This window comes from Sorex araneus, chromosome 1 (assembly GCF_027595985.1).
Source record: "Sorex araneus isolate mSorAra2 chromosome 1, mSorAra2.pri, whole genome shotgun sequence".
Classification (NCBI taxonomy): domain Eukaryota; kingdom Metazoa; phylum Chordata; class Mammalia; order Eulipotyphla; family Soricidae; genus Sorex; species Sorex araneus.
In genome coordinates, this window is record NC_073302.1 from 84824317 (window position 1) to 84896405 (window position 72089).

General features: G+C 37.3%; 1 pseudogene; it reads right to left on the reverse strand.

The window, feature by feature from the left end:
* Positions 1-40351: 40351 nt before the first annotated feature.
* Positions 40352-41013, reverse strand: LOC129400316 (zinc finger CCHC-type and RNA-binding motif-containing protein 1-like; annotated as a pseudogene).
* Between the last annotated feature and the right edge of the window lie 31076 nt (positions 41014-72089).

Consider the following 72089-nt stretch of genomic DNA (forward strand, 5'->3'; position numbering starts at 1 on the left):
AGTTCCTCCAAAACCCATTTTGATGAGGGTTTTCATCATGAACCGATGTTGGATCTTGTCAAATGCTTTCTCTGCATCTATTGATATGATAATATAGTTTTGATCTTTACTGTTGTTGATATGATGTATTATGTTGATCAATTTCCAAATGTTAAACCATCCTTGCATCCCCGGGATGAATCCCACTTGGTCATGATGTATGATCTTTTTGATGAGTTTTTGGATGCTATTTGTTAATATTTTGTTGAGGATCTTTGCATCGGTGTTCATCAGGAATTTTGGTCTATAATTTTCTTTGTTAGTGGCGTCTTTTTTGCTTTTGGTATTAGGGAGATGTGCACTTCATAGAAAATGTTTGGAGAGTTCCTATTTCTTCAATTTCCTGGAAAAGCTTGAGGAGAACTGGCAACAGGTCTTCTTTAAATGTTTGGAAGAATTCACCAGTGAATCCGTCTGGACCTGGGCTTTTGTCTTTGGGGAGAATTTTGATTACAGTTTCAATTTCCTTGATATTAATGGGTCTATTCAGGTATTCCAGGTCTTCTTTGATCAGTCTTGGGAGATTGTAGGAATCAAGGAATTCATACATTTCTTTTAGGTTCTCTTGTTTCGTGGCATACAGACTTTCAAAGTAGTCTCTGATGATCTTTTGAATTTCATTGGTTTCTGTTATGATGTCCCCCTTTTCATTCCTGATTCAGTTTACTAGGGTACTCTCTCTCTCTTTCTTTGTGAGTCTTGCTAATGGTTGATCAATCTTGTTTATTTTCTCAAAGAACAAGCTCTTGGTTTCATTGACCTTTCAGATTGTTTTCTGGGTTTCCATGTCATTAATTTCTGCTCTAATGTGTATTATTTCTTTCCTTAGGTCTGGTATGGGTTCCTTTTCTGGACCTTTTCTAAGGCTTTGAGCTGTGAAGTCAAGCTATCTATGTAGACCCTTTCTTCCTTCCTAAGGAATGCTTGCAGAGCTATAAAGTTTCCCCTTAAGACAGCTTTAGCTGCGTCCCATAGGTTTTGATAGCTCGTGTCTTCATTCTCATTTGTTTTGAGGTATCTCTTGATTTCTTCCTTGATTTCCTTCCTGACCCACTCTTGAACAATGTTGAATTTCCAGGTGTTTGTTTTGATTCTTTGTGTCTGTGTGTGAGAAGATAGTTGATACAATTTCTTTTTTTTTTTATTGAGGTATGTTTTTTGGCCCAATACATAATCTATTTTGGAAAATGTTCCATGTGCACTGGAAAAGAATGTGTATTCTTTTTTTAGGAGGTGTAATGCCCTGTATAGGTCTATTTGACCTCTCTCTTTTATTTTTTCCCTCAGAGTCAGTGTTTCCTTGCTGAGTTTTGTCCTTGTCGATCTATCCAGAGGTGATAAGGCAGTGTTGAAGTCTCCGACTACTATTGTGCTGTTATTGATGTCCTCCTTAAACTCTGTTAGGAGTTGTTTTAAGTATTTAGCTGGTCTCTCATTAGGTGCATATACGTTTAAGAGTGTGATTTCTTCCTGTTGCACATATCCTTTGATAAATAGGAAGTGACCTTCGCTGTCTTTTCTAATCATTTTCAACTTGAAATCTATGTTGTCGGATATCAGCTTTTTTGAGGGAGTTGTTTGCTTGCAGGATTGTTTTTTACCCTTTGACTTTGAGTCTGTGTTTGTTCTGACTGTTCAGGTGTTTTTTTTTTTTTTCAGTCAGCAGAAGGTTGGGTTTAGTTTCCAAGTCCATTTTGCCACTCTGTGTCTCTTCATTGGTGCACTTAGGCCATTGACACATTGAGAGAGATTATTGTCATGGGGTTTTGTGTCATATTTCTGTGGGGTTTTTTGTTCTTGTGGGGTTCTTCCTTGACTTACAATAGTCCCTTTAGTCCTTCTTTTAAGTTTGGTTTTGAGTTTATGAAGTTCCTGAGCTGTTGTTTATCTGTGAAATAGTGTATGTTTCCTTCGAGTTTGAGTGAGAGTTTAGCCGGATAGAGTATTCTTGGTGAGGCGTTCATTTCGTTGAGTTTTTTCACTATGTCCCACCATTGTCTTCAGGCTTGGAGGGTTTCCTCTGATAGGTCTGCTGTAAATCTAGGGGGTGCTTTTTTGTATGTGATTTCCTTCTTTGACCTTGCTGCTTGCAGTATTGCATCTCTCTATCCACGGCATCCGTCATTCTGACTATGATATACCTTGGAGTCTTTTTATTTGTGTCTCTTTGGGCTTCTTGGATGTGGAAGCCTGCCTTCTCCAGCTCTGGGAATTTCTTAGCAATGATGTCTTTCACTGTGTTTTTTTCATTGGGGTTACTTCCCTGAGCTTCTGGTACTCCAATGATTTTTATGTTGTTCCTCTTGAGGTCATCCTCTAGGACTCTGATTCGCTCTAGAGCCATTTTGATATCTTTTACCATTATTTGTTGTTGCCTGCAAGCTTTTTGCAGCTCATCTTCAAGCTCACTTGATTCTGTCTTCGGCTGTAGTCACTCTACTGTTGAGGGCACCTACTGAGGTTTTTAATTAATGTACTAATTCCTTTATTTGTGTGACTTCTGTTCGTAGTTTTGTGACATCTGTTTGTAGCTTTGAAATTTCTGCTCTCATTTCTTCCTGCATTTCTTGGTTGACCATTCCAAAGCTTCATTCATATCTTCTCTTAATTTATTGGATGTCTGTCCCATGGTTGCTTTGAGTACATTGACCCTCTTCAAGATTTCCTCTCTGACTTCTTTTTCTGAGAGTTCCTATATGTGGGTAGACCCTGTGGAGATTTCTGGAATCTTTTCTTAATCCTCTCTTTGTGGAGGGGATTTTTGCTTTTTCTTCATATTGTTATGGAAGTATAGAGTTGGAACCTTGTAGTTGTCTATCTCTATTCCCTCTTTCTGCAGGGGGGATTCTTTTGTGCTAAGTTGATGATGGTATCCTTGTTCCAATTCTAGAATACTCCCTTACTCTCAGGTGCTCCACCTGGTTTATGTGGGGCCTCTAGTGATGACTTAAGGTTATGTTCTCTTTACGCGGAGTTTGTGCAGCTTCTATTGTTCACTGACAGCTTTTGTGAAGTTCAAGTCAGCTGAAGGACTATATTGCATAGAGTGATTGAGATGGCCAGGGTGTTTTTCAAAGAAATTGGTTATACAGATTATAATGTAAGAAAAATTACAACTGTGGCCAAGTTAGCAGCCGCCGCTCTGGCAGGTAGCCACACCCCTTTTGAGGCCAAGCCCCCCGAGATACATGTCAGGCCCCCAGTAATCTCTTGGGGCACAGGGCGGGGAAGGCGGGGTCACGATCATCTGAGTGACTACCTGATTGGGCGTTAAGGAGGAGCGAAGATGTGTGTCCACGCAACGCAGGAGGCTGTGGGTTTCCAGAGAAGCCCCGTCACCTGGGAGTTGTTGGGAGAATGTCCTGGGGGTCGGTCCCATCCACTAATTTCTTGGTAAGAAAGCTGAGTTCTGGACACACACGGAAATCTTGGGCCTGAGCAACTTGCGGCAGAGAAGGACCAGGACTTTGCAATAGGCCTTCTTTGCTGGGCCTCTCCAGACGGGCAGGTGCAGTCCACCACCTGCCCTCTAAGAGCTCCAGCAGTCACCATTTTATAGAAGCGAGCAAGAAGCACCAGGTACGAGCCGCAGTGACGGTAAATCCCCAGTCTTGAGGGACAGGGGAGGAGTGCACCAGCCTTCCCCTTGCCCCGATGGGACCCAGAGATGATGCCACATCCGCCCACCACCTACTTAAGCTCCCATGTGGCCACGATCCAGAGACACACACAGAAATCTCGGACCCAAGCAACTTGCGGTAAAGATGAACCAGGACTTTGCAATAGGCTTTCTCCACTGGGCCACTCCAGATGGGGGCAGTTGCCATCCCACCGCCTACCTCCTAAGAGCTCCAGCGGTCATCATTTTATAGAAGCCAGCAAGAAGCGCCGGCTCCCACGTGGCCACGATCCAGAGACACACACAGGAATCTCAGACACAAGCAACCTGTGGCAGCAATTTCTTCAGACCCTAATTATTAAAATCTTAGAATTCCTAAAATTTGCGACTGCAAAAGTGGCCACATGACATTACATTATATCCATAACAAGCAATACAAAACACATTGTCTAGCAATTATATTTTTGGTAGATATAAGGGAAAGTAAGACTGGTCTTGAAATATCGGAGGCAATTAAAGTAGAGAAAGAATACCTTGTAAATTGTCTGCCACACAAGCAGTGGGAGGTATGGAAAATGAGGAGTGGGAGAATACTGGGGATTTTGGTGGTGGAAAATGTGCACTGGTGAAGGGATGGGTGTTGGATGACCGTATGATCAAAGTTCTAACCTGAAATTTTTGTTACTGTATCTCACAGTAAATTAATAAAAAAATAAAAATAAAAAAATATACAAAGAAAACTGAGTTCTGTAGATCAACTCTTAGGTTTTGTTGCCATTTGTGATTTGTTGTTCTTTACTATATTCTATATGGCCACACTTGAGAAAGGGCATTATATATCTGTTCACCTTCTTCTGACAGTTTCAATCACATAATACTTTCTATTTCCACACACATACTGGAAAATGGATTTCTTCTTTTCTAATAGTTCAGCATTATTTCATTTTTTATATAGCATAATTTCTACATCCAATCATCTTTTATTCAGTATTTTGGTTGTTTCCAGATCTTGGATATTATGCATAGCACTACATTGAACATGAATGTTCTCTAGGTCAAGATGTGGAATTCTAGGTAGAATGGAAACTCAATTTAAAGCTCTTAGAAAAGTTTTCATATTGTTTTTTAAAGAAGTTAAAGTTACATCCCCATCAACAGTGTTTGAGGGTTTCTTTTTGTCCACATTCACCTCATCACTGATTATTTTTGTTCCTTTTCACTGTAGCACTGTAGCACTGTCATCCCGTTGCTCATCAATTTGCTCGAGCAGGCACCAGTAACATCTACATTGTGAGACTTGTTGTTACTGTTTTTGGCATACCGAATATGCCACGGGTAGCTTGCCAGGCTTTGCCGTGTGGGTGGGACACTCCTGGTAGCTTGCCGGGCTCTCCAAGAGGGATGCAGGAACTGAACCTGGGTACAGCGCGTGCAAGGCAAACACCCTACCCAAAGTATTATTGCTCCAGCCCATTGTTCTTTTTCTTTATTTTACTTTATTTTTTTAATTAATTAATTAATTTATTTTTAATTCGTGAATCACCATGAGGGCACATTTACAGATTTATACGCTTTTGTGCTTATGCTTCCCTCATACAAAGTTCGGGAACCCATCCCTTCACCAGTGCCCATTCTCCACCACCAGTAAACCCAGCATCCCTCCCACCCTCCCCGAACCCATCTCCTCCCACCCCGCCCTGCCACTGTGGCAGGGCATTCCCTTCTGTTCTCTCTCTCTAATTAGCTGTTGTGGTTTGCAATAAAGGTGTTGAGTGGCCACTGTGCTCAGTCTCTAGCCCTCATTCAGCCCGCAACTCCCTTCCCCCACATGGCCTTCGACTACATTATAGTTGGTGATCCCTTCTCTGAGTTGCCCTTTCCCCAGAATGTGAGGCCAGCCTCCAAGCCATGGAGTCAACCTCCTAGTACTTATTTCTACAATTCTTGGGTGTTAGTCTCCCACTCTGTTATTCTATATACCCTAGATGAGTGCAATCTTTGTATGTCTGTCTCTCTCTTTCTGACTCATTTCACTCAGCATGAAACTTTTCATGCCCATCCACTTAAATACAAAATTCATGACCTCCTTTTTTCTGACAGTGCATAGTATTCCATTGTATAGATGTACCAAAGTTTCCTCAACCAGTCATCCGTTCTAGGGCATTCGGGTTTTTTCCAGATTCTGGCTATTGTAAATAGTGCTGCGATGAACATACATGTGCAGATGTTGTTTCGATTATACTTTTTTGCTTCTCTGGGATATATTCCCAGCAGTGGTATTGCTGGGTCAAATGGGAGCTCAACCTCTAATTTTTTGAGAGTCGTCCATATTGTTTTCCAGAAGGGCTGAACCAGTCGGCATTCCCACCAGCAGTGTAGAAGGGTCCCTTTCTCCCCACATCCTCTCCAACAGTGGTTGCTTTTGTTCTTTTGGATGTGTGCTAGTCTCTGTGGTGTGAGGTGGTATCTCGTGGTTGTTTTGCTCTGCATCTCTCTGATGATTAGTGATGTAGAGCACTTTTTCATGTGCCTTTTGGCCATTCGTATTTCTTCCTTGGTAAAGTTTCTGTTCATTTCTTTGCCCCATTTTTTGATGGGGTTGGATGTTTTCTTCTTGTAGAGTTCAACCAATGCTTTATATACCATTGATATCAACCCCTTATCTGATGGGTATTGTGTAAATATCCTTTCCCATTCTGTGGATAGTCTTTGGATGCTGGTCACTGTATCTTTTGTGGTGCAGAAGCTTTTTAGTTTAATGTAGTCCCATCTGTTGATCTCTGTTTTTACTAGATTGCTTAGTTCTGTGTCACCTTTGAAGATACCTTTATCTTCAATATTGTGGAGGGTTTTGCTGACCTTGTCTTCAATGTACCTTATGGTTTGTGGTCGAATGTTGAGGTCTTTAATCCATTTTGATCTGACTTTTGTGCATGGTGTCAGGTCAAGGTCTAAGCCCATTTTTTTGCATGTGGTTGTCCAGTTGTTCCAGCACCATTTGTTGAAGAGACTTTCCTTGTTCCACTTCACATCTCTTGCTCCCTTATCAAAGATTAGATGATCATACATTTGGGGTTGTGTGTAGGGATATTCCACCCTGTTCCATTGGTCTACGGCTCTGCCTTTGTTCCAGTACCATGCTGTTTTAATTGTTACTGCTTTGTAGTAGAGTTTGAGGTTGGGGAGGGTGATGCCTCCCATCATCTTTTTCCCAAGAATTGTTTTAGCTATCAGTGGGCGTTTGTTGTTCCATATGAATTTTAGGATTGCTTAATCCATTTCTTTGAAGAATGTCATGGGTATACTTATAGGGATCGCGTTGAATCTGTATAATGCTTTGGGGAGTATTGTCATTTTGACAATATTGATTCTCCCTATCCATGAGCAAGGTATATGTTTCCATTTTCTCATGTCTTCTTTTATTTCATGGAGTAGCGTTTTATAGTTTTCTTTTTAGAGGTCTTTTACATCCTTGGTTAAGCTGATTCCGAGGTACTTGATTTTCTGGGGCACGATTGTGAATGGGATTGCTTTTTTCGTGTCCCTTTCCTCTGCCTCATTGTTTGTATATAGGAAAGCCATGGATTTTTGTGTATTGATTTTGTAGCCTGCAACTTTACTGTATAAGTCTATTGTTTCTAAGAGTTTCTTAGTAGAGGCTTTGGGCTCCTCTAGATATAGTATCATATCATCTGCAAATAGTGAGAGTTTGATTTCTTCCTTTCCTATCTGGATGCCCTTGATCTCTTTTTCTTGTCTAATAGCTATCGCAAGTACTTCCAGTACTATATTGAAGAGAAGTGGTGAGAGTGGGCATCCTTGTCTTGTGCCTTATCTTAGAGGAAAGGCCCTTAGTTTTTCTCCATTGTGAATAATGCTTGCCGTAGGCTTGTGGTAGATGGCTTCGACTATCTTGAGGAAAGTTCCTCCAAAACGCATTTTGGTGAGAGTTTTCATCATGAACAGATGTTGAATCTTGTCGAATGCTTTCTCTGCATCTATTGATATGATCATATGGTTTTTATCTTTACTTTTGTTGATATGATGGATTATGTTGATTGATTTCCGGATGTTAAACCATCCCTGCATCCCCGGGATGAATCCCACTTGGTCATGGTGTATGATCTTCTTGATGAGTTGTTGGATCCTATTTGCTAGTATTTTGTTGAGGATCTTCGCATCGGTGTTCATCAGGGATATTGGTCTATAATTTTCTTTCTTAGTGGTGTCTTTGTTTGGTTTTGGTATTAGGGCGATGTGTGCTTCATAGAAACTGTTTGGGAGAGTTCCTGTTTTTTCAATTTCCTGGAAAAGCTTGAGGAAAATTGGCAACAGGTTCTTGGAATGTTTGAAAGAATTCACCAAGGAATCCATCTGGGCCTGGGCTTTTGCTTTTGGGGAGATTTTTTTATTACAGTTTCAATTTCCTTAACATTAATGTGTCTATTCAAGTATTCCAAGTCTTCTTTGTTCAGACTTGGGAGATTGTAGGAGTCAAGGAATTCATCCATTTCTTTTAGGTTCTCTTGTTTTGTGGCGTATAGACCTTCGAAGTAGTCTCTAATGACCTTTTGAATCTCACTGGTTTCTGTTATGATGTCCCCCTTTTCATTTCTGATTCGACTTTTTAGGGTTCTCTCTCTCTCTTTCTTTGTGAGTCTTGCTAGTGGTTTATCAATCTTATTTATTTTCTCGAAGAACCAGCTCTTTGTTTCATTGATCTTTCGGATTTTCTTTTTGGTTTCGATGTCATTAATTTCGGCTCTAATTTTTATTATTTCTTTCCTTCGGTCTGGTTTGGGTTCCTTTTTCTGGTCCTTTTCTAAGGTCTTGAGCTGTGAAGTCAAATTCTCTATGTGGGCGCTTTCTTCCCTCCTGAGGAATGCTTAGATTGCTATAAATTTTCCCCTTAACACGGCTTTAGCTGCGTCCCATAGGTTTTGATAACTCTTGTCCTCATTTTCATTTGTTTCTAAGTATTTCTTATTTTCTTCTTTGATTTCCTTTCTGACCCACTCATTGTTCAGCATTGAGTTGTTTAGTTTCCAGGTGTTTGATTTGGTTCTCCGTGTCGGTGTGTGGTTGGCTTCTATCTTCAGCGCTTCGTGGTCTGAAAAGATGGTTGATACAATTTCTATTTTTCTGATTCTATTGAGGTATGTTCTGGGGCCCAGTACATGGTCTATTTTGGAAAATGTTCCGTGTGCACTGGAAAAGAATGTGTATTCTTTCTTTTGGGGGTGTAAAGCCCTGTATAGGTCTATTAGGCCTCTCTCTTCCATTTCTTCTTTCAGAGTCAGTGTTTCCTTGCTGAGTTTTGTTCTTGTTGATCCATCCAGAGGTGATAGGGGGATATTGAAGTCTCCAACTACTATTGTGCTGTTAGTGATGTCCTCTTTGAGGTCTGTAAGGAGTTGTTTTAAGTATTTAGCCGGTCGTTCATTGGGTGCGTATATGTTTAAGAGTGTGATTTCCTCCTGTTGTACATATCCCTTGATGCATAGAAAGTGGCCTTCGCTGTCCCTTCTAATCTTTTTCAACCTGAAATCTATATTGTCGGATACTAGGATGGCCACTCCAGCATTTTTAAGGGAGTTGTTTGCTTGCAGGATTGTTTTCCATCCTTTGACTTTGAGTCTGTGTTTACTCTGTTTGTTCAGGTGTGTTTCTTGTAAACAGCAGAATGTTAGTTTAATTTCCGGATCCATTTTGCCACTCTGTGTCTCTTGATAGGTGCATTTATGCCATTGACATTGAGAGAGATTATTGTGATGGGGTTTTGTGTCATCTTTCTGTGGGTTTAGTTGTTCTTATGGGGTTCCTCCTTAGCTTACAGTAGCCCCTTTAGACCTTCTTTTAAGTTTGGTTTTGAGTCTATGAAGTTCCTGAGCTGTTGTTTATCTGAGAAATAGTGTATGGTTCCTTCGAGTTTGAGTGAGACTTTAGCCGGATAAAGTATTCTTGGTGAGGCATTCATTTCATTGAGTTTTTTCACTATGTCCCACCATTGTCTTCCGGCTCGGAGAGTTTCCTCTGACAGGTCTGCTGTAAATCTGAGGGGTGCTCCTTTGTATGTGATCTCCCTCTTTGACCTTTCTGCTTATAGAATTGTGTCTCTATCTACAGCATCCGCCATTCTGACTATGATATGCCTTGGAGTCTTTATATTTGGGTCTCTTTTTGCTGGCACTCTTCGGACTTCTTGTATCTGGACGCCTGCCTTCTCCAACTCTGGGAATTTCTTAGTAATGATGTCTTTGACTATGTTTTTTTCATTGGGGTTACTTCCCTGTGGTTCTGGTACTCCAATGATTCTTATGTTGTTCCTCTTGAAGTCATCCCCCAGGGCTCTGATTCGCTCTATAGCCATTTTGAGGTCTTTGGCCATTATTTGTTGTTGTCTGTAAGCTTTCTGCAGCTCATCCTCAAGCTCGCTGATTCTGTCTTTGGCTGTAGTCATTCTACTGTTGAGGGCATCTACTGTGATTTTTAATTCATCTACCGTTTCCTTAATTTGTGTGACTTCCGTTCGTAGGTTTGAAATTTCTGCTCTCATTTCTTCCTGCATTTTTTTGGTAGATCGTTCCAGTGATTCATTCATCTCCTCCCTTAATTTATTGGACGTCTGTTCCATGGTTGCTTGGAGTAGGTCGAGTCTCCTCCAGATTTCCTCTCTGAATTGTTTATCTGAGAGGTCGTAGATGTTGGGAGCCTCTTTTGAGGTTTCTAGTATCTTTTCTTCTCCCTCTCTTCCTGGAGGGGATTTTCGCTGCTTCTTCATATTGTTATGGAAGTATAGGATTGGAACTTTGTAGGTGTTTATTCCTACTACCTCTTGCTGAGAGAAGGAGGGGCTCTGTTTGTGCTATTGCTGATGGCAGCTTTATTCCTATTCTAGAAGTCTTCCTTACACTCAGCCTTTTCTTTCTGATTGATGTTGGGGCTTTAATGAAGACTTAAGGCTAAGCTGTCTTTACAAAAGCTTTGCTAAGCTTCTCTTATTCACTGATAATTTTTCTAAACTTAGAGCTGATAGGCTAGTTCGCATAAGTGAATGAGATGTGTTAAAACGATTTTCAAAGCAAGAAGACTATACCCAATGTGCTAAGGTAGGAAATAATATCTGCGGCCGCTCTGGCAGGGGGCCACGCCCCTTTTAGACCACGCCCGGTTCAGGCCACGCCCCCGTTTCTTCCTAGCAGGGGCTCCTGGGACGTGGGTCCCCTGGGAAACGGCCGGGTTGGAGGGAGCCGGGCGGACGGGAAAGCTGGGGCGGTGGGACGCGGGAGGTGGCGGCGGCAAGGGTGACATTGTTCTTTTTAATGTACGTTATTCTCAATGGTGTGAGTTGCTATCACATTGTAGTTTCCATTTGCATTTCCCTGATGAATTAGGAAAAAGTTAGAAAGAAAATTCTTTGTATACCCACTGTCAAACTACCTGTTTTTGTTTTGCTTGTTTTGTGTTTTTGCCACACACAGCAGTGCTCCGGCTTAATGCATGTGACACACTTGGGATCATTTTTGATGTCACTCAGGAAACCGTGTGGAGACCATGAATCACACTTGAGTTTGCCACATTCAAGACAAGCACCCTACTCATACTTTCCATTGCTTTGACCCTTTTTAAAAAAGTATATTTCTGCTTTTCTCTAATTTTTAACTGCATTATTTAATTTTGGGGAAGGGGTAATACACAGCAGTACTCAGGGTTTACTCCTAGCTCTGAGCTCAGGGAGTACTCTTGGCATTGCTTGGGAACCCAAGTAGGGGTCTGGGGTTCAAACCCAGGTTAGTGTTGTACAAAGCAAGGCAAATGCCCTACTGAGCAATGCTACCTGTCCAGTCCAAATTCTCCTCTTTTTAAAATTAGGATTATTTTTATTGTTGCTGTTTCTACAGTTTACAAATGTTTTATTTTAATTTCTTTGGGTGTTTTGGACCATACCTGCTACACATAGGGGTTACTTCTGGTTCTGTGTTTAGGAATCACTGTGAAAGCCGCTCAGAGGATTATATGGGGTGGTGAGTTTGAACTTAGAAAAATCATGTTCAAGACCAGAGAGTTGCTTTATTTGTCTTGGATATTAATTCTTTGTCAGATCAATGGGGGATCAGCTCTATTTTTCCTGTATCTATGGTGTCTTTTATTCTATTCAACAGTCCTTTTGTGTTGTGGAAGCTTCTTAATTGGATATAGTCCTATTTCCTTATATCTTCTTTCATTTGCTTGACCAAAGACTTTGAATCATTTGAAACACCTCTGGATTAAAGGTTGTAAAATTTTCTGCCTGTTTTCCTCAATTTTATTTGTGGATTCAAGTCTTATATTGAGGTATTAAAGGCATTTAAAATACACATTTATTTTATTTAAACAACATGATTTATACCACACAATGTCTTGCTGGAACATATACAGATTCTCCATTATTTTTGAAGAATAATTTATCTGGCTACCAAATTCCACTATTTTTTCCCTTTCAACACTTTATTCACTTTGCTCCATTCTTTTCTTGTTATAATTCTTATTTCCCCTATTTTTTTCTCCTGATTTCTTTGAATAATTTTAGAAAAATATGAAAATATTAAATACATGTGTAGAGTTATTTACCTTCTTCTTGGTTAGTACATAAGTATTTATGTCTGAAATTATTTTCAGATATTTCTAATCATTTTACTTTAGATACATCTTTTTATTCATATTTTAGTCTCAATTTGCTACATTTCCATTATACGTATATTATATATTTGCACTTATTTCCATCTTTAGATATTCTTTTTATTCTTAACTTTTTATTCTTCACTTTGGTTGAAATATTTCTATGATTTATGCATCCAAACCAATGAATATATCAAAGCCATTATTTATTCAGTTAGTCTTATTTCTTCCTTCCTTCCTTCCTTCCTTCCTTCCTTCCTTCCTTCCTTCCTTCCTTCCTTTTTTCTTTTCTTCCTCTCTGCCCTACACACAGTGCTCAAGGATCACTCCTGACTAAATAAAGGGTCTCGCTGTTTTTTGTACCAGGGATCAAAACCAGGTCAGGCCCCTATAAAGTCATTCACACTACCACTGTGCAACCTCTCTGGACCTAACATACTCTAAATTTCAATATTTCTTTATGATTATTAGGATTTATATCTCTACACTTACATTACCTATTTGCTCATGTATTCTATTTTTCCTATAAATTATTCCATTATCATATTATTTGTATCATGTTAAATTTCTAATCTAATATTTCCAGTTTCTGTCATTTCGGTTTGTTTCTGATGTTTGTTCTATCTTTTGAAACCATTCTTTTGCCTTCTTGTATGTCTTACAAATTTTTTTTGTTTTTTTTTTTACACCTGGCAATGCACAAGGGTTACTCCTGGATCTGCACTCAGGAATCACCCCTGGCGGTGCTCAGGGTACCATATGGGATTCTGGGAATCGAACCCGGGTCGGCCACGTGCAAGGCAAACGCCCTACCCGCTGTACTTATTGCTCCATACCCAAGTCTTACAAATTTTTGGTGAAAGACAGATTTGATTACTTGGTAAATAAAACTGAGTCATTTTTAGTGATGGTGTTCCGTCTGTGGAGAAGCGATACATTCCAGAGTTTTAGGATATGTTCTCAGTCTTTTGATGCACCTGTGTTTTTGCAGGCTATAATCTTTAGAGTGGCTTTTGGTTTTTTACTTTCATCCAACCACCAGACTCTGCTTGAATATGCCAGGAGGTTAGAGGAAGTTGGAGCTAAGGACACATGGAAGGCCAAAGGAGGCAAAACTTGAGTATAATTCTGCCTTCATGTGTAAAACTAGATCAAACCACAATATTTTCTTTGCTACATGTTAAGACTAGTGGGAGTTTTACTTGAGTGTTTTTCTTCTTCTGGAAGGATTGTGGTCTGGCAAACTATAGTCTATTAAGTTCTGATGAAATCGAGCTTATAGAGACTCCTAAGTCCTTCCCTTAGCTAATTTGGCAGGCCTTCACTTTAATTTGCTTAGATTGAAGTTCTCTTATATAATGGCACACCAGATTTACTGTCTAACTTAAGTTGGCAGATACTGAGTGAAAAGAATTAAAATAGGTTCAGCTTTCTTCCTGTACCTACTGTGTCACAAAGAAATTAGAACTGATAGTATCACCAGAGATAGGAAACAATTGTCCCAGGCCATAACTGGGAGCAACCACTAATGAAAAAGCAAATGGGAAGTAGCCACTTAAAGGCCAGAGTAGGTGACAGGTGCTTTGGACATAAGTCCTACAAATTAGGCCATGGTTCTGAGCTACCATTCCCAAACTGGTACAAGCAAATAAAAAGCATTCAAAATCCCTCATGTAACTGTGAAATTTGGGGTTCATGTGAACCCAAATCCAATCACATTCCAACTTAAGTGGGCCCCAAGCAAGCAACTACAAGTCTTCAGCTATGAGAAGCCTAAGTCACAACTCACATCAGCTAGACCTTGTAATTCTAGCCACTATAGAGGACTGGTGCCACAAATTCCCTATTGTCACTCAGATGCATACAAATGAGAGCCACAAACACTAGTTTGATGTTTCAGCATTAAGACATCTTCACAAGGCATATAGAGCTTCCAGATATAATCGGTAATTCCAGATATAATCTGGTGTTCTCATATTTCTATTGAGAATACTAGATCACTGTTCAGAGCATCAGGAAATTGGAACTCTACTTTCAGCCCCCACAAAACACCAGGAAAAAAGTAAAAATAACAATAAATAAAGGAAATCCGCCACATGAATAGTTCAGGATGAAAGCCAGGAAAATCATCAAGTTTGATTTGAAGTTTCATCAGAACTTTCAAATCTTCCTAAAAATGACTTCAGAGTAACAATACTCTCATTGTTCACAAAACTGGAAAATCAATAAATAAAAGATTCAATAAACTCAAAGGAAGATATATGGGGAAAATGACAAAGCAATTTAAACAAATGAAGGAGTTAAAGAATAGAGTAGCAGTTCTTAGCAGCAAAATAGACGTTTAAAATAGAATCAGAAAAAGCATATGGCATTAACAGTAAAGAAGAAGTAGTAGAAAGTTAATTTTAAAAAGTGAAAATTTTAAATATTTAATGCATAGTTGTAGGGGAAATGATTTCCAAACGAAAAATTGCAGGGAAAGAGGAAAGTGAGAGGGAGGACGAATGGCTGGTTAAAGAAGTGGTAACTTCCCCAGTATGAGTGTGACTTATGCTCTGATCCAGGAATCACAAAAAAAAAAGAAGCAAACAAACAAAAAATTAAAACAGAAGTACTCCAAGACATTCTAATCAAAATGTCAAGAATCAAAGTGAGTGAGAGAAAGAGAGGGAGAGAGAGAGAGAAACTACTTAGAACAACGAGAGAGGAGGAGCAAAGTCTCAAACACAAGGGAAAGAATATATAAGTCACATCAGATTTCTCAAATAAAACTTCACACTAAAAAGGAAATGGGATGCTGTATTCAGTGTATTGAATGAAAATGTAAAAACTGGAACCAAGAATCCTCTGCCTTCCAAGGGTATGTTTTAATTGAGAACTTAATAAAAGTTTTCTCAGAAAAGCAGTATCTGAATTCTCTTGTTGCGTCTAAACCAGATCTTCTAGAAATATTGGGTGATTCCCAATAAATAAAATAAACATCTTCTGGTGAATAGGATCAAAATCTTTATAGAAAAATGGTAAAAACATTTTTGATATCAGTAATATCTACAAGTATCAATGTACTGAACTCTCCCCTTTGTGCCTATTTGTTCCCTGAAGCACTATGCACCAGGGCCAGGGGCTGGAACAAACTAAGTGCCCAACCATAGATGAGTGAAGAAGAAAATTGTTGTATACAGATGAAATTCTACTCAACCCTAAGAAAAGATGAATCCATGAAATTTATAGCCCAATATAGAGTGGATCTCTAACTAAGAAACATAGCAAAGGAATAATAAATTACCAAAGGCATCAGAACTGTGGACATGTTCTACAGACCTGAGTTTACATGGGGATGGTGGTGGAAGGGATATTTGGGATATTGGTAGAGGTCAACAGGCATTCTGGTGGTGGATATGGTATTGGAATGATGTGTGTAGGAAATTATCATTGGCAGTTTTGTAAGTTATGATGCACAATAAAATGAGGAAGGTTAAGACACAGAGTGGCTGAATGGATCAGAAATAAAATTCAACCCCTGCTAATTATAAGACATACTTAAATTCTCATGAAAACATAGGCTCAGGGTTAAAGGTTAGAAATGAAAATACAGAATAAGAGTAAACTAAAGTTTCAGAGAAAACTGTACTTGTTTGAGATGAAATAGTAATCAAGATTTTTTTTAAAAAAGTAATGAGATAGTGATCTCTTGGTTAAGAGATCAACAAATAAAGAGGGCTCAATTCCTGGGCCAGAGAGATAGTACAGTAGGTGATTCATGTGGCTGACCCAGATTTGATCCCTAGCATCCCGTATATTCTCCTAAAACTGCCAGGAATAATCCCTGGAATGATTTCTCCTTGATAGGAGCCTGAGTGGTGCTTTGGTAATTGTTGGATTATGTTTGCTAAGTTTGTGTTTGTTAAGTTTTTGGTGCATAATTTTCTCATTTTGTTTCTTTATTTTGGAAAAACAATGCATGCTTTCTTTAATTCTTTGTATTTTTATTCCTATATCCTCTCTTTTATTTTCTGATTTTTTATTATTTACTTATTTTTTATACTTATTTGTGATTCTGTTGATATCATTTTTATAGCTTCTAAGGTTTGAGTTTAGTTTATTTTTTTCAGAAAACAGTTTTCCCACATCTTGATGTAGGGTATATTTGCTGTGTTTTGTGTATTCAGATTGAGATGTTTTTATGCTTGCTTGGTTTTAAGAAATCTTTTATTTAGGAATCTAACAAAGGATCTAATGAAATGACAGGCCACTATTGAAAGAATTAGGAAATAACATAGGAAGTATGTTCCATATTCTTGGAAAAAATAATTTTTATAGATATCAATAGACATTTTTGTAAATTTTATTGAATCACTGTGAGATAGTTACAGGCTTTCATGTTTGGGTTACAATCACCCAATGATCAAACACCCATCCCTCCACCAGTGTACATTCCCCACCACCAATATCCCAGGTATACGCCCCCTTTCTCACCCTCCCCCTGCCTCCATGGCAGATAATATTCCTTATACACTTTCTCTACTTTGGGCATTATGACTTGCAACACAGACACTGAGAAGTCATCATGTTTGGTCCATTATCTACCTTTGACACGCATCTCCCATCCCGGCTGGTTCCTCCAGCCATCATTTTCTTAGTGATCCCATCTCTATTCCACCTGCCTTCTCCTCTCCATTCATGAAGCAGTCTTGCAGCTATGGGGCAATACCCCTGGCCCTTGTATCTACTGTCCTTGGGTGTCAGCCTCATGTGATGTTATTTTATACTCCACAACTGAGTGCACTCCCTCAATGCCTGTCCCTCTCTTTCTGACTCATTTCACTTAGCATGATATTCTCCATGTTTATCCATTTATAAGCAAATTTCATGACTTAATCTCTCCTAACAGCTGCATAGTATTCCATTGTGTAGATGTACCAAAGTTTCTTTAAGCAGTTCTCTGTTTTAGGGCACTAGGGTTGTTTCCATATTTTGTCTATTATGAACAGTGTTGCAATGGATATATAGGTACAGATGACATTTGTACTGTGCTATTTTGCATCCTCGGGATATATTCCCAGAAGTGGTATTGCTGGGTCATATGGAAGCTCAATTTCTAGTTTTTGAAGGACTGTCGATATTGTTTTCCAGAAAGACTGGACCAGTCGGCATTTCTACCAACACTGAAGGACGGTCCCTTTTTTCCCCACATCCATGCCAGCACTGGTTACTTTTGTTCTTTTGAATGTGTGCCAGTCACTGTGGTATGAGATGATATCTCATTGTTGTCTTGATTTGCATCCCCCTGATGACTAGCAATGTGGAGCATTTTTTCATGTGTCTTTTGGTCATTTGTATTTCTTTTCTGAGGAAACTTCTGTTCATTTATTCTCCCCATTTTTTGATGGAGTTGGAGGTTTTTTTCTTATACAATTCTACTAGTGTCTTGTACATCCTAGATATTAATCCCTTATCAGATGGGTATTGGGTAAATATTCTTTCCCATTACGTGGGCTCTTTCTGTATTTTGGTCACTATTTCTTTTGAAGTGCAGAAGTTTCTTAGTTTGATGTAGTCCCATTTGTTTATATTTGCTTCCTCTTGCATGGTCAGTGCTGTTTCATCTTTAAATATGCTTTTAGCTTCAATGTCATGGAGAGTTCTGCCTACATTTTCCTCTAAGTACCTTATAGATTCATGTCTGATATTGAGGTCTTTAATCCACTTTATCTGATTTTTGAACCTGGCATTAGTCAGAGGTCAGAGTTCATTTTTTTGGATGTAGCTATCCAGTTTTCCCAGAACCACTTGTTTAAGAGGCTTTCCTTGTTGCCAAAATAACTGTTGAAACCAAAGCATTTTACATATTTTGTATAGTCCCCACCAGAATTCTGATGACATGGTTCAAGCAAGCCTAGAAAAATGAGACAAAAATCATATGGAATCAAATAACTCCCTTAATATATAAAGCTCCTATGAGAATAAAGATTTTGCATTATGAGAATAAGAAGGCATTGCATTTCCTGAGTTTAATCTTTAGTAAGTGTATAGTAATAGAATGTTGTGGTACTGAAATAAATATATATTCTCAGAATAACAGAACAGGTTTAAGATCTCAGATCCAGAGACAAATGCTAATATTTAAGCATTTGTCCAAGCATTGATCTATGCCAAAAACTCTGGGTGCATGAAGTGAAACAAGAAAATCTCTACAAAAGATGGTGCTGGGAAAACTGAAGAATCACATGCAAAAACAAAAACTGGATTCATATCTCAAACCATATACAAAAGTTAATTAGAAGGTATTAAATACCTTGATATTAGACCAGAATTATCAAATGTATTAAAGAAAACATAAAAATAACTCTCCATATTAGGGACCTAAAAGGGATCATCAGTAATTTCACTACATTATCTGGAGAAATAGTATAGGGATTAATGATTTTGCTTTATGGGAATGACCCTGGTTTAGATTCCAGCATCACATATGTTTTTATGACAAGAGCCAACAATGATCCTTAAGCACAGATCCAGGATTAAGCCCTGAGCATAACTGCGGATACCCTCCCTAAGCCACCAATGAGACAACAAAATAAAATTATCACTGTATCACTGTCATCCTGTTGTTCGTCAATTTACTCGAGTGGGCAACAGTAACGTCTCTATTCCTCTCAGCCCTGAGATTTTAGCAGCCTCTCCTTACTCATCTTTCCCAACAATTAGAGGATCTTTCAAGTCAGGAGAATGAGACCTATCTTTATTGTTTTTGGCATATCGAATATGCCATGGGTAGCTTGCCAGGCTCTGCCCTTGTGGTGGTTGGGATACTTTCGGTAGCTTGCTGGGATCTCTCAGAGTTTTACTTAACTCTCTCTATATATAACTGTATATATATATATATATAACTCAATTTATATATATATATACATATATATGATTTGTTGCCTACTGTCTGAACTCCATCAAATATGGTATGGTAATTATGGAAAATGGGTAGAAAGTGTCTTATAATGTGTCCGGAAAGTGGCCTGGAGCATGACAGAGGGTGGCTAGTGGAGGTCGGCTGCCAGGGCTGTGTCCCTTGGGCGGGAAGGGTTCTTGCCCGCCCCACTCTGGGACACCCTGAGTGAAAACAGCCTGGCTCAGAGTTCGATGGCTTGGCTATGGGGGCCTCATTTTATACTCCCATCTGGGAGGAGCAGCCATTGTGATCTAGAGGGTGGTCAGTGAGGAGGCAGGGTGTGGCACGGTGTGGCTTATGGGCGTGATCCCTGGGTCACTGGAGATTGGGGGATAGCAGGCAGAGGATTTCTGCTTCTGGATCCAGTTGAGTCCAGAGTCCAAGGTCACAAAGTTCTGCATTTTATCTTTAAATACGTAATAAAATGTTTTTACATGTCTAGTGAAATTCATGCTACAATTAAAAGACACCCTAGAAAATGAGAGAAAATATTAGGAAATATTTTTTTACACACGACATCCCAAAAGCAAGTGTTTTAGACATATAAAGCATTCACAAAGTTCAGCAACAACAATAACAAAAAAATTATTGTATTCAAAAATGGGAGGAGGATATGAACAGATATTTCTCCAAAAAAGAAATAAGTATGGCCAATAGACATATTAAAAATTGTTTGTCATCAATTATCAGGGAATTCGAATAAAAACAATAAAACTATTTCATTTTCATATGAGTAAGAATGATATGTATCAAGTAGACTGCAGAAATAAGTGTGGGTAGGGACTTACTCAAAAGGAACTTTCTTTTACAATTGGTAAAAGTGTTCAGTCTCTATTAGAAAAAGATTGAGATTTCTCAAAAAAAATACTGATGCCCTCTCGATCAATTGATGAGCAAAGGGATGACAGTGATACAGTGACACAGTGATAATTTCCATATGACTTAGAGATTCCTTATCTTGGCATATGTCCCCTAAACACACAATGAACTACTTTTTAAAAAACATATGTAGACATCTATGTTCATTGTAGTGTTTAATATAATAACTAGAGCATGGAAATACCCCACGTATCCAATGACAGATGAATGGGTAATGAAAATGTGGCACATATACATAATGGAATAGCATTACACTGTAAGAAAAGATGAAACCTGTCAGTTTTCTGCAACTTGGGTGGAACTGGTTGATATCATGTAAGTGAAATAAATCTGAATCGGGGAAAAAAGTTGATCTCATTCATCTGTAGTATGTATAGTGTTAAACAGAAACAGGCAATATCAAACAATCACAGACCTTTGGCTATGGGTTATAAAACTTATGTACAGTTGGGGGCGCTCTCTGGGAGGAAGTATATCATTACTGGAGGTGACATTCAGGCACAGGTTTGAGCGGGATGGTCTTGGGGGCTACAGAGATTTTGAATACCAGTAACATAAATATTCACACTAATGCAACAACCGAAAATTTAATAAAATTGTAAAGACAGCTAAATGTGGAAAACATATGCAAGTTCCAAAGAAATCTTTTCCCTCACAATTTTCTCAGAAAATGGAAAAATCTAATTATCCTTAGAATTTGAGATTTTTTTTTTGCTAGAATAAAGACAGAAAGTTGGACAGTTTGTAAATGCAAACATTCTTTGCCAAGTGCTAAGTGCTAGAAATTCAGAGGTAAATATGATGCAGTGTCAGCTTTAGTTTGGTGAGGATATACACATAATAAGTAATTTATGTAGCTAGGAATGCAAGAATGAATATATAAAGAAAAAATTTTGTTGATATCCAGTTGTGCTCAAGGCTTACAACTGGTTCTTTGCTTGGAGATCACTCCAAGCTGTGGTATATGTGGTACCAGTAATTGGGCCAGTGTTGGCTGCATGCAAAACAAGAGGCTTACACACATAGAGGAATGATATTTAGCTCAGAGATTTTTTTAAAGTGCTACTAATGAAGGTCGAAAAATAACTAAACTACCAAAAATGCAATATTGAAGATTATTTTTTAAGTTAAATTTGTTACTTTCAATAGTTCTCTTAATAAAGAAAATAAATCATTAGCTGTACTTTCACTAGCAAGGAGAGTAAATAACTAACTAGAAATGTTAACTTCCTCAAGAAAGATGAACTGTACAATAAAATAGGATTAGCAACACAACTACTTGACTCAACTATAATGTACTTCCCCAAACAATACAGATAGGGAATTAATAAATGTGACAATGGTGAATGAATATGACAGTTGTGTAAGAATGAGTTCAAAGATTATGGTGCAAGGAAAAAAGTCACAGAGGAAAAAAACATTCAGGGAAGACTTTCCTCAGAAAAAAAGATGGGGAAATTTAGATTAATGGAAAAATGTTAAAAGGCATTCTACAAATGAGGAATAACTAAAAGAGTTTCTCAAACTTTCTAGATCTCTTCTTTAGAAAGTTGTCTAGCAGAGCCACAGAGATGGTATAGCAGCTAGGGCACTCACCTTTCATGTGCCTTACAGGGATTCTATCCTTAGCATCCTGTGTGGTACCCTGATCACTCCCTAGAATAATTCCTGAGTGGAGAGACAGAAGTAAACCCTGAGCACTGCTGGGTGTGGCCAAAAACCAAAAAGAAAGTTGTCCAGGGACTTCTCAAGACATCAAATATAAGTTTGTGGAGTAAAGTAATATTTGGCAAGAATTAACATAAAAAATATAGAGATTTTTTTCCAGTAATTGAAATAAAATGCATTGTTTCTTCAAGGGTGAGAGTGGCTCAAATATACATTATGATTCAAATTGCTCAAGCATATCTGCTATGATGCATTTGTACTGTTATTAATATACTAAGAGTCATGAAAAATGCAACTGAATTTGCAGTGATCTAGTGCATTTAGTTTTTATGAAAATACTTGCTTTATAAATTAATATTTTTATTTGCTTTTCTCATTTTATTGCATTATCCTATTGAATCACAGTAAGTTAGACAATTGCAAGTTGTTCATGAATGGATTTCAGTCATGCAACGTTTCAACACACTTTCCTTCACCAGTGTACATTTCCCAATTTCCTATTGCCAATGTCCCAAATTTCCTTCCTGCACTCCGTATCCCTTTCTACCTCCATGGTAGGTACTTTTCTTCTTCCTCTCTCTTGTCTCTTTCCATTTGGGTCTATAGTTTGCAATAGAGATATTGAAAGGTTATCATGGATATTCAATTACCTACTTTCAATGTTCAGTTATTGTTCAAAGTGATCATTTCAAACTATTATTGTTATTCTGGTGTCATCTCTATCCTAACTGCCCTTTGAACCCCTCCTCACCATTTCATCCCTGAATTCTTTATCTGAAAGATTTTGTATGTGGGTATTCCATATTGAGGCTTTCGGGCTCTTGTCTGTATCCACTCCTCATGATAGTGATTCTGTGCTGTTTTCCCATAGTGCCATGGCAATCTGGGCTGGTGATTTCTTCTTTCCATTCTAGGATATCCCTTTCCTTTTTAGTGTTCCTGTCTAAGTATACAAAGGCTCTTTGGAAACAAAACTCATGGGCTATACAGGGGTAGTAGAATTACTGTCTCCTGGAAGGACTGTGCCCACTTTAATTCTAACCTGGAGTCAGGACTTTAGCAGAGTTCCATGAATTCCCAGAGGATGGTCACCTAGGGATGCTCGTGCTTGGGTCCTCGGATCAGGAGCATTTCCAATTGAAGAAATGCTTGCTTTTCTGCAATCATCTGCTCAAAATAAACGTTTTATCTTCTGAATTCCAGGGATCTTGTCTGTAACTGAAGACTCCATTTGCCTTATCTAAAGTAAAGATAAAACAGGACAATTCTAACTGTAGAGAATACAGTAAAGTGAGTCTTCCATGTCTGGAAGTTTATTTTAGCCAACCTGATGAATAAAGTGTTTCTCTGCTTCTGTACTGAGTATGTTGTGGGAATCATCTATTCATCTATCAACAATAGCCACACCGATGGTTTCTAGCTAATCTTGTTATGTATCACTTTCTTATTCTGGCATTGACAATGGAGTTAACAACTTTTGTTTGGTGAGGTGCAGGGACACTACCAGAACTGCTAAGACTTTACACTTGACTTTGTGCTCAGAGGACCATATGTGGTGATAAGGATCAAACCTGAGTTGATCAAATGTAAAGAACGCACTCAGCCCTCTGTACTGTATCTCTGGCCTTGGAATTAATAATTCTTAATCTCTCGACTAGGATCTTATGGCCTGGGCACTAATTGATGTCATAGCCAAAAAATATTTATCTGTGTGCTATTCAGTCAGTAAGAGATTTCAATAAGAAAAATGCCCATTTTCAGAAATAGAAGACTATCTTTAAGTACAGAGATATTTGGAAAAAGAATTATCATAAAACTTGTAAAAGAAGCATAGTATCAATCTAAAATAATTGGTTTGGAGTTTAGTTTTATCTTTCTGTTTAACCTAAAAACTATCTAAACCCTTCCCCCACCATTCAAGATATATAAATTTGAAGCAATTGCGTTCATTCTTATAAATTTTAATAAGAAACTAATCCAAAAGTCTTGTGGTGGAGGAAAAATATTGTATTCTCTCTTGGCTACAAGTCGGTACCTGTACCAAGTCCTGGAACCTCTTGGAATATTTCAGTCTTGAACAGAAGCAGGAATGAATTAATAATCCTCAGGCAGCTACTGAGAATATCCTGTGCTCGATCAGATAAGAATCTTCTTCCTCAATTGTTTGATGTATTTTAGTGGATACATAGAACTCTCTGAATTCCAGGTTGTTGACTTGTAAATTAGTTGGCTCTGAGATTATATTCAACTCTGAACAGTCCTTGGAACACTAAAGAAAATGTGGCTTTTAGTTCATATCAAGTAAAAATTGGTGATGGTGACTTTCTTGCCTTGAATAACAAGACAAGTCACTCCTACTTTTGAAAATTAATTTTAAAGACCCAATTAAGTCTGTGATGGGGAAATTCAATAGTCTACTCTGTTGAATTATTGAATGACTGAGTCAAAATCTTCAGTTTGTATATATTATAAGGCTCCATTTGACAGATTTGAAGAACTCAGGTAATAGCTGAACCTTTTAGTCCTAACAAAGGAAAAATAAATATGCTCAACTTCAAACAAAATCTAAATTGCCTATAAGTGCACATGAAAATCAATATATTAGTTGCTTCATGTTTTTCTTTTTAGAAGTAAAATATAAATAAAAATTTGACATTTATACACAGAAAATTAGATAAATTTAATATATTATGTTCTGAAAGTTTTTTTTCAATGTGTGCAAAATTCTCTCAAAGGAAAGCAAATTTTGTTGTCTTATAAGAAGGAACTAATTGATCTGATGTCAAATTTTGTAGAGAAAAATAGTGCTTCCTGCTTTAAAGAGTTTCAGTTCAAAGATGGAATTTTCATTATATATTAAGAATGGTAATTAAAATACATCTAGCTGCTGAAGCATAGTGTTTGCCTATGTGAATTCTTTAATGTGACAAGAATAAATGTCAAGGCATATGAACATTGACTAGGGACTCAAGTCCCCCATCTTTCAAGTAGTTCTTTGTGGAGCTATATATTGAGCTGCAGTAATATATCCAACCACTAGTATATCATTTAAAAACTTTGAACTTTAAATTTATTATGAAAATGAATGATTCTTTTTAAGAAGAATCTAATATGGAAGAAGGTTACCCAAATAAGGTAGTATTTAATATGTTTTATGTCATAACCACATTTGATAATGTGATACTTTCTGTACAAGAGAAAAACACACATGTAGATGACATTTTGCATTTAATTCCAAGATGTTCAAAGGTCCCTGAAGCTCTTGGCTCCAGGTTAAGAGCTCTTAATAAAATGACTGGGACAATTGATTATAAATCAGGAAACTTAGATTCTCATATGACTTTATGCTGATGAACTTTATGACCTGAAAAACTTATGCATTTTTCTGTGTACTAAAATCCTCATCTATAAACATGATTTCTAACATTGATAATAATTTGTTCATTAGCATAAATAAGAACTTTTGACTCTATGAAGGAACGTCTCTTTACAAATCCAAGATGATATAATTATTAAAAGTAATGTTTGCCATACGGTTCTCTATGTACTTCTTGGAACAACCTTTGAGCACAGAGCTTGGAGTAGTTCCCAAGTTCTCTTTTAGGGGTGCTGAATGTGAATCTTAGTCCTTCAAAAGTGTAATATGCAACTATTAGAATGTAAAGAGTAAATAATGCCAATTATATATATATCTTATAGATATCTGCAAACAAATCTCATTCTCTCACTCTTTATATATTTATATATGTATATATCTTTCTATATATGTATGTGTATCTCTATATATGTACATAGATATCTTATGTATATATATAAATGTGAAAATCTCATTGTCACGTTTGAGAAATACCAAACAAATTTTTAGATCTCCCAAGGTGAAAACTGTCTATGATTATTATTATTTAAGTTTTAATAGTTATATTTTGGAATCAAGTTGATATGCAGGTGATTAATAACACCAATTCATGACTATAATGAACTGTTTTCTAAGTCCTGGTTTTACATTAAAATTTCTAATTTTGTAAGACTTTCACCAAACTGCTTGATGATATTTCAATGAAAGAATTCTTTTGGATAAACAAAAGTGATTAAACTTGTTTAAAACTGAATCCTGTGTTTATATTCAGAGATCTTTAAACAGATGCCAGGTACAAAGAAGACTTAATATCATTTTATTCAAAATGCATCACTATTGCATTTAGTCTCAGTTTTTGGACTGAATTTTAGAAAGACACTGCCATGTTTTTGTGTAATGGTCAGTAGATAATTTATGTCAGAGAACAATTTAGAGTAATCTTTGGTTCTTTCCTTGTAATCCACATTCTAGAAGACAGCTTTTTTCTTAAACTGGCCTTGCATATATTTATTGACTAAATCAGGAAAAGTAAAGATAAAAATTGGGTCACTTAATGTATAATTTCTAAGAATAATGTGAACCAGCCAACGTTGATGAAAATGGAGATGTTTTGTATAGGATGTGAATCAAGATTTGGCCAGGCTAGATGATCATTTTGGGTAATGAAGTATCAGCAATTGTAAATTGAAATCATCATAATGAGCTATTAACAAATCCCAATGCTATAAAACCATTGGTACATAAGAAACTGTAGTTTAAGGGTATATGAAATTGATTCATTCTTTGTGGCTCTTGAAATGCTTGCTACAGGCTCAATGGCAAGCTGCCTGATTATTGTTGGATCTCTTTATATTTCAGTTCAAATAAGGATAATAAACCACAAAGACAATAATGTATAAACTTTCTCAAAATGAAGAACTGCCAACATATGCTTTCCACTGCCATAACTACCTTGAATTTATTCTAAATGCATTTTTTTTTAATTTGGGAGCAGTACAGAAGATAGTCTTACATGTTTCCCAGATTTTAGCAAGTTTCTCAGACTCCAATTATTTACTACACAATAAATCTTTGCAATAAGATTATTTGAAATAAGATTATATGAAGACATTATGGAGACAGGGTTATAGTCACATATAATTTACAGACTACTCATAATTCTATTAGGTGAAGTATATTGTTCTATTCTCAGAAATTGATTATGCTCATATACTTGTAGTTACCTATAAAAAGTTACCTATGCAAAGTTTTCTTTTATAAGTCTTATGGTATTCTTACATCTTTTTTATTTACTTTTTTACTAAAAAAAGATATTATTTCATGCATCTTATCCTTATATTTTTAATAATTTAAAAGTTAATTAAAAAGGAAATCAACAAATACTTGTTGCTTGTTACATGAAAAATTTGGAATCTTTCAAGTTTTCAAGACAAAATTCTATATTATTAAGAATATGCTTTTCTCTAAAAATGTTCATTTTGAATTAATTTCATAACTCAAATTTGCCTTTCCAACAGTATTTACTCCTTAAATAACCTTGAAATGGTATTAAAATATATGCTACTTAAGAGATTTTTCCTCGTGCTTGCTTGTTTGAGGGCAACACCCTGTGATGCTCAGGGGTTACATCTGCTCTGACTCAGGAATCACACTTGGTGGTGTTAGGAGACATATAGTATGCCAGGGGTGAAACCTAGGTCAGCCGTGTGCAAGGCAACTGCCCTATCAGCTGTACTATCTTTTCAGGCTCCCTAATACTATTTTGTCCTTATAATTTTTATTGATAAATTTTTACTGATATGAAAGGCAGCATGTAAGAAATTCATTCAAAGGGAAGGCACAGCATTCAGTAGTAGCACTGTAGCACTGTCATCCCATTGTTCATTGATTTGTTTGAGCGGGCACCAGTAGCGTCTCCATTGTGAGGCTTGTTATTGTTTTTGGCATATCGAATACGCTGGAGAGCTTGCCAAACTCTGCTGTGCCGTTGAGATACTCTCGGTAGCTTTCCAGGCTCTATGAGAGGGACAGACCTTGAGCAAGGCAAATGCCCTACCCGCTGTGTTACCCTTCCAGTTCCATTCAGTAGTAAGTTCTCATTTTTGTTGTTGTTGTTGTTCAGGGTTTCCTTTTATTATTTTTTTAAATTTTTTAAAATTTTTTTTTAATTGAATCACCATGTGGAAAGTTACAAAGCTTTCAAGCTTAAGTCTCAGTTACACAATGCTTGAACACCCATCTCTTCACCAGTGCACATATTCCACCACCAAGAATCACAGTATACCTTCCCCCACCTCCACAACTCCCCCAGCCCCGCTCCCAGCCTGTGTAACTGATAAATTTCACTTTACTTTCACTTTACTTTGATTACATTCAATATTTCAAAATAAAATACTCACTATTTTTATTGGGAGTTTCTCCCCCCTAAAGTTTCTCCCCCCTAAAAAAGGAAGCATTTGATAATTTGTTTTCCATTGCTGACAATGAAGAGACAGGAGGTCAAGCGGCCACACTAGCAACCACACTGTTTTGGATTTCTGTATTTTAGTATTTTAGTAACTAAGTCCAGAGAAATATCTGCCAGAAATGGCATCATTACAAGCTTGTACCTCTCAGCTACTGTATATTCCACATATTAGTGCAACCTTTCCATGTCTGTCTCTTTATTTCTGACTCATTTCACTCAACATGACACTCTCCATGTTGATCCACTTATATGCAAATTTCATGACTTCATGTTTTCTGACAGCTACATAGTATTCCATTGTGTAGATGTACCAGAGAATCTTTAACCAGTCACCTGTTTTGGGGCACTCTGGTTTTTCCAGATTGTGGCTATTGCAAAGAGTGCTGCAATGAACATAGAAATGCAGATGTCATTTGTACTATAACTTTTGCCTCTCAGGGATATTTTCTCAGGAGTGCTATTACTGGGTCAAATGGAAGCTCAGTTTCTAATTTTTTGAGAATTGTCCATATTGTTTTCCAAAATGGCTGAACCAGTCGGCATTCCACCAGCAGTGAAGGAGAGTCCCTTTCTCCCCCATCCGCACCAACACCGGTCACTTTTGATTTTTGGGATGTGGGCCAGTCTCTATGGTGTGAGATGATATCTCATTGTTGTTTTGATCTGCATCTCCCTGATGATTAGTGATGTTGAACACTTTCTCATGTGCCTCTCAGCCATTCGGATTTCTTCTTTGGGAAAGTTTCTGTTCATTTTATCACCCATTTTTTTTTTCAGGTTGGCAGTTTTCTTCTTGTGGAGTTCAACCAGTGCATTGTATATGCTTGATATCAACCCTTTATCGGATGGGTACTGTATAAATATCCTTTCCCATTTTGTAGATTGTCTTTGTATTTTGGTCACTGTTCCTTTTGTGGTGCAGAATCTTCATAGTTTGAGATAGTCCCATTTATTAATCTCTGTTTTCACTTGCTTGGCCAGTGGCATGTCAGCTTTGAAGATACTGTTGGCTACAATGTCATGGAGGGTTTTGCTGACCTTGTCTTCAATGTACCTTAGGGGTTCTGGTCTGATGTTGACGTCTTTAATCCATTTTGATCTGAATTTTGTACATGGTGATAGGTGGAGGTCTAAGCCCACTTTTTTGCATGTAGCTGTCCAGTTTTGCCAGCACAATTTGTTAAACATGCTTTCCTTGCTCCACTTCACATTTCTTGCTCCCTTATCAAAGATTAGATGATCATATATTTGGGGGTGTGTGTCAGAGTATTCAACCCTGTTCCATTGATCTGCGACTCTGCCTTTGTTCCAGTACCATGCTGCTTTTATTACTACCTTTTTGTAGTAGAGTTGGAAGTTGGGGAGGTTGATTTCTCACATTTTCTTTTTCCCAAAAATTGCTTTACCTATCCGTGGGGACTTATTTTCCATATGAATTTCAGGAGCACTTGCTCCATTTCTTTGTAGAATGTCAAGGGTATCCCTATAGGGATCGCATTGAATTTGTACAATGCTTTGGGGAGTATTGACATTTTGACAATTTTAATTCTTCGAATCCATGAGCAGGGGATGTCTTTCCATTTCCTCGTGTCCTATTTTATTTCCTGAAGTAGCGTTTTGTAGTTTTCATTATACAAGTCCTTTACCTCCTTAGTTAAGCTGATTCCGAGGTACTTTATTTTTTGAGGCACAATTGTGAAAGGGATTGCTTTTATCATGTCGCTTTCTTCTCTTTCATTATTTGCATATAGGAAAGCCATTAACTTTTGGGTTTTGATTTTATAGCCTGCAACTTTACTATATGAGTCTATTGTTTCTAGAAGTTTCTTGGCAGGGTTTTAGGGTTCTCTAAGTATAGTATCATATCATCTGTGAATAGTGAGAGCTTGATTTCTTCCTTTCCTACTTGAATGGCCTTAATATCTTTTTATTGCTTAATCACTATGGTAAGTATTTCCAGTACTATATTGAACAGAAGTGTAGAGAGTGGGCATCCTTTTCTCATCCCTGATCTCAAGGGAAAGGTCTTAGTTTTTCCCCATTGAGGATAATGCTTGCCATAGGATTGTGATAAATGGCTTAGACTATATTGAGGAAGGCCCCTTTTATATCCATTTTGGCTAGAGTTTTCATCATAATCAGGTGCTGGATCTTGTCAAATGCTTTCTCTGCATCTATTGATATGATCATATGGTTCTTATATTTGCCTTTTTTGATATGATGGATTATATTGATTGATTTCTGGATGTTAAATCATCCTTGCATCCCTGGGATGAATTCCACTTGGTTGTGTTACATGATCTTTTTGATGAATTGTTGAATTCTATTAGCTAATATTTTGTTGAGAATCTTCACATCTGTGTTCATCAGGGATATTGGCCTGTAGTTTTCTATTTTTTGTGGTGTCTTTGTTTGCTTTTGGTATTAGGGAGCTATGAGCCTCATAGAAATTGTTTGGGAGGGTTTCTGTTTATTCAATTTCCTGGAAAATCTTGTGAAGAACTGGCAATAGGTCCTCTTTAAATGTTTTGAAGAATTTGGTAGTGAATTTGTCTGGACCTGGGCTTTTGTTTTTGGTAAGACTTTTGATTACCGTTTCAATTTTCTTGATATTAATAGGACTATTCAGGAACTCCAGCTCTTCTTGATTCAGCCTTGGAAGATTATAGGAATCCAGGAATTTATTCATTTCTTCTAGGTTCTCTTCTTTTGTATCATACAGCTTTTCAAAATAGTCTCTGATGATCTTTTGAATTTCTTTGATTTCTGTTTTTCCCCTTTTCATTTCTGATTCGGCTTATAAGGGTTCTCTCTCTTTCTTTGTGAGTCTTGCTAATGGTTTACCAGTCTTTTTTACTTTCTTGAAGAACCAGCTCTTGGTTTCATTGATCTTTTGGATTGTGGTTTTCCATGCCTTTGATTTCTGCTCTAAGTTTTATTATCTGTTTTTTTCTGCCTGGTTTGGGCTCCTTTTCTTGGTCCTTTTTAAATCTTAAGCTGTGAAGTCAAGTTATTTATCTGGCCCTTTCTTCCTTCCTGAGGAATGCTTGCAGAGCTATACATTTTTCCCTTAACACAGCTTTAGCTGCGTCCCACAGGTTCTTGTAGCTCGTGTCTTCATTGTCATTTGTTTCCAGGTACCTTTTGATTTCTTCCTTGATTTCACTCCTGACCCACTCTTGTTAAACATTGAGTTGCTTAATTTCCAGGTGTTTGATTTTGTTTTCTGCTTCTATGTGTGATTATCTTCTATCTTCAGTGCATCATGGTCTGAAAAGATAGCTGATACAATGTCTATCTTCCTGATTCTGTTGAGGTATGTTGTTTGGCCCAGCACATGGTCTATTCTGGAAAATGTTCCATGTGCACTGGAAAAGAATGTATATTCCCTTGTTTGGGGATATAAAGTCCTGTATAGATCTATTAGCCCCCTCTCTTCTATCTCTTCTGTCAAAGTCAGTATTTCCTTGATGGCTTTTAATCTTCTTGATCTATCCAGGGGTGATAGGGCAGTGTTGAAGTCTCCAATTACTATTTTGTTTCTCGAGATGTTCTTCTCAAGGTCTGTTAGAAGTTGTTGTAGGAATTTGGCTGGTCCCTCATTGGGTACATACACATTTAGGAGTGTGATTTCTTCCTGCTGTACATATCCCTTGATTAATAAAAAATGGCCTTCTCTATCTTTTCTAATCTTTTTCAACCTGAAATCTATGCTGTTCAATACAAGTAAGGCAAGCCCAGCTTTTTTGAGAGAGTTGTTTGCTTGCAGGATTGTTTTCAATCCTTTGACTTTGAGTCTGCGTTTGTTCTTGTTGTTCAGATGAGATTCTTGCAGGCAGCAAAATGTTGGGTTCAGTCTCTGAATCCATTTTGCCAGTCTGTGTCTCTTAATTGGTGAATTTAGACCATTGACATCAAGAGAGATAATTGTTATCAGATTTTTTTGCCATCTTTCTGTAAGGGTTTGTTGTGCTCCTAAGGGTTCCTCTTGTCTTACAACAGCCCCTTTAGTCCTCCTTTTAGGTTTGGTTTTAAGTCTATAAAGTTCCTGAGCTGTTGTTTATCCACAAAATAGTGTATCATTCCTTTGAGTTTGAATGAGAGTTTAGCCAGATAAAGTATTCTTGGTGAAGCGTTCATTTCATTGAGCTTTTTCACTATATCCCACCACTGCCTTCAGGCTTGGAGGGTTTCCTCCAATAGATCTGCTGTGAATCTAAGGGGTGCTCCTTTGTATGCAATTTCCTTCTTCAACCTTGCTGCATGCAGTATTGTGTCTCTATACATGACATTCATCATTGTAACTATGATATGTCTTGGGGTTTTTCTGTTAGGGTCTCTTTTAGCTGGCACCCTTCAGGCACCTTGAATCTGGATGCCTGCATTCTCCAGCTCTGGGAACTTTTCAGCAATGATTTATTTGACTGTGTCTTTTTTGTTGGGGTTGGTTCTCTATCCTTCTGGTACTCCAATTTTTCTAATGCTGTTCCTCTTGAAATCATCCCCTAGGAGTCTGAATCTCCCTAGAGCTATTTTGATGTCTCTTCCCATTGTTTATTGTTGCCTATAGGCTTCTTGCAGCTCATCTTCAAGCATACTGATTCTGTCTTCTGCTGCAGTCATTCAATTGTTAAGGGCAGCCACAGAGTTTTTTTATTTCATCTACTGAATCCTTCATTTCTTTTTGTAGGTTTTTTATTTCTGCTCTCATTTCTTCCCCTATTTTCTTGGTTTCTGTGTACTGTTTTTGTCAGGTCTTCCTTTAACCTGTCAATCTTTTTATTGAGTTCATTGAGAATTTCTACTCTGAATTCTTTATCAGAGAGCTCAAGTTTTCAGGAAACACCTATTGAGTTTTCTGGACTCCTTTCATCGTCCTCTGCTTGTGGTGGGTATTTGCATTGTTTCTACATGTTGTCGTGGTGGTATGGAAGAGGAACCTTCAAGATATTTATTACTATTCCCTCTTGTTGCGAAAAAGGCTTCTGACGGACTCGGTAAATGGTGCTTTCCCTTTTATTTTGCTCTTCTAAAACATGGCCTCCCACTCAGATGTTCCTTTAATCCTTATGTGAAGTCTTGTATTTTATTGTCCTACTGTTTGCGGATAGCTAGGATGTTACTCTTGGACATGACATAGGTAGTGGAGGTTGAGATGAAACAACATATTGATGGGTTTTAGGAAAATATCTGCGGCCGCATTAGCAGTCGCCAGCCCCAAAAGATGCCACACCTATTTATGCCTAGGCCACGCCCCCTGACAATTAGGCCACTCCCCTTTCCCCACAATAGCACACACCTGTGCAGAAAGAGAGAATGGCTGCAGTGCTTGGGGGTGGCGTGCTGGCCACTAGGGCAGCAGTCTGGAGGTGGTGGAAGGATGGGGTGCTCAGGGTTCGAGGAGCAGGCTGGGACCATAAGTTCTCATTTTTAAAAATCCTTTTTATTTATTTATTATTTTATTTTTATTTTTTATTGAATCACCATGTGGAAAGTTACAAAGCTTTCTGGCTTAAGTCTTAGTTACACAATGCTCAAACACCCATCCCTTCACCAGTGCACATATTCCACTACCAAGAACCACAGTAAAACTCTCCCCCACCCTCTACCTCCTCAGCCCCCCACCCCGCCTGTGTAGCTGAAAAATTTCACTTTACTTTCTTTTTACTTTGATTACATTCAATACTTCAACAAAAAACTCACTATTATTGTTTGGAGTTTTCCCCACCCAAAGTCAGAATGGAATACTATGCAGCTGTTAGAAAACTTGAAGTCTTGAAGTCATGAAACTTGCATATAAGTAAATCAACATGGAAAGTATCATGTTGAGTGAAATGAATCAGAAAGAAAGAGACAAACATAGAGAGATTGCACTCATATGTGGAATATAAAGTAGCAGAGAGGTACAAGCTTGCAATGATGCAACTTCTGGCAGAAATTTCTCTGGACTTAGTTACTAAAATACTAAAAATCTTTTTTTTTAAGGCAGCTGGGATAGAGAAGTGATCACTAAATCAATGGTGGTTGGAGGGATCACTCGAGGTGGGAGATATGTGCTGAAAATAAGGGACCCACCCTCTGCGCCATCTTCCCACTTTCAACAGAGAAGCGGCCAGGCATTCTGGTGAGCAACGCGGCCCGGAAAATGCTCCAGACCCGAATTGGGACCAACAACACCGGGGAGCCGGAAGGAGGAGGTGCAGCCACAACACCTTCTCCAGATGGAGCCCTTGCGACACTGAGCAGCAACTAACATGGCTCCGGGATTCGGGACTGGGACACATCTGAGCCGCCCGACCTTTTCTAAAACCTGAAAACATACAATCTTTTAATGAAAACTAATTATCAAATGCTTCCTTAGTAGGGCTATCTTGTTTGGGGGTATAACTCCCACAACAATCGTGAGTTTTGTGTTGAAATATGGAACGTAATCAAGGTGAAGAGAAAATGAAGTGATATTCATCAGTTATACAGTTGGGGTGGGGGGCGGGGGGTATACAGGGGATCTTGGTGGTGGAATATGGGCACTGGTGAAGGGATGGTGTTTGAATACGGTATAACTGAGACATAAACCTGAGAACTTTGTAACTTTTCACATGGTGATAAAATAAAAAAAAAATAAGGGACCAAACATGGTGGCCTTTCATTACCTGTAATCTATATTGAAAAAAATAATACCCATAAGTAGAGAGAGAGAGTTAGAGGGCAATTGTCTGCTGTAGAGGTCGGGGGAGAAGTGAGGAGTAGGGATACTAGGGACATTGGTGGTGGAGAATGCACTGGTGCAGGTATGGGTGTTCGATCACTGTATGATTGAAACTCAAACATAAAGTTTTGTAACTGTAGCTCACAGTGATCCTATAAAAAATTGTCACTGTCACTGTCATTCCATTATTCATCGATTTTTTCGAGCAGGCACCAGTAACATCTCCACTGTGAGACTTGTTGTTACTGTTTTTGTCATATCAAATATGCCACGGGTAGCTTGCCAGGCTCTGCCATGTAGACGGGACACTCCTGGTAGCTTGCCGGGCTGTCCAAGAGGAGCGGAGAAATTGAACCCAGGTTGGCTGTGTGTAAGGCAAATGCCCTACCCGCTATGCTATGGCCAAATGGTCTAAGGCGTCAGACTGAAAAAAAAAAATAACTAATTAATAAAATTAAGCAAATAGATAATTCGTTTTTAAGGTCTGGAGTAGATAGTGCATCGAGTTGGGTGTTTGCTTTGCATGAGATAGCCCATGTTTGACCCCTGGGATTCCATATGATCCCCTAGAATAAAAAAAAATTAAGAAAAAACAACAAAAACCTTCACTTTTACTGATCATTAAATGTTTTTATAAATACTGTTTCTACAGTTTCCACTTCAGTATTTTCAGAGTTCAGTACTCTTTTTCTTTCCTTCCTTCCTTCCTTTCTTCCTTCCCCTCTTCCTTTCTTCCTTCCCCTCTTTCTTCCTTCTCCTCTTTCTTCCTCCCCCTCTTTTTTCCTTCTTTCCTTCCCCTCTTCCTTCCCCTCTTCCTTCCTCCCTCCCTCCCTCCCTCCCTCCCTCCCTCCCTTCCTTCCTTCCTTCCTTCCTTCCTTCCTTCCTTCCTTCCTTCCTTCCTTCCTTCCTTCCTTCCTTCCTTCCTTCCCTCCCTCCCTCCCTCCCTCCCTCCCTCCCTCCCTCCCTCCCTCCTTCTTTCTTTCTTTCTTTCTTTCTTTCTTTCTTTCTTTCTTTCTTTCTTTCTTTCTTTCTTTCTTTCTTTCTTTCTTTCTTTCTTTCTTTCTTTCTTTCTTTCTTTCTTTCTTTCTTTCTTCCTTTCTTTCCTTCTTCCTTTCTTTCCTTCTTTCTTCCTTTCTTTTTTTCCTTTTGTGCCAGGTGGGGAGGTACAGAGAGGCACATCCAGTGATGTGACGCTTAGGGGTTATTCCTGACTGTACTCAGGGATCACTGCTGGAAGGCTCGGGACCAAATGGGTTACAAGGGATCAAACCCAGGTCGGTGGTATGCAAGGCAAGTGCTTTACCTACTGAATTCACTACAGCCCAAGTTCAGTATTCTTTAATCTGCCATAATTCTTGCATGTTGATATCTCATATATAGTTTTGCAAATTATCAATTATCTTCTGTCTTTTTAACATTAAACACTCCACTGACATAGCAAGCACAGTTCCCTTAAAGAGCTGAGTTTAACTCAGATCTAACCAAAAGCCAGTTGTCACTTCTTATGTCCCTAATTCCTCTCTAGTGGACTGATCCTTAAGCATGCCAGAAGCAGGTAAACAGCTTTATGACTCCCTTCTACCCGGGCATGACCTTTACTTTCAGACACGTTCCAGATTTCATTTCACAAAATGAGTAGTTGCATCCATTTCCAAGAAACCCATTTAATACATGTTTCCTTATAGTTTATAAGGATTTCTTGATTTCTTCTTTTTCCAAAAACTCACATATCTTCACCTTAACTTTAAAACATGTTAAAGTATAACAATTATAATGAATATAAAAATGTTCACAAGTAGATTCCAATAAAATTGGAAATTTTTCCTTTCCTGTGGTTTTTACACAATTATGTGAACAATGTTGTTTCATAAGTTCAAATTCTTAAGAGCACAAAGACTGAAAATGAAGTAGTAATTGCAAACTAGTAAGTGATAGATTAAAAGCATATGAGTGGTTCTAAAGTGCTTTGATGTATAAAATAATGAACTATGGTATTAGTGTAAAAAAGTAAATTGCTGAAATTATGCTATTTTAATTCTTCCTTAGAAATAGCTATGACACTGAATGTGTAATGTAATGTTTCTTTTTCTACCTTTAGTTGAATATAATTTTTAAACCCTTCAAATAGTATAACAAAAAGTTTCAACCAACAGAAATTATATGTAAAATTTTTTACCTGCTAAAACATTAAAAGTTGTGGTCATTGATGTTAAATAAATGCATCCAAATGCAGAATGTACTCATCTGCAGAATGAAAATATTTTTTGCGTTATAGAAACATATAATCAAGGTAGAGGATCAGAGAGTAAGTAAATCATATCTATGAATAGGTTCACATTTCATCTATAACTAATTTTTGAACTGATGTTGAAGACTCAGTATCTCATTTAGGCGATGGATATGTTCTGAATGTAAGAATAAATCTGAAACTAAAAGAGAACACTTCCTTCTATTTGGAAATTCTTTTTAACAATGACTTCCCATTTTTTCTTTCTTTAAAAGTAGATTGAGAGCTAATTCTAACATTCTTTTTGTTTTCTTTTTTTTTTTTTACAAATTTTCTTGAAAATTTTATTATCGTTGAATAAAAATAAATTCTTTAACGTTATCACAGTTTATAAGAAGTGTTTGCTTTTAATTTTTGTTTTGGGGCCTTATTTGATGGTACTGAGGATTTATTCCCTCACTGTGTTCAAAGGACACTCTTGGTGGTTCAAGGGATTCAGTTTGAGGATTTTTTTCTTTTTTCTTAATTTTTTAAAATTTTATTAAATCACCATGAGATAGTTACAAGATTTCATGTTTGGGTTACAATCTCACAATGATCAAACACCCATCCCTTCACCAGTGCACATTCCCCACCACCAATTATCCCAGGTATACCCCCCTCTTTCCCACCCTCCCCTTCCATCTATGTCAGACAATATTCCCCATACTCTCTCTATTTTTGGGCATTATAGCTTGCAACGCAGACACTGAGAAGTCATCATGCTTGGTCCGTTATCTACTTTCGGCATGCATCTCCCATCCCAAATGGTTCCTCCAGCCATCACTTTCTTAGTGGTCCCATCTCTATTCCACCTGCCTTCTCCTCTCCATTCAGGAAGCAGTCTTGCAGCTATGGGGCAATACCCCTGGCCCTTGTATCTACTGTCCTTGGGTGTCAGCCTCATGTGATGTTATTTTATACTCCACAAATGAGTGCAATCCCTCAATGCCTGTCCCTCTCTTTCTGACTCATTTCACTTAGCATAATACTCTCCATTTTTATCCATTTATAAGCAAATTTTATGACTTCATCTCTCCTAACAGCTGCATAGTATTTCATTGTGTAGATGTACCAAATTTCTTTAACCAGTTATTTGTTCTAGTGCACTCGGGTTGTTTCCATATTTTATCTATTGTGGACAGTGTTGCAATGAATATATAGGTACAGATGTAATTTCTACTGTGCTATTTTGCATCCTCAGGATATATTCCCATAAGTGGTATTGCAGGGTGATATGGAAGTTCCATTTCTAGTTTTTGAAGGACTGTCCATATTGTTTTCCAGAAAGGCTGGACCAGTCGGCATTCCCACCAACACTGAAGGAGAATCCCTTTTTCCCTACATCCACGCCAGCACTGGTTGCTTTTGTTCTTTTGAAAGTGTGCCAGTCTCTGTGGTATGAGATGATATCTCATTGTTGTTTTGATTTGCATCTCCCTGATGACTAGTGATGTGGAGCATTTTTTTCATGTGCCTTTTGGCCATTTGTATTTCTTTTCTTTCTTTCTTTTTTTCTTTTTTGCTTTTTATGTCATACTTGGCGATGCACAGGGGTCACTCTTGGCTCTGCACTCAGGAATTACCCCTGGCGGTGCTCAGGGGACCATATGAGATGCTGGAAATCGAACCCGGGTCAGCCGCGTGCAAGGCAAATGCCCTACCCGCTCTCCTACCATTCCAACCCCAGCCATTTGTATTTCTTTTTTAAGGAAACTTCTGTTCATTTCTTCTCCCCATTTTTTGATGGGGTTGGAGGTCTTTTTCTTATACAATTCTATTAGTGTCTTGTATAACCTGAATATTAATCCCTTATCAGATGGGTATTGGGTAAACATTATTTCCCATTCTGTGGGCTCTTTCTGTATTTTGGTCACTGTTTCTTTTGAAGTACAGAAGCTTCTTAGTTTGATGTAGTTCCATTTGTTTATGTTTGCTTCCACTTGCATGGTCAGTGCTGTTTCATCCTTAAAGATGCTTTTAGCTTCAATGTCATGGAGATTTCTGCCTACATTTTGCTTTATGTACCTTATGGATTCATGTCTGATATTGAGGTTTTTAACCCACTTTGATCTGAATTTTGTGTCTGGAATTAGATAGAGGTCAGAGTTCATTTTTTTGCAGGTAGCTATCCAGTTCTCCCAGCACCACTTGTTGAAGAGGCTTTCCTTGTTCCACATTGTATTTCTTGCTCCTTTGTCAATGATAAAGTGGCCATATATTTGGGGTCTGTGACAGGATATTCAACTCTGTTCCATTGGTCTGCAGATCTGTTTTTATCCCAATACCATGCTGTTTTAATTACTACTGCTTTGTAGTAGAGTTTGAAGTTGGGAAAGGTGACGCCACCCATCTTCTTTTTTGCTTTCGCTATTCATGGGGGTTTATTGTTCTATATAAATTTCAGGAGTGTTTTGTCTATTTCTTTAAACAATAAGTCAATATAGTAAAGTGGCAGGCTACAAAATCAACACCCAAAAGTCCATGACTTTCTTATATACAAATAATAAAAGAGAATAAAGAGATATTTAAAAATACAATCCCATTCACAATAGTACCTCAGAAAATCAAGTACCTTGGAATCAGCTTAACCAAAAAGGTGAAGGACCTATACAACTAATATTACAAAACATTACTTCAAGAAATAAAGGAGGACTCTAGGAAATGGAGACACATTCCTTGATCATGGATAGGGAGAATTAACATTATCAAAATGGCAATACTGCCCAAAGCACTATACAAATTTAATGCAGTCCCTATCAGAATACCCATGACATTTTTCAATTGAGGATTAAATACAGTTAATCCTAAATTCCGGTACTAATTCTCTGGCCTGAAGAAGTGCTTGTTTTAAAGATCATTTCTTGTTAAAATATTTATTTCAAAAATCCTCATGTAAACCATTTGGATGTTAATAAAATTTTATAAACATTTCAAAAAATTATTCCTAGTATCTATCCTTTAACTGGGATGACAATAACATTACTATGACAGTATTTTCTTTTTTATTCAAATCAACTGCTTTGAAGGTTAATGACTATTATATTGATTTTAAAATTTTATTCTGATAGGCAAGAACAGAAAAATGGCTTTATGAATATTTTTCATTTTCAATGAACTATTATAGAATAAAATATTTGATACTAAATGTTCTTATGCTTGAGTACTGAAAATAATCATTTTTAGCCCCCCAAAAAACTGGTACTGTCAATATTTTAAAAAATAGTGATATTTACATAATAAATAAATTTTAGTCACTATGTTCTTCCTCATCACTGAAATATGTGCTTTTCTTTATTCTTGGGCATTTTGAATCACCTGATGTCGAGGGACCTCCTGGATTGGGTTTTGATTTATTTTGTTTTTCAATTTGGCTCGCTGGAAAGCTATGACCTGACTAAGGCTGTCAAGAGAAGGATCTTCATCTTCATCTTCATCTTCACTCTCTTCTACTTCTTCAATTTCTTCTTCTGGTTCAGGAATTTTCTTCTTCCTCTTTTTCTCTTTTTTCTTTGGAGGTTCACGTTCTCCAAGCATATTTTTGGTTAAGGCATAACTTAAGTGTCCATTTTCCCCACATTCATAACACTTAGATTTATCAAAGTACTTTTGTCTTTGGATAAATTCAGCAGCTCTTCCATTGTCAACAGCAATACTTGCCTTTATTACTCTATTAAATAACTCTTTGTTATTTATCGACCTGGTACAGTTCAGGTGCAGAGTCTTCATCCAAAAACAAAATAAATGCTACCCCTTTACTCTTCGTGGTATCTTTATCTTTCATTCATTATAGTACCCTTTCCAGCTTTGGCATCCTGGGAGAATATCTGGGAAGAGTTACTGTTGGTCAGGGGAAAAAGGAAGTTGGATACATACACGGGTGCTCTTTCTTGGGGCCAATCCACCACCCATTTCTTCCGCTGGGCCCACTCGGGCCCAGAGAGGCTCGAGCACTCAGTTCCTGCGGGGCCCACCCTGTCCCATGTCGGCTGGCTTGCCTCCGGCTCCCTCTAACATTCTATGAGGCCCAAATAAGCAAGGTATATAAATTACTTCAAGTATTGAATACATGAGTCTTCGCTAAAGTCATATTAAGGCATAAGTGAAATAGGTAGCCCCCATGGGTGCTGATGTGGGGCAGAGAGGAGAGACATGGCCACCTTTTCCCCATCTGCTCTGCCACTTCCTCCCCAGGCTATCTGGAAAGGCTCGGACTGATAAAGTCTGCTATGAGACCCTGTGCAGCATGGGCCAGTGCCGCCTCTGACTCCCACAGGGTGGCCAGGTGACTAGCAAGCCACACCTGAAGTCTGCTTGGTCCTCTCAGCACAGGACTTGATCCCCGCCACTCAATTTCTAGGGGATCCATGGGCTCAGGTTGGGATGAGGAATTGCAGGAAAGGAAAGTCAGTCTAGGCCTTACCTAGCGTTGCCAGCTTTTTTTCTTGCCTCAAAGAAAAGAAATTCAGGAGTAGATGGGCAATGAAGTAAAACAGATTTTATTTAGAAGGTTTTTGGAAGGGGAAGGAGAGAAAGAAAGTAAGTGAGAGAGAGAGAGATAGTAATATGCCCAAAGTCTTCTCCAAAGGCTGAGAGAGCCCGTACACACACCCCAGTGTCAGATATGAAAGCATGAAAGTACTTATCTCAAGAGGGGAGATGTGCGAGATGCATGTCCTTGGGAACCATGTACGCTCAGCCATGCGGGCACAAGTAGCGCATGGGCTTGGCAGCATACGTGCACCATTGCTCTGTTCAAGGTAACTTTTATACAGATTTCCCTACCTGTCCCCATATGGGGCTTCTACCTAAGTCAAATTCTGTTGCTAGGGAGGTTGCCAAGAGGGTAGATTTGGGGGTGGTTGATGGTCTTCTTTGAAATTTGTTTCCTGGCCTCTGATCCTGCTGGAATTTCTCTGAGAGGGACGCCCAGTCTTCTCTGGATCAGTTACTGGCACCAGGTGAAAGTCTTATTAGGTCTTAGTTCAGATGCTCACAAGGTGGATCCTGTTGGCCTTAAGGATAGTTGATTTTATTATGTAGCACTGTTGTCCCGTTGTTCATCGATTTTCTCAAGGGGGCACCAGTAATGTCTCCATTGTGACGTTACTGTTTTTGGCATATCGAATACGCCACAGATAGCTTTGCAGCTCTGCCTGTGGGAGGGATACTTTTAGTAGCTTGTCTGGCTCTCCAAGAGGGACGGAGGAATCGAACCTGGGTCAGCCACGTGCAAGGCAAATGCCCTACCTGCTGTGCTATTGCTCCAGTCCATACTATTAAAATGCTGTATCACTGTAGCACTGTTGTCCCACTGTTTATCAATTTTTTTGAGCAGACATCTGTAACTTCTCCATTGTGAGACTTTTTTTTTTTTACCATTTTTGGCATATTGAATATACCGTGGGTAGCTTGCCAGGCTCTGCTGTGCGGGTGGGATACTCTCGGTAGATTACTGGTCTCTCTGAGAGGGACAGAGGAATTGAACCCGGGTCGGCCACGTGCAAGGCAAACACCCTACTCACTGTGCTATCAGCTATCACTACATTATATTATAATGAAGGAACTTTTTCATTTACTCTCAGCATAGCTTAGAGTCACAATCGACTGTGACATGCATGTGTTAAGCATTATGCATATATGTATGTATGATGTATGTATGTGTATATAATTTCTAGAAATGTGATAAAGAATATGAAGATTATTTTCCAAGAAACAAGTGTTTATATGTTAGTAAATCAATTATGTCAATTTATATTCTATTATAATTGAAATTCACATATATCTTTGTAATATATGGAGTTTGGTTCTTTTTCTCATTTAACATTTTAGCTTTTTATATTAAATAGCAGGCTGTTATTGCAGAATAATTTTTACTTATATAATTGATGTACATATTCTAAATTTTTACACAAGGAATGGCATGTCTCATATAATAGTTGTTGCACAGCGATTGAAGAAGAGTGCCTCTGAATTTACTTCAATAACTTTACTCTTCTAATCACCTCAATTATGGCTCAAAGCTAAACACATAAATAAAATATATGTACCTACAATGCCCTTAACAGGCATTAATCTCCCACCCTTGTTAGCTAATATAGGTTTAATCACCAATTATATTCCATTTCCTAAGTATGCATTTTTTATAATGTGGCTTAACACGAAGGTAATGAGTGAGCATGGAGCACCTGTTGTCCTATAGAGAAACAACTGTTATTTTATTAGACTGTCATTCATATGACTCCTCAGAAGTGTTATTGAATTGTTATACTAAATTGGCTCCATAATAATAGTATTTAAATGTTCTGTACTGCAAACAAATTCCTTCATTATCTACAACTCAAAGGATACAAGATCACTCACCTATATTCTCCAATTTTGAGTAACACTACATGAATATTTTCAATGTTTATTTTGAGAAACAAAAAGTAAGTAATATTCTGATTTCTGATGGGCTGGAGCTATAGCACAGTGGGTAGGGCATCTGCCTTGCACGCGGCTGATCCAAGTTCGATTCCTCCATCCCTCTTGGAGAGCCTGGCAAGCTACTTAGAGTATCCCGTCCATATGGCAGAGCCAGGCGAGCTACCCGTGGTGTATTCAGTATGCCAAAAACAATAACAACAAGTCTCATCATGGAGACATTACAGGGCCCCGCTCGAGCAAATCAATGAATAACAGGACGACAGTGCTACAGTGCTATTCTGATGTATCATATACATAGGCAAACAAAAATGAGACAAATTAAGCAGAAATGAAACATATTTCATTTAGTTTGAACTTATTTTATTACATTCAGGTAGTTCAGTTGAAGGCAGGATGTGACTCATATCCTTTGAAATATATAATTTCTCAGAAATTTATGTTAGATATTAAAAATCAGTTTCAGAACAATATACATCTATCATAATTCCTTTATTCATGACGGTTGTAAAGTGCAAGATAAGCACCTTAAAGCTTATCAAAATAATACATTTATTTGTGTTACAAATACCTAGAGATATTGTGTTTCAAATAATTATATAATAAAATGTCCAGTACTTTTAGAAATGTAATAAAGGAATTCATTCTCTAAAAGTAATACTTATTTTAACATATGTAATACCTGTGGGTTGCAATTATTAGATATCTATAATTATATATTTTTATATAGTGTAAAGTTAGTTCCCAATTAGAGTTCCTCAATTAGTACTGGAATTCTTTAGTAACATTAAGGGCAATATCAGGTTATATGCAGGTCAGATTTTGAAAACATATATTCCCATAAGAATATTAAGAAGGGGCTGATGTGGTAGTACAGATTGCTTGCCTTGCACACCACCAAACCAGATTGGAGGTGACTCATATCCTTTTAAATACATAGTCATGCCAGTGGTGATTCCTGAGCTCAGAGCTAGAAATAAGCCCTGAGCACCACCAATACAGTTCAAAACACAAAAACACAACAAAAGGGAAAACAGTGAAATGACAAATTGAAACTATTAAATCTGACTTTTTGTCAGGTTGGTATCTATGCATTTTATTTCAGTATAGTGAATTTATCATTTGAATATACATAGTTAAAAAATATGTTTATTTAATTGCTGAAGGTGCCACCTGACTTCATGTAATTAAAATAAATAAAATATTTATATATTATTGTTTAAATTTCCAAAATAACTTTCACAATATCCTTTCATTATTTTTTGCTGACCCAAGTTAATAATGTATACATAATTACCAATATTAATGTTTGTATTTCAGAGAAAAATACATATTTCCACCTTTAAGGTATATTTTAAAAAATGCAGAATTATAAAATATTAGTTTTTTAGGCAAACTGAATAATGTAGTCAATATAGTTTTTTGACTGAGTTATATATATATCAATCCAAACTATAGTTTTCTTATTGCACTTTACAAAGATGATTGGAAATTTATTCATTAGAGATCACTTTTCTATATTTTTCACAGTTGTGGGCATTGATAATTGGGGAGAAACATAATATAATATAATATAGTATAATATATATTTATATTAACATCATATAGAGACTGTGACACATAAAGGCACGTGTAAAATATTATTACTAATACTTTGGGATGAAGAGAAATACTTTTCAAAACTTTCTACTTTAAGTAATTGTTTCATTAGTTAATTAATGCCACTGGATGCTTCTATATTTTATTTTATTTATTTTTATTTATTTATTTTTTAAATTTTATTGAATCACCATGTGGATGGTTACATAGTTCTCAGGATTATGTCAGTTATACAATACTCAAACACCCTTTCCTTCACCAGTGCCCATATTCCATCACCAACCACCCCAGTCTACCTACGGCCCCCTCCCACCTCCCCAGTCCCCGCCCTTGTAAGTGATAAGTTTCACTTCGTTTATGCTTTATCTTGATTACATTCCATGTTTCAACACATAACTCACTATTGTTGCTGGGGTTTCCCCCCAAAGAGAAAAAGACAGTCCTATTGCCAAGGAGGCATTTGATAGTTCTCCATTGCTAAGAATATAGAGATATTAAATCCCGCTGTTTGTTACATGACTTTTCTTTTTTCCCCCCTTGCCCCACGCCACCGAGTTCACACCTGTTTAGCAATCGCCACGCTGCCTGACAAAGGGAAAAAAATGAAAAATATGGTTATTTCCCGTCATCAGCCGGCGTGGGGCTCTGGCTTAGTTGATAGTCTAGTAGAGTGTCTGCAAGCAGTTTCTGGAACCAAAGGTCTTGCGCTGGTATCGGCTCTGGCTCGAGATTCCACCAGCATCCCACTGTTCCATGTACATAATTTTTCCCCTTATATCCCGTTCCTACGCCACCAGGTCTGTGTTTGCTTAATGGACATCATACTATGGTTAACGCCACGCCGCGTTTCTTCCCGAGAAAGAAGGATATTTCTTCTCAGCTGGTGTGGGGATATAGCTTAGTTCAGTCTAGAGAGATGGCTACCACTTTGATTGCCTTCAATATTTCAGCAACAGACTTGCTATTCTTGTTAGGATCTCCCACAAAAGTCCGACCCGTTAAAAAGGAACCATCATATTGCTGATGCTTAGATGACATTAGGTGCTGCTGCCGCGGCCGCGCGGTTTTGGGTTTCTGTATAAAGTCCAGGGAAAGTACAACAGAAATAACATCACTAAAAACTTTTACCCTTTTATGGTGCTCATAAGATGGAGAAACCTAGAGAGAGCTGGCTCGGCGTCTCCATTTTGCGCTCAGAAAGCCGTGTACCCTGTGCTGTGCTCAGGAGGAAGGGGTTGAGAGAGAGAGGTTAAAAGAATTGGGGAATGCCCGGCTTCCACTGTCGCAGCCCGCCGTGGGGTCTCCATTCCCGTGCCTGAATTAGTTCAGTGGGCTGCTTGGAGTCCAAGGGCGCTCTTTTGGGCTCTTCCTTCATGCTCGATCCGCAGCAGCGCCAAAAGGGCTGCTTCTATATTTTAGTACAAAGGATTCATATTGTCATACTCTTATATCTTCTCTTTGCATATTGTATTATTCAGTGCAAGGTATTGGTTATATACTGAAATGCAGAGAGAAGAGAGAATATAAACACAGTATTTTTCTGACATTGTCAGGAGCCCATGTTGTGTGGATAATGATAATTAAATTTTTCTCTTAATCATTGAACCATGTATTCTTCCACGAAATAATTTATCTTATTCTGAAGTTATATAGTTGAAAGAAGCAATAAAGGCTAATTTTACTCTATATATTATGTATATATTTATATTTTAGATTACGAACTTGATTGTAGGGATCCCACAAAAGACATATTACAAATGAACTAATTCTATCACACAAGTGCTATGAATTTTATACTTTATTTCTAAATTAAAAATTTATATTAGTGAACAATGATTTATTTTCCTGAAAAAAAATCACAAAATCCCTTCAATGTCTTAAATTTTCTCTCACTCCATGGTAGTTAGGTGTTACTCTTGACTCTATATACAGAGGTACTCCTGAAAGTGTTCAGAATATCTTGACACTTTGATGAATAAATAATTGGAATAAAATATTCTTTGCCCTTTCAAAGTATGATGGAGTTACATTTCGCAGCATTTTGTGTTACTTTGTTTTCTATATTTTTATACTTCTAGATTATAGCTCACATATTATATTAATTATAATAAACTAGTTGACATAAATATCTTCACATGACCTCACTCATATAATATTTTTAAATACAGATACTAATTAGTATACAACCCATAAGGTGCACGATATAATCACAGTTTCACTGTTTTTAATGTTTAGCTATTTTTATTATCATATTTACTGAATTCTCCATTTTTATTGAGGCATCCTGAATTATAATACTCTTAATGATAGTTGAATGCAAACATTGTTCCAATACCCCACCTTCCACAAATCTCTCAACTACCATCCATACCCGTCACCCCATAAGTAAACTCAGTTATGTAAACCAATTTTGCAGTTCTAATGTCTAAACATTTGCAGCTCCCTTGTTAAAAAATTTCTTTATTTTTCACAATGAGAGAGATTATATCAAATTTCCCTTTCTCTCCCTGGATGTCTACATACTAATGATACCCTCAAGTTCTATCTACATTCTGACAAACTGCACGATATCATTTTGTCATATAGCTAAGGAGTATTTCATTGTATCACTGAACATACCCCGACTGCTCCATCAATTTGTCTATTATTAGAAACTAAAGTTGTTTCTACATTTTGGCTATTGTGAGGAATGCTGCAATAAACAGGAACACAAATTTATTTTTTTTCTTTCTTTTAAAATTTATATTATTGAATCACAATGTGGAAAGTTACAAAGCTTTCAGGATTAAGTCTCAGTTATACAATGCAGGAACACTCAGCACTTCACCAGTGCATATATTCTACCACCAAGAACCACAGTAAACCTGGCCCCAACTCCCCAGCCCCCATCCCCCAACCCCACCTGTGTAGCTGATAAATTTCACTTTACTTTCTCTTTAATTTGATTACCTTCAATTTTTCAACAAAAAAATCTCACTATTATTGTTTGGAGTTTGCCCCCGGCAAAGTCGGACCTGCTGGAAAGGAAGCATTTGATAATTTGTTTTCCATTGCTGACAATGAAGAGACATGAGGTCCTGTGGCCACAATAGCAGCCGTGAGGTTTTGGATTTCTGTATTTTAGTATTTTAGTGACTAAGTCCAGAGGGTTTTCTGCCAGAAGTTGCATCATTGCTAGCACGTAACTCTCTGCTACTTTATATTCCACATATGAGTGCAATCTTTCTATGTCTGTCTCTTTCTTTCTGACTCATTTCACTCAACATGATACTTTCCATGTTGATCCATTTATATGCACATTTCATGACTTCATGCTTTCTAACAGCTGCGTAGTATTCCATTGTGTAGATGTACCAAAGTTTCCTTAGCCAGTCTGTTTGGGGGCACTCCGTTTTTTCCCATATTGTGGCTATTGTAAACAGTGCTGCAATGAACATAGAAATGTCCCTGATCTCAGAGGGAAGGCTCTTAGTTTTTCCCCATTGAGGATTATGCTTGCCATAGGCTTGTGGTAGATGGCTTTAACTAGATTGAGGAAAGTCCCTTCTATACCCATTTTGGCAAGAGTTTTCATCATAAATGGGTGCTGGATCTTGTCAAATGCTTTCTCTGCATCTATTGATATGATCACATGGTTCGTATCTTTTCATTTGTTGATATGATGGATTATGTTGATTGATTTCCAAATGTTAAACCATCCTTGCATCCCCGGGATGAATCCCAATTGGTCATGGTGTATGATCTTTTTGATGAGTTGTTAGATTCCATTTGCTAATATTTTGTTGAGGATCTTCGCATCCGAGTTCATTGGGGATATTGGCCTGTAGTTTTCCTTCTTAGTGTTGTCTTTGTTTGCTTTTGGTATTAGGGAGATATGTGCCTCATATATTCAGGAGAGTTCGTGTTTCTTCTAGGTTCTCTTGTTTCATGGCATAGAGCTTTTCAAAGTAGTCTCTGAAAAACTTTTTTTTAAAAAATATATTTATTTTTATTGAATCACAATGTGGAAAGTTACAAAGCTTTCAGTCTTAAGTCTCAGTTACACAATGCTCAAACACCCATCCCTTCACCAGTGCACATATTCCACCACCAAAAACCACAGTAAATATTCTTGCTTTGCTCTTTCCTTTTAAGTTTGGTTTCCCAAAAAAACTGTTTTATTTATATTTATTACAATTTAATTATACCGATGTCATGACTAAAACATAGCATTTCTGATCACAAACTTTCCTCCAAAGTTGTATTATTCAATTAAACTGTTAGCAAATAGCCTACTGTTTATTGTACTTTTCCTATCAGGGCCAATTGCTGAATAATATAAATGATTTTGAATTAATTCTTACTAGTCTTCTCTAGCCTTTTATTTCTATTATAACATTGCCTGTAACAGCAATACTGCATAATAAAAGAGAAAATAATGAACTGCCAAAGATCTATCATTTTCCTCATCCTATCTATTCAATCCACTACTCAATATTTCTCTCCATTTGATGTAATTTTGTTCCATAGCCATATAGAACAGTGAGCCTATAATTTCTCTTGTAGGTTCTTCTCTCTACCTCCCTTTAAATTTTTACCTATTTATATTTTTTATATAAATAGGTAAAAAGTTGGTGTAAGCGTTGCTGTATAACTTAGATGATTCTTCGAAGTGTCCATGACCTTTACTCATAAGATTACATAAGTAATTTTTTCTCAAATTTTGCAATCAAAAATGTCTCTAGACATTATCAATTAAAAAAATACCAAAAATCAACCATCCTAGCAAATACCTTTAGGTCTATTTATTCTGTTATTCATGCATCACATCTTTCTAAAAATACTACAATCCTGAGCAACATGACATTTTATCTTTTTTAGATCTTTTCCTGAATTTTTGACTATTGCTTAAAGAAAACACAAGGTTTTACAACTTAATTGTTTCATATCAATTGTTCTTAGTTTCTGAGGTTCTATTCTTTCATTCTCGATAACATCTTGGTTAGTGATATCTACTCTTGTTATGATCTCTTTCCTTTTAATTTTTAATTCAGGGATAAAATTAATTTTACAGAAATAAATGCCTCAATTATTCACCTAATATTAAAGAATGTTTCCCCTCATTATCTGCTTCCAGTTACAAAAGTTAATTTTTCCCCCATTGATGGTTTTCCCACCAATTTCTAACTCTAACCTTGATTTATCAGGATTCTTTATCTATAAATTATTCTGCCATCAACTTTCAGTTTGTGTCATTATTATATTTCTTCAAAATATAGTATTTCTTTTCAATCATTTGCTTATTTCTTAATGCTTTTACATAGCTTATTATAATCCAAAATTTAATTTAGTTATCGCAATTCAACTGATTTTTCAGTACTTAAAATAAAAATTTTGATCAATACCTTCATTTATTATAGCTGAACTATTAGAATGTTTTATTGTTGAATTAAAAACATAATTTTTGACACTAGAAATTCATTGCACTTTTTTCAGTTATGTATTATTACTGAGACAAATTTCAAGGATCCTTTTATAATAATTATATATATATACATGTATATATAAGAGCTATGGAGCAATAGCACAGCAGGTAGGTGTTTGCCTTGCACGCAGCTGACCGAGGTTCGATTCCCCATCCCTCTCAGAGAACCCGGCAAGCTACCAGGAGTTTCCTGTGCACAGGGCAGAGCCTAGCAAGCTACCTGTGGCATGTTCGATATGCCAAAAACAGTAACAATAAGTCTCATAATGGAGATGTTACTAATGCCCGCTTGAGCAAATCGATGAGCAACGGGAAGACAGTGCTATACAGACAGACGTATATATACGTATACTGTACAACATGCATTTTATACCTATATACCTATACTGTACAATATGCATTTTCATATGAATTCTTTTTTGTACATTATCTTTTGCTTAAAATTATACCAATACTTTTATAATTATCTTACTGCACATACAAAATAATCAACATATTTAGAAAATGCCTAAATTTTTCATGCACTCTGTTAGGCACTGAAACTTAATGAAGTAAACATATGCCATGGACCTAATAGGAAAAAAACAAATAAATCAGAAATAATAATCACTGTCACTGTTACTATCATCCCGTTGCTCATCGATTTGCTCAAGCAGACACCAGTAACATCTCCATTGTGAGACTTGTTGTTATTGTTTTTGGCATATTGAATATGCCACGGGTAGCTTTCCAGGCTCTCCAAGAGGAGCAGAGGAAATAAATCTGGGTCGGCCACAAGCAAGGCAAACACCCTACCCACTGTTCCCAGAAATAATAATAATCTCATTATTCTCTTAATTATTTAATTATGTTCTCTTAGAGATTCACAGAAACATATATTGCAACTACTCAAACCTTATACTCATTTAATCATTACATACATCAATTATTCACCCTAACTATAGCTCAAATGTTTACATTTTAAAATCTATCCTGCTAATAGTATCTTATAAAATCCTGCATTATCTCCTGTGTTGTGAAGTAGCTCCTTGACTCTCATTTTTATCTTTAGTTTTATACTCTTTTGAATATACCACTGCATTTATTCAATCATGCGATTCTTCAGTTTAAATCCTCTCAGTAATATTCATTGTAATAACCAAATCTATTCGATCTCCATTTATTACTAAAAACTGTCAGCAATAAGGGGACTCGACCATGACAATCAAATAGGAAGAACATGTGTTTACCTCCTCTTGAATTCACAACAAGCATACACACAATTTTGGTTTAATGTGCATAGAAATAAATCTTAAACCTAGAAGCACAGAGCTTTAATATAGAGGGACAGAAATATGCATTGAGTCCATAAACAAAAATAAGAACTTTTTAAAGAAAGAAACTGCACTGTAGCCCACTAACTTAAAGATGTCAAAAAGTAAGAAAGTTTACTCTGAGGAGAAAGGGAACTGTGATGAACATCATCTAATTCCTATTTACAGCACTGGAACAAGAAGTAAGAAACTATAGGTTATAAACTCAGGTGAGGATTGCTAGTAGGAATCATTTTGGTGATCTTTCACTACATAGCTTATAGAAGTGCCGATTGACATTATACAAAAACATACTGTTCATATTCATAGACTCTAAGAATAAATGCCTGAAAAGAAAGCCTAAAGATAAATTTCTCAATTGAAAGTAGTTGAGTTCTTCATAAGAGAAACATCTATCATGAAAACATACCTCTTATTGATAAAGGTGATTCTACCCATCCCCAGATGTCTACTAGAAAACAAGTGCCATAACTACCACTAAAAAAAAAAAGCCCATGGAGATCCCAAAAGTTGTTTTGCAAGAGATCTCCACTAATGCTGTACTTTATCACTGACCCACAGGTGGTCAGAAAGACTCTGTGCTTTACCAGTTTCTCAATGTAAATAATATTTTATTAGGTATCATGATAATGATATATTATGTGAGATGAAGAAAGATGGAGATGAAGATGGTTCATCAAAAAGATGAAAAAAGGTTTTCTTTCTGTAGAGTTCAACCAGTGCCTTGTAAATCCTTGATATCAACCCCTTATCAGATGGGTATTGGGTGAATATCCTTTCCCATTCTGTTGATTGTCTTTGAATTCTGTTCGCTGTGTATTTTGTGGTGCAGAAACTTCTCAGTTTGAGGTAGTCCCATCTGTTTATATCTGTTTCCACTTGGTTGGCCAGTGGAGTGTCCTCTTTAAATATACCCATAGCCTTGATATCGTAGAGGGTTTTGCTGACAATGATTTTGATGTACCTGATGAACTTTGGTTTGATCTTGCGGTCTTTAATCCATTTTGATCTGACCTTTGTGCATGGTGTTAGGTAGAGGTCCGAGCCCATTTTTTTTTTTGCATGTAGCTGTCCAGGTTTGCCAGCACAATTTGTTAAAGAGGTTTTCCTTGCTCCACTTTACATTTCTGGGACCTTTTCTTGAATGGAAACAGATTCTGCTCCCGTCTGGCTGTTTTTTCTCAGTAAACAGACCATATCAACAAGTCCAGCTCAGTATCCCCTGAACTTCTGCTTACTCTCTGACCCTCCCAAGTGATACCAATCTCTCAGCTGACATCTCCAGGGACTTATTTGAACTCAGGAAGAACCCGTGCTTTCCTGGTTCTACTAAGCAAATCTCAAGCTGGTCATCATTATCTTTTCTGTCCCTGAATAAAGACTTGCAGCAGGGGACACTAGCAACTTTCAGCTCAATCCCTCAGAGACTCTGGGGGTCAGGATACTTAGATTTGCCATCAGCACAAAAGTAACACAACAAACCCAATGAGGAAGATAATAGATGCCCACTAAGCTCAATGAGCAAAACAAATAACACAGAAGTCTCCATCAGCACAACTAGCTCTGTAAATTCTCAGAGAGTGACTTCAGTGATATTGTGTTAAGAATGTTTAATAATCTCAAAGAAACAGTAGAAGAGCACAATGAAATATGAGAGGGAAATAAGAAAATTACAATTAGAGGGGAAAGAAAAGGAGAGTAAGGTAAGTGATATTAGAAAAACTCAATAGAAATTCTCGGCAGGAGAATAGCAGAAACTGAGGAAAAATTCTAGCATGCGGAATGAAACGTAGGAAAACTTTGAAACAAAACAGAATGTAGGAAAAAGTCAGTCTGAAGAGAACTGAACCGCAAGCAACATAACTTTAGGATGAAGAGTCCCCCCAAAACAGGAAGGTGAATTCAATGAAGGACCAATAGCTTAGGGACACTAGGACTCTACCCACCTGTTCTCTATCCGCACAGCCAGGATCAATGGGCTTCCCCTTTGTAGACCCAAGCCCCTGGATCAGGGAGTTACCGCCTTTGACATCATATCTAATTCTTTGAAACCCAAACCACACAATTGGATGCTAATGCATATCTGTGAGAATATTACTGAAAACATTATATTGTTTTCATATTGAAACCAGCGGATGCAACAACCATATTTTGCTGACTTTATAGTCGTACATCTCAGTCAACTAAATGGAGTGACTAGGTCAAAACCCCCTTGTTTTAATCTAATAGCACGCCACAGTAAAGAGAATAATATGAATCACAGAAATATTATCAGCATCAATCTGGTATAAACAACTGAACATATCAGTTCTTAAGTAACTGAGAATCAAACTCCAAAATGATCCCACATAAAACTGAAAGAAGAATAGTTTCTTGGGAACCAAGAAACCCAACTGCTGTGTCAAGCAGAAAGAAGAACCTAGATGAATCCTCAAGCCCAGTCCACCTCTCCAGCCTCATCAACGAGGACCTGAAATTAATACACAGTCACTACATTGGCAATCAAAATTAAGCAAGCACTGGTCAGTGAAATTAAGCAATCAATAGATGATACATTTGACCAACTCAAAGGACTAATTTAGAGGATTACAGATTGTATACAAAATAAATTGAAGGAACTGAAGAATACAATAGTAAGCCAAAGTGGCAGAATTGCACGGGTAGAGAACTGGATAGACACACTTGAAGGCAAAATTCAAGCCAGCAACAGGCAAAATAAAGTGAAACAAACACGACAATGTAAGAGAATGTCTAACTGCATATACATATGCAAGGATAACAGCAAGAGGATCAATCTCCAAATTGTAGGACTACCAGAAGGAGAGAATAATGGGAAAGGGGAAGAACAAGTAGTGGGAGACATCACAGATGAGAATGATCTATGTATGACCTATCCTATAGTTCCGCTCTCTAGAGGGAGGTTGATGCACAGAATCAGGTGGCCCAAGAAGTACCAAACAAGATAAACACAAATGGAACACCATTATGACATATAGTAATCAAAATGGCAATATATAAAGACAGAGAGACGCTTAAATCTAGAGAGAAGAGAAATCTCAAATAAAAGGCAAACAACCTAAAAATCACATCAAGTCTCCCATATGAAATGGTATAGGAATGAAAGAGTGGAATAACATACTAAAATTACTCACTGGAAAAAAAAACAAAATTTCAACCTAGAATTCATTACCTAGCAATGTTCTCATTTAGATGGAAGGGAAGGATAAAACATTGTCAGGCAAACAAGAGCTGACAGCATTTGCTATTAGTAAACTGGCTGTGAATGAAATACTGAAAGACCATTTGTAGAAAACAAACACCAATTGTAGAAGCAACAACCCCACACGAGTAAAATGGTAACACAGCCTTTATTTCAATAAACTCTCTAAATGTCAATAAACTGTACTCTCTTATCAAAAGACACAGAATGGTGGAATTGATCAGGAAACAAAATCTATTCATCTGTTGTTTACAGAAAATACATCTAAGTAATAGGATAGATGGACACAGGCTCAGAATGAAAGGATAGAAAACAAACATACAGGCTAACAGTAAACAGACAAACAAAGAGCTTGGTCAGCTATATTATATCAGACTGAACAGCATTTAATATAGAGATATATTATTAGTGTTAGGGATGGACAGTAGTTACTGGTTAAGGAAACAATAGATCAATAAGTACTAACTTTAATTAACATATTCCCAAACAAATGTAGGATCAGAAAAGGTTATATGGCTTTTGCTTACAAATCTGAAAAAACATGTGGATGGAAACACAATTATACTGTGGGACTTCAACACTCCATTGTCACCACTGGAAATGCCAACGAGACATTTAAAGAACTAGAATAGCTGGGACTATTGGATATATTTGGGGACTTATATCCTCAAAAAGCTGAACACACCTTCTCTAATGCACATAGAACATTCTCCAGAAGAGGTCATATATTAGGTCATAAGGAAAACCTACATAAATTCACAAACATTAACATTATACTAAGTATCCTATGCCACAGAGATAGAAACTAATCATAAAAATTATGAAGAAATTCTAATACCTGGAAACTGAACAACACAATACTAAATAGTATCTGGGTAAAATAGGAAATCAAGGAAGAGATAAAAATAATTCCTTGAGACAAATAAAAATAAAGAAACAAGTTATCAAAAACATGGAACACTGTAAAAGTTATACTAACAGGGAAACTCATAGCAATACAAATCTCCATTAATAAGGATTAAAAATAAAATCAACAAAATAAATACACATCTCAAACATCTGAAGAACCAATAACAAAAGAACCTGAAGATCAGCTGAGGTAGGAAATAGTAAAAACCAGAGCAGAAATTAACAATATAGAAACTAAGAAAACAAACAAACAAAAAAATCAATGAAACATAAGATGGTTACACGAAGGAATAAATAAAGATATCTAAATATTTGGCTACACTCACAAGAAAAAAAATACTCAAATAGGATGAGAAATGAAAGGGGGAGAAATTCCATCAGAATTCTCAGAAATCCAAGACACCATTATACCTTACATGAATTACTCTACTCAGTTAAGTTGGAGAACCTAAAAGAAATGAACAGATTCTTGGTAACATATAATCTGGAGGAAATAGAAAGCTTTAACAGTCCAATAATGAGCAAAGGAATTGAAACAGTAATCAAGAATCTCCACCAGAACAAAAGTCCTGATCCTTATAGGTTTACTGTGAGTTTTATCAAAGCATCAAAGAAGACTTTCTATCACTGATCATTAAGATTTTCCAAAACATCAAAGAAACAGGAATCCTTTCTAATACCTTCTACAAAGCTGACATTACATTGATGTCCAAAGCAAAAACATTTCTAAGAAAACTTTAGATCAATCTCCTTGATGAACATCAATGCAAAAATCCTCAACAAAAGCTTAGAATACTGAACCCAACAGCATATTAAAAGTATTATATACTGTGACCAAGTGGGATATATCCCAGTGATGCAAGGATGGTTCAATATATACAAACCAATGTACATAATACATCACATCAGTAAAAAGAAAGATAAAAATCATATGATCATATCAATTGATGCAGAGCAAGCTTTCGATATGATCCAACATCCATTTATGATAAAAATCTTGAACAAAATAAGAGTGAAAGAAACCTTCCTCAATATACTAAGAGCCATCTATAACAGTTCCACAGTAAATCTTATTGCTCATAGTGTAAAAATGCAGACATTCTACTGAGACTAGGTATAAGGCAAGGATATCTCTAACCTATTGCTTTGGGCACCACTTTGTAGTTATAACAACTAACCCTGGGAACAAGGAGATAGTCCATCGGTCTAGGGCAGTAGATGACCAAATACTCGAGCATATAGCATGGCCAATAAGAAGTTACCTACATGGGCCAATGACTCATAGTGATATGCCAAGTTTATTAAGAAAGGCAATGGTTAAATAGAGGTCGAGGGAATGTGCCCATATGTACTAACAAGTAGGTGGTGGAGGGAGGCAGGGTATTGTTATAACTGGGATGAAGCTGCTGGAGCACTGTCCTTGATGCTCTAAGGCAGAGGCAAGGTTGGAATTTTGCTGACACCCAAAGATGTCTATTTCCCATGTCTCAAGACAAATTAATTGGTTATTCTTAGAAATGTCAGGTTCTGGGACCCTCTGCGCCTAAAGACTTTGACTCCAGAGACCTAACACATTTTGGCATCCAGCACAGCTTCTTACAGCAATGCACTGGGACTGTGTGCTGGGCTACAACTCCATGCTGCCTGGGGATGGATTTTTCCTCTCCACCCTGTCTTTCTGCATGGAAAATGGCAGCGGCAACAACATCCACGTGGCAGGAGCCATCTTCTAAGACTCCTAACCCAGAGGTATACGGTTTTTACACTTGGGGCTCCTAGGGAATCATGGGAAGTGGGTGTAACTGGCATGCCCTTGGCCCAGATAAATCCAGAGCTGCTGAGAGTGAAACAGACCCTCTGCACCTAAAGACTTTGATTCCAGAGACCTAACACATTTTGGCATCCAGCACAGCTTCTTACAGCAATGCACTGGGATTGTGAGATGGGCTATGCAATTTCTGGCAGAATTTTCCCTGGACTTTATACAGAAATCCAAAACCGCGCAGACACAGCTTTAACATCTCTTAATTGTCAGCAATGTGAAACGGTTCCTTTTTAACAGGTCTTACTTCGGGTGGGGGGGGGACTCCAAATAATAACAGTGATTTTTTTGCTGAAATATTGAAGGTAATCAAAGTAGAAGCCATTTCTCTGGACTGTGAACTAAGCAACAGCCCTACGCTGGCTGAGAAGAGGAAATATCCCTCTTTCCCGGTTGTTTCCCATTTTTGGGGAGAAACGCAGCATGGCTTCCACCATACTATGAGGCATGGGAAGGGGGATGAGGGAAAAAAAAAGGAAAAGAAAAAAGGGGAAAAAAAGAGTTATGTACTTGGAGCAGTGGGGCTACATATCTCTTCATTCTCAGCAATGGAAAACTAATTATCAAATGCTTCCTTGGTAGTAGGGATGTCTTTCTTGGGGGAAACTCCAACAACAATAGTGAGTTTTGTGTTGAAATGTGGAATGTAATCAAGGTAAAGAGAAAATAAAGTGAAATTCATCAGTTATGTAGTTGAGGATGGGGGGGCAGGAGGCGGGAAGTATACTGGGGTTTTTGCTGGTGAAATATGAGCACTGGTGAAGGGATGGGTGTTTGAATATTGTATAACTGAGACATAAGCCTGAGAACTTTGTAACTTTCCAGATGGTGATTCAATAAAACAAACAAACAAAAGAAATGTCAGGTTCTGCTAGCAACAGTCCAATTCCCAGAGAAGTAGAACCTGGAACACATCCTAGAGAGCCAGTGAGCACTAATGGTCAAGGTTTGTGCCAGGAATAACTCCAACAGATGTCCACTATCTTCTCTCTTATTCAACATTGTGCTACATACCCTTGCTACAGCAATCAGACAAGGAAAGGGAATCAAAGGGTTAAAATTTGAAAGTAGATAACAAATTATTTCTATTTCAGATGACATGATATTATACATAGAAAACACAAAAAATGCCCAAAAGGTGTGAGAAAAAGGAAAGAGAGAGGGAGAGAAAGATAGATAGATAGATAGATAAGATAGATAGATAGATAGATAGATAGATAGATAGATAGATAGATAGATAGATAGATAGATAGATAGAAAGACAGAGAGAGACAGAGAGAGAGAAGGAAAGTGCCTGCCACAAAGTCATCCTGGGGGAGGGTGTCTGGAGGGAAAAAGGAAACTGGGGACATTGGTGGTGGAATAGGTGTGGGTGGCTGGAATGGGTGAACACTGTATGAATAAAAACTGATCATGAACATTTGTATGAGGGAAGTATAAGCACAAAAGTGTATAAATCTGTAACTGTACCCTCACGGTGATTCTCTAATTAAAAATAAATAAATTATAAAAAAAACTGATCATGAACAGCTTTGTAACTCTGTGTCTCATGGTGACACAATAAATAAAAATAACAAAAGAAAACAGAGTCTTAGAACATCTAGATCACAGGGCTCAACTTAACAAAAGAGGTGGTAGATCTATATCACAAAAACTTCTAAACACTTAATAAAGAAATAGAAGAAGATCTAAAAGAATGGAAAAACAATTCCATGCTCTTAGATTAGAAGAATCAATGACCGTTTTGCTTAAACTACTATATAGATTCAATGCAGTCCTTATACATATTCAAATAATATTCTTCAAGGACTTAGAAAAAGTTCATAATGATTTTGTATGGAGTTATAAAAGACCTTACATAACCAAAACCATATTGAAAATAAGAAATGGGAGGGTACTTTATTACCTAATTGAGTTTCCCAATGACCCAGCAATTTGACTTTTTAGTAACTACACCCAGGATAGAAAAAACATTCATGCCCACAACCATTATTCACTGCAGTACTCAGTACAACACCTAAGATTCAGAATCAACTTAGATGTCCATCAACAGATGGATCATGAGGATATGGTATATATACACAATGGACTACCATGAAGTCATAAGGAATGATGGAATCATGCAATTTGTTGCTATATGGATTGAATTGGAAAGTATCACGTCAAATGAACTAAGCTAAAAAAGTGAAAAACACAGGATGATCTCATATGTGGTAGTTAGAGTAACTGGAAGAGGGAATTGAATGGTTTAAGGGGTGTCACCATTGGCATCAGTGTATAAGGAGGAGAGGAATAGAGTGAAGGGGAAAGAGATAAAAGATAGATGAGAATCAACAGCAGCAGGGGTCTTGGGGAATCGGGTATATCAGTGGTGTTAAGGACTGATAGAGCTAAATATCTAAACCACATTGTCAACAATACTGAATTTGCAAATCCAAAGCTTAATTACCAAATTAAAAAGGTGTGTGTTGAGATGACAGTCTGAGGTTGGGGGTGGTGGAATAGGAGAGAGAATCTGGGAATACTGGTGAAAGGAAATTGACCCTGGTGACAGTATTGGTGATGGAACATTGTATGTCAAAAATCAAACTATGAATAGTGCTATAATTCACAGAGCTTTAATAAAATAAAATTTTGAAAGAAAAGAACAAATGTTTAAAATAAAGTATAGATAAGAATTTCCCAGAGTTGAGGAGTTCAGATATCCAGGTCCAAGAGGCGAAAAGGGTCTCAATGAAAATGATTCAAATAATATAACTCCAACATACATATGATTCACAGCAGACATAACAAATGAAACTCTACGAATAAAAAAGAATGAAGCTAGTTAGTAAAAACCTCAACAAAATAAACATGTCACAAAAAAAGTATTCCATCTTACTATACCACCATTCAATTTTGAAGGAATGATAACAGGCTTCAGGGACAGGCAAGGGCTTAGGTGATTCATAGATTTTAAATCAGTTATGCAAGAAACCTTACAAAAGCTTCTTCAAAGAAAAGACTGATCAGAATACAAGGGCACTCACAGATTAGAAGAAATCATTTGTTCACTACCTATCTGACAAAGAGCTAATATCCAAGCTATATAAAGTACTAGTTAAACTTTATATGAAAAATAAATTTGACCCCATAAAAAATGAAAGAACAGAAACTTCCTTAAAGAAGAAATACAAATTGTCAAAAGGCATATGGAAAAAATGTTCTATGTCACTAAGCATTAGGGATATGCAAATCGAAACAACGTGAGATATCACCTTGCATCAGAGACTGTCACACATCAAAAAGAGTACTAGCAACTAGTAATGGTGTGGATGCAGATTAAAAGAAAAAAGAGACCTGCATTTATTGTTAGTGAGAATGTAGACAGGTCCAGTCTTTTATGGAAAACAATACCGACATTCTTCAAAAATTTACGAATTGAAATTCAATATAATCTAGCAGTTCTATTCATAGAAGCACCCAAATACACGATGAAGAAGGCCATCTGCACTCCTATGCTTATCACAACACTACTCACGGTAGCCAAAATCTGGAAAAAACCTAAGTGCCTAAGATCAGATGATGGGATAAAGAAACTAGGGTGCATATGTACAATGAAACTATAGTACATATAGACTACTAGATCATAAAGGAAAAATAAAGTCATGCAATTTGGTACTACATGGATGGATCATGCTGAGCAACATTAGTCAGAGGGAGAGGGACAGGCACAGAAAGGTCATTCCTATATGCAGAATGAAGAGCATGTGAACTGTTCTTCAGTAGGAAGCTTGCTACTGTGGAGGCAGGGTGGGGACATAGGTCAGGGAATGCAATGCTATGACAGTGGTGAAGAGAAGTCATCACTTTGGAGGAGGATGTAGCACTGAAAGGAGGTAATGTGATATGCATGATGCCCCATTAGCTATAGTATTGTAAGCCATGGTGCCTAGAAGGGGAGAGAAATAAAAAGAAACAGTGTCTGTTGTAGCAGAAGACAGGGGTGAGGACTTGGAGGTGAAATTGGTGTCAGAAAGTAGACACTGGTGAAAAGATTGGCATTGGAACAGTGCATGCCTGAAAATGAACCGTGAATAATTTTGTAACTTTGTAATTCACATTGATTTTTAGAAAGGAAAAAAATTAATTAAAAAAGAAACTAAGATAAGTCAAACTTCTCAACACTTGGCATTTAGTACGGCATTCACACTTAGCACTTACGGTTGCTCTCTACTAGATTAAAAAGGTTTGTTTACTTCAATCTCACTAAGGGATTTACACATTTTCAATAATGAATAAGGTCTCCAGCTCTGGTGACTTAGACTTGTTGTTGTACCCTTATATTTCTTTACCTTAATCCTATATGAAAGATTTTTTTCCCCAAATTTATTGTGGGAAGTTACACATACACAAATACACATAAGTATAGTTAAAATCCACAGAATTCTAAATCAGTTCTATTTGATAAAATACCCTTTTACCCAAAATTAAATCTATTTTTTTACGTCTAAAATTTTTTTAAAAATATAAAAATTCTATTCTAATACATTTTAAAGTTTACATGAAATAATTCCTACAAATGACAATTTAGTAAAAGGATGAAGAATTTGAGTAATTTAAGAGTATTTTGGCCTATGATAGAGTAAAAAATTTTGTTATCCTATAAAAGAAAATATTGGCTTTATGGTAGAAATATTATATCAAAAATTGTGCTTAATTATCTGCATTAGTAAGTCAAAAATTGCAAAATAAATCTATTGATGCAAGAGAATAAAAACACTTGATAAGACAGAGAACATTCACTATAAACAAAACATTAATTCATACTGGGAGATTGAACATCCATAACAACTGTATTATGGACAATGTTGTTAACCAAGGTGTTTAAATAAAATTTTTATATTTATAGAAAAAACTGAAGAGACAATTCTTCAAAGCTGATATATAGATAACCAATAGGTATATGAAAAATTGCTATCACCACACAACAATGTAATTGACCTAAATAAAAATGTGGCATATCAAAAAAAAATACCATGAAAAATAAGAGGAAAACAAACCCTCAAAAAGGCATTTAACTATTATTTTATGTATGCAACATCAGGTATTTTATTCCTTAAAGTTTATGAAGAAATTAGACATAGATATACCAAGCATTATTAGTTAGGCAAAATCAAGAAAGAAATTTTAATGTTTGATTATGATTTGGATATTCCCAAGTGAATTATTATTTGTTGCAAAAAAGAAACTACTGTGGATCAAAAATTGTAATGAAGCCTTTCTTAGGAAAAATAAAAATGGATTATGGGTAAGCAGATTAAGGCAATTCAAAGGAGAAGTAAAATAGAGATAAGAATAAGATTTTGGATCTTGCCACAATCAACAGAGAAGCAGCCAGGCATTCTGGTAAGCAACGCGGCACGGAAAATGCTCCGGACCCGAATTGGGGCCAACAACACCGGGGAGCCGGAAGGAGGAGGTGCAGCCACAACACCTTCTCTAGATGGAGCCCTGGCGACACTGAGCAGCAACTAACATGGCTCTGGGATTCGGGACTGGGACACATCTGAGCCGCCCGACCTTTTCTAAAACCTGAAAACATACAATCTTTTAATGGAAAACTAATTATCAAATGCTTCCTTAGTAGGGCTATCTTGTTTGGGGGTATAACTCCCACAACAATAGTGAGTTTTGTGTTGAAATATGGAACGTAATCAAGGTGAAGAGAAAATGAAGTGAAATTCATCAGTTATACAGTTGGGGAGGGGGGTGGGGGGTATACCGGGGATCTTGGTGGTGGAATATGGGCACTGGTGAAGGGATGGTGTTTGAATACGGTATAACTGAGACATAAACCTGAGAACTTTGTAACTTTCAGCATGGTGATAAAATTAAAAAAAAATAAAGGCAGGAGAAATTATGAAAATCCAGCTAGCTTCTGATGAGACAGAGAAGACACTTCGAATACATACAATATAAAGGAAAAAAAAAGAATACGATTTTGAAAATTTCTCTGGAAACTTGCAGTGGAGCTGTAGCAGGAATTAGAGGACAAGTAGGTTACAAATAAATTTCTTGTGAGTAGGGTTAACATTTTTTTTAATTTTTTTAATTTTTTTTTTAATTTTATTGAATCACCATGTGGAGGGTTACATAGTCCTCAGGATTATGTCAATTATACAATACTCAAACACCCTTCCCTTCACCAGTGCCCCTATTCCATCACCAACCACCCCAGTATACCTCGCGCCCCGCCCCCGTCCCCGCCCTTGTAATTGATAAGTTTCACTTCGTTTACGCTTTATCTTGGTTACATTCTATGTTTCAACACATAACTCGCTATTGTTGCTGGGATTTCAAGCAAGTCCCATTGTTTGTTACATAACTTTTCTATTTTTTTTCCCAAGTCGTCCCGCGCCACCGAGTTCACGCCTGTTTAGTATTCACCACGCTGCCTGACAAAGAAAAAAAAAAAAACAGAAAAGATGGTTATTTCCCATCATCAGCTGGCGTGGGGCTCTGGCTTAGTTGATAGTCTGGTAGAAAGTCTGCAGTTTCTGGAACCAAAAGTAGTGTGCTGGTATCGGCCCCGACTCGAGATTCCACCAGCGTCCCGCTGTTCCATGTACATAATACTTTATTCCCTTGTATCCCATTCCCATGCCACCAGGTCCGTGTCAACTTAATGGACATCATACTATGGTTAACGCCACGCCGCGTTTCTTCCCGAGAAAGAAGGATATTTCTTCTCAGCTGGCGTGGGGATATGGCTTAGTTCAATCTAGAGAGATGGCTACCACTTTGGTTGCCTTCAATATTTCAACAAAAAACTTACTATTCTTGTTAGGGTTTCCCACCAAAGTCCGACCCGTTAAAAGGGAACCATTTCATATTGCTGATGATTAAATGACATTAGGTCGCGCGGCATTGGGTTTCTGTATAAAGTCCAGGGAAAAGTCTGCCTGAAATTCTATCTCTACAATCTTTTACCCTTTTATGGTGCTCATAAGATGGGAAAACCTAGAGAAATACCGGGCCCCAGCAAGGGCGGAAGTGGGAAAGCTCCCTTGTTCTCCTCAGTCATACTGGAGCTGCGGGCGCGGCGAAGTGGGAACGCCCACGTGGCTGCACTCTCTTTAAGTGTCCAAGGTGGGCGGAGACCGGTACTTTCCACCCTCGATCTCCCGTCAGCCGCGCCGTGCATTTGGGTGCGCGTCTCCATTTTGTGCTCAGAGAAGTGGGGTGGAGGCTGTGCTGTACCCAGGAGAGGTTGAGGGAGAGAGAGAGAGATTAAAAAAAAGAGAAACGCCGGGCCCCCACACTGGGGGCCTGGCGGAAACGCTCAAATCACATACTGCAGGTTGCTGGCTAGGCTGCTGGTGTCCAAAGCAGCTCCCTTGTCCTCCTCAGTCATACTGGAGCGGCGGGCACAGCGAAGTAGGGTTAACATTTACTTCATGAAGTTAATTACATTTTTAGAAAGGATGACACAAGTTTGGGCTGGAGCAACAGCATAGCGTTAGGGCGTTTGCCTTGCACACAGCCGACCCGCGTTCGATTCCTCCACCCCTTTTGGAGAGCCCAGCAAGCTGCCGAGAGTACCTCGCCCGAATGGCAGAGCCTGGAAAGCTACTCGTGTCGTATTCGATATGCCAAAAACAGTAACAACAAGTCTCACGATGGAGACGTTACTGGTGCCTGCTCTAGCAAATCGATGAGCAACGGGATGACAGTGACAGTGACACAAGTATTGAAAAAAGAAAAACATGAGTTACATTTATCTGACACCTTTAGGCCTTACAACTACTGGGAGAAAGTAAATTAAATAATTCCAGAAAATTATGTTTTTTGTAGTTGAAGATATTGAGCAAACTAAATTTTTCAGAATTTTCCTGCTTTTAAATTTTTTATTATTAAAATTTCTATTTCATAAATATTTTAATTTGTTTTCCATTAAAACTTAAATGATTTTGTTAAAAATATTACTCTCACTATTTTATTTGGCATTTCCTCAATGTTTAGATTTCCATGACCTTAACTTTAGTTATTTTATGAATTAGGAAATAATAATATGCACTTCAGTAATCTCTTCCTCTTATTTCCCCTTTGAGTTTCTTACATAAGAGTTTATTAAATTCCTTTTTTCTCATCATTTTTAGATGAAATTTAAAAATCTTTATTCTCAAATTTTTATGCAGTCTTAAAAATTATTTTTCTTAGATAAAAATTAATTTTCTGAAATTCACATTCATAGTCAAAAGTTAATTTATTAACATACTTTGATGCTATACCTGTATGTTATATTGTGAAAATGACAATCAAACCTATACAATTATTCTAGTAAATGCATATATTTTTTACTAAGCTATTTAACTCTTATTTTAAGCTTTTAGTCATATATATTTTTCACTATGGGTAAATCCTATTACAAACAAGTACCTCATTTTTAATAAACCATTGCTAAGCTCTCTTAATCCTTTGGGGATGCAGTTTATCATAAAGGAAATTGGCCATCTTTATTGTCTTTCTTTCTCTTGCTGTCTAGGTGGATTTTTATATTTCTGGAAATTAGAAACTGACAGGGAGGGACCAAAATTAAAAGAAGGAAACCACTGGGACTATTTCTTCCTCTGACTTTTCCAGGACAACCACACTCTTATTAAAAAACCTCGTCTGTTCTTCCACTCTTGAGCCTCTCCTGTGAAGGAAATTAGGACAACATCTGAGGAGGTCTAGGACAAGGACAACTGTCCACCAGGGACCATGCTAGGATTGGTAAACCAATTTTCACTTGTGAACAATGCCAGAATTCAACCCATATGTCTCCCATGGTGAGGCACTGTAGTGCGTCATTAGCCCACTGTGCCACTTAGCAGCTTCTCTCTGCTTGCTGTCTTGTGAATTAACATCTCAGCTGCCATCACACCAGACCTTAGCTTTATTTCTGCGAGGGGTGCCACTGAATGAATAGCAGTTCTATGTAACAAATGATCAGGGCACTGAATTTTCAAATTTTCAACTCAAAGCAATAGCAATTTGCCATTCAGTCCTATCTTATCATCATCATTAGGTTGGGAAATCACAATTTGAAGGCTCATTGCTATGTGCTGTCAACCTGATATCTTGTAATTTAAATATGTCTGTAGTTAATAATTAATCATTTTAACTCAGTAGGTGGGATCTGAATTTGGCTCCAAAAAAGAAATCCCTCTGAGCTGAAATATTCTTTGAGACTCCAACATCTTACGAAGTTCCCTCTCAATCAGCCTTCCTGCCTTCTTATTTAAATGATCTGCCATAGAATGAAATCTGGATCAAAAGCTCCAAAGCTTAAAATATACACAAAAAGCTGCTTCTGGGTGAAGAGTTTGGATCCAAATCAAAACGTTTCTGTGCTCTGGCCATTATCACATGCAGTTAACTGCTGGGAAATACTGATGTTCAAAAGATATGAGGGAAAAAGGCACCTGCTTTCTCACGCTGGTTTATGTTTGTCGTCTTGATAAAAATGCAAGACAGCATATGCAGAAATTGTGCAGAAACACCATTCACATGGTAATTCCTTTGTATTTGAATAATTTCTTTTCAGGTGGTGGAATTGAATGCCAGAATCTAGGAGGATTTGAACATCTCCCTGCCTTAAATTCTTCCATGATCATATGTTAGTGTCTAGCTCATTTTCTGATCAAAGAAAAACATTCAGGCAGAATGAAGGTGACAGCCTTGAATGTTTGAACTTAGGCTATAATATGGCAAAAATTCCATTTTTTTCTGATAAATACTACTAGCAATATGGCCAGCCTATGAAATCTCTAAGCAGGGCAAAAGTCTATTTCTGTAGACTGAAGGATTCTACCTTTCAAGGATGATTCTGTTAAAGGGCACTTCCTCTTGTAGGCCTTGTCTACTGCTGCATTCTCCTAATATCAGAGCCTACGCTTCTCCTTCTCACAATCTAAGCCTCTCTAGAGTTGAAATTCAGGAGTAGTGTTGTAGTATTGTATTCCTATCAATAAAAGCCTACCATCTCTTCAAAAGTCATTCTCACTATAACAAACTCATTAGAAAATTGTAAGCACATTGAAAGCAAGAACACAATATATAAATAGAAGTATGTGATATTACACCAAAGATGACTTGGAGAATTAATTTTACATTTAGTTAGTGACTCTATTTAACTGGTAACTTATTTAGTGTTTTATGTTATAAAAGAAATTGGTATGGAAGCCAGCATCTGTAGTATCAATTTTTAAATAAATTTATAAATATTGTTCATCAAATTCAGATATCTGGCCCTTGTCAGGACTCCTTCCCCAAGCCTCGATTCTAACTAGACCCCAGGGCAGCCGGTTTTCATACTTGGTCTTCGAGGGATGGGAATCGAGGCACACCGCATGCACCTGAAGCTGCAACACTCTGGGCACCTTCTGCTCATCCCATTCAGGTATCCAGCCCTTGACAGCCGCAAATTATTCTCCCCCCTCATATCTCATAAGAACCATAAGTTATCCTCTTAGTTGGAACTTTCACTAGGTTAGCTTAAGCACCAGAAACACATTAGTCAATAACTCGTTAAGTCCACCTCAATTAATACTGCATCATAAGCAGAATAGTAACGGTGAGTGTGAAGGCTAAACCACATAGGTCACTATGTTAGAGCAACGCAGAACCCCACCAAGATTACTTATTGAAGAGGCTAGTTCAGAAGACTCCAACAGCAATGAAGTGCTAGACAACCTCCCTGACAAGGAACTTAGAAGGGAGCTACTGAAGATGCTTAGGGAGCTAAAAGAAACAATGTAAAGCAATGCCAATAAAATACAAGAGGATTTGAAGGTAGAGATGTGGAAAATGCAAACAAAATTACAAACAGAAATGTCAGACCTGAAAAACCTGGTAGGCGAATTAAAAAACTTAGTGGAAGGCCTCAGCTCCTGAGGACAGAACCCGTGAGCTAGAAGATGAAGTCCAGAGACTCTTTAGAAAAGTGCAGAAAATGGAAAAGAGATTCACAATCCAGGAACAGATGGCAAGAGAAGATTGTGATGAAGTCAAGAGGAGTAATATAAGAATTATTAGAGTCCCACAGGGATAGGAAGAAAACCCTGAAGAAGAAGAAACTGTCAAAGACATCATTGCTACGATGTTCCCAGAACTGAAGAAAACATGTGACCATATTCAGGAGGCCTGGAGGGTACCAACTAGAAGAAATCCAAATAAAAATACCCCAAGACACATCCTGATCAAAATGACCAAAACCTTAGATGGAGACAAAATCCTGAAAGTAGCAAGATCAAAGAAAGAAATTGCCTATAAAGGAGCATCTTTAACATTCATGCCTGACTTGTCTGATGAAACTCTCACGGCCCCAAAACAGTGGTGGGATATAGTGAAAAAACTCAATGAAATAAATGCCTCACCAAAAATACTTTATCCAGCTAGACTCTTATTCATAACAGAAGGAACAGCACACAGTTTCACAGATAAACAACAGCTCAGGAATTTAATAGACTCAAAACCATGGTTACAAGAACAACTGAATGGACTACTATAAGACAAGACATGCACCTCAAATACACCAAATTTCAGCAGAAAAATGGGACAAAACCCCATAAGAGTAATCTGTCTCAATGTCAATGGGCTAAACACACCAATTAAAAGACACAGAGTGGCAGAATGATTAGACAATTAAACCCAACATTCTGCTGCCTGCAAGAAACACATCTCAACAGTCAGAGCAAACACAGACTCAAATTCAAAGGCTAGAAAAGAATCCTACAGGCAAACAATCCCCATAAAAAAGCTAGGGTAGCCATCCTAGTATTAGACCACATTGATTTCAAACTGAAGAAGGTGAGAAGAGACAGTGAATGTCATTTCCTATTGATAAAGGGATCTATACAACAGAAGAACTTACAATACTAAATGTATATGCACCTAATGAGGGAGCAGCAAAGTACTTAAAACAACTACTTATAGACTTGAAGAAAGACATCAATAGCAACACAATACTAGTGGGAGATTCAACACCACTTTATCACCTCTTGATAGATCAACCATACTCAAATTTAGCAAGGACATACTTCATCTGATAAAAGAAATGGAAGAAAGGGACTTAGTAGATATATATACAGGACACTTCATCCTCAAAAATCTGAATATACATTCTTTTCACGTGTGTATGGAACATTCTCCAAGATAGACCATATGCTGAGTCACAAAACATACCTCCATAAAATTAACAAGTTAGAGATCATATCAATGATCTCCTCAGACCATGATGCGCTGAAATTAGAAGTAAATCACACACACGAACAGAAAACTAAATCAAACACCTGGAAATTAAACAGCTCACTCTTGGACAATGAGTGGCTTACAAAGGAAATCAAAGAGGAAATCAAAAGATTCCTTGAAATGAACGAAAATGAGGACACGAGTTACCAAAACTTATGGGATGCAGCAAAAGCTATGTTAAGAGGAAAGTTTATAGCTCTACAAGCATTCTTCAGGAAGGAGGAGTGAGCCCACATAAGTAACCTAACCTCACAGCTTAAGAGCTTGGAGAATGACCAACAAAAGGAGCCCAATATAAATAGGAGGAAGGAAATCATAAAACTCAGAGCAGAAATTAATGAGATGGAAATCATAAAAACAATCCGAAAGATCAATGAAGCCAAGAGCTGGTTCTTTGAGAAAATAAACAAGATCAATAAATCTCTAGCAAGACTCACAAAAAATGGAGAGAGAAAACCCTAATAAACCAAATCAGAAATGAAAAGAGGGGCATTACAACAGAAACTACAGAAATTCAAAGGATCCTCAGAGATTACTATGAGAATCTTTATGCCACAAAACATGAAAACCTTGAGGGAATGGATAAATTCCAAGATTCCTATAGCCTTCCAAGGCTGAACCAAGACCTGGAGTACCTGAACAGACCTGCCACCATATAGGAAATTGAAATAGTAATAAAAAGTCTCCACAAACACAAAAGCGCTGGCCCAGATGGATTCACTAGTGAATTCTTCCAAATCTTTAAATAGGATTTACTCCCAATCCTCTTTAAGATTTTCCAGGAAATTGAAGTATCAAAAAAACAAACAAACTTCCAAACAGTTTCTATGAAGCAAATATCACCCTGACACCAAAAGCAGAAAGAAATAACACAAAGAAAGAGAATTACAGACTGATATCCCTGATGAACACAGATGCAAAGATCCTCAACAAAATATTAGCAAATAGAATCAAATGACTCATCAAAAAGATCATACACCATGATCAAATAGGATTCATCCCAGGGATGCAAGGATGGTTTAACATTCACAAGTCAATCAACAAAATTCATCATATTAATAAAAGAAATAATGAAAGCCATATGATCATATCAATAGATGCAGATAAAGCATTTTACAAGATCCAGCACTCGTTTATGATGAAATCTCTCAGCAAAATGTTATCAAAGGAACTTCCCTCGATATAGTCAAAGCCATCTACCACAAGCCCATGGCAAGTATCATCCTCAATGGGGAAAAACTAAAAGTCTTCCCTCTAAGATCAGGCACAAGACAAGGTTGCCTGCTTTTGCCACTCCTATTCAATATTGTACTGGAAGTCCTGGCCATAGCAGTTAGACAAGAAAAAGATATCAAGTGCATACAGATAGGAAAGTAAGAGGTTAAGCTATCACTATTTGCAGACGATGTGATACTATACTTAGAAAACCCTAAGGACTCTACAGAAAACCCCCTAGAAACAATAGGCCAATAAAGTAAATTGACAGTCTACAAAATCTACACCCAAAAGTCCATGGCTTTCTTATATACAAATAATGAAAGAGAAGAAGGAGACATTAAAAAATATTCTCGTTCACAATAGTACCTCAGAAAATCAAGTACCTTGGAATCAGCATAACCTGATTCCAAGTTACGCTGACTTGAAGGACCTATAGAAAGTACAGAACACTACTTCAAGAAATAAAAGAGGATAGTAGGAAATAGAGACACATCCCCTGTTCATGGACAGGGCGAAATAACATTATCAAAATGGCAATACTGCCAAAAGCACTATGCAAATTTAATGCGGGTCCTATCAGGATACCAATGACATTTTTCAAAGAAATCAACAAAATACTCCTGAAATTAATATGGAACAATAAACCCCCACGAATAGCAAATGCAATCCTTGAGAAAAAGAAGATGGGTGGCATCAGCTTCCCCAACTTCAAATTCTACTACAAAGCAGTAGTAATTAAAACAG